Source organism: Medicago truncatula, chromosome 6 (assembly GCF_003473485.1).
Source record: "Medicago truncatula cultivar Jemalong A17 chromosome 6, MtrunA17r5.0-ANR, whole genome shotgun sequence".
Lineage (NCBI taxonomy): Eukaryota > Viridiplantae > Streptophyta > Magnoliopsida > Fabales > Fabaceae > Medicago > Medicago truncatula.
This window is the reverse complement of record NC_053047.1, coordinates 12,915,414-12,987,502: the sequence shown is the minus strand read 5'-3', so window position 1 is coordinate 12,987,502 and position 72,089 is coordinate 12,915,414. Positions and strand designations below refer to the sequence as shown.

The 72,089-nt window shown below is 33.4% G+C and overlaps 4 protein-coding genes across 4 annotated transcripts; 1 reads left to right on the top strand and 3 right to left on the bottom strand.

The window, feature by feature from the left end:
• Nucleotides 1-21,456: 21,456 nt before the first annotated feature.
• On the bottom strand, nucleotides 21,457-23,428 carry LOC25496098 (scopoletin glucosyltransferase). The gene has a single exon (XM_013596369.3). It carries the CDS (start codon nucleotides 23,235-23,237, stop codon nucleotides 21,756-21,758), a length of 1,482 nt encoding a protein of 493 aa, XP_013451823.1. The 5' UTR covers nucleotides 23,238-23,428; the 3' UTR covers nucleotides 21,457-21,755.
• A 19,356-nt stretch (nucleotides 23,429-42,784) lies between these two features.
• On the bottom strand, nucleotides 42,785-44,604 carry LOC25496095 (probable 2-oxoglutarate-dependent dioxygenase AOP1.2). The gene is made up of 2 exons (XM_013596366.1): nucleotides 44,311-44,604; nucleotides 42,785-43,027 (listed from the first exon to the last, which is right to left on the bottom strand). Exons 1-2 carry the CDS (start codon nucleotides 44,602-44,604, stop codon nucleotides 42,785-42,787), a joined length of 537 nt encoding a protein of 178 aa, XP_013451820.1.
• Nucleotides 44,605-46,328: 1,724 nt separating this feature from the next.
• On the bottom strand, nucleotides 46,329-46,715 carry LOC25496094 (2-oxoglutarate-dependent dioxygenase AOP3). The gene has a single exon (XM_013596365.1). The coding sequence runs from the start codon at nucleotides 46,713-46,715 to the stop codon at nucleotides 46,329-46,331; it is 387 nt and encodes a 128-aa protein (XP_013451819.1).
• An 18,935-nt stretch (nucleotides 46,716-65,650) lies between these two features.
• On the top strand, nucleotides 65,651-67,581 carry LOC25496091 (desmethyl-deoxy-podophyllotoxin synthase). The gene is made up of 2 exons (XM_013596362.3): nucleotides 65,651-66,666; nucleotides 66,907-67,581. The coding sequence occupies exons 1-2, from the start codon at nucleotides 65,779-65,781 to the stop codon at nucleotides 67,528-67,530; spliced, it is 1,512 nt and encodes a 503-aa protein (XP_013451816.1). The 5' UTR covers nucleotides 65,651-65,778; the 3' UTR covers nucleotides 67,531-67,581.
• Nucleotides 67,582-72,089: the final 4,508 nt, after the last annotated feature.

Sequence of the window (72,089 nt, the reverse complement as noted above, 5' to 3'; positions counted from 1 at the left end):
TTTTCTTCTTAATATTTTAGACTCAATTATTTCATTGCAAATAATTATTTTTTTATACCAAAATTAATTATTTTTTTTCTCTATAAATAGAGACTTTGATCATTTGATTTGGACACAGAAAAAAAACCAAGTTTTTCACTCTCTTAATCTTATTATTAACTTTCCATTAGCTTTTATTTTGAAGTTTTAGTCTTTATTTAGTGAAATGGATCCCAATAACAATCAATTCAACATCTAAAATTCTTCTGATTACCCATTTATTAGCTATCAAAATCCCAACAATTATCAACATCCAAATCAATTTGCCAACCAACATCCTCAAAACCCAAATCAATTCCCCAACCAACATCCTCAAAACATGCCTAATTTTAGTTTTGCCTCAAATTTCAATCACCCATCCTCTGTTCCAAACAACTTTCATCCATATTATAATCGATAATTGTAATTTTATGTAATTATAAAAACAAAAATATAAAATTAAATAAGAATAAGAAATAAAAGGTGGTGGGGTAGAGTGTTGAATGAAAAAATCATTGGAGAGGTAAAAATTGAATGGGTGTTGAATTAAGAGAGAAAAAATGATGTGGAATGTTGAAAATTGAAAAAGTGGATGTTCAGGGTTGTTGAAACTTTTCAACAATTGTAAATGGTATAAGAAGCAGCAGAAAACGGGTTTTGATGATCCAAGTAATCTATGATTTCAAGGAAATGTGAGTATTGAATTCTTAAAAGTATTAACAATGTTTTTTTAACGTAAAATGACTTCTTTTAAGTGATGTATGACGTCTATAATAAATATATACATTATTTAACGAATAAACCTAAAATGTTGATTTTTACTTGTAATAGTGATCGAGTTGTGTAGACCGGAAGCAATATTAAATTATCTGACCAATAAAAAATCTTTGTATCAAAGACTCCAACAAGACACTGTATTCCTGCCTGCTTATTAAATTCATTAATGTCTTGTCTTCATGGATAAGATCCTCAATAAATGTTGGACCAATCTTTGTATCAAAACCATGAATGCGGAGTGCCCCCCCTGATCTCTCTTCTTCACCTCAAACTGATTCTTCTTCTGCATACATCATATTTTTTGTCATTTTTTAGAATATTTAATACAAAAAGATTATTTTCTTGTATGATTGATGTATTCAGAAGAACTCCGTTCATTTTTAAACGTTATTTGTAGTTTTTTACACATAATATGATTGTTCAATTCTTCTTCTTTCCATTTTAATTGTTCAATTATCTCGTTCGAGAATTGCAGTCGTTTCCAATTATCGTGAGAATCATTGCCGTCCTTTTGATTCTAAACGTTGTGAGAATCGATGTTGTTTCCAAAAGCTATATCCCCGAATTGCTCACGAATTAACGCTGACCTTATGAAATTCATGTTTGTATTAGCATTATTTATTATTTATTTATTTCACTTTGTCTTCTATTCCATAACTTTAACCAACTTCACACCGTATTCACAATCTCAACAAATGTTCATTTCGGCAACACAAAATTCACCAGAAACAGAAAGAACATAACAACACAATATAATGATTTGTATAAAACAAATTCCAAAAGTAAATTTAATAATCAATATTGTACCAAAAATAAAATTAATAATCAACGCATTTGAAGATCCATTTATCTTAATCAAACACAAAATATGTGTGATAAAATACAATTTTATACAATCTCAAACAACTCGATCAAACTCAAAACCCAAATAAAAATAGAAGCATAATTGGAATTCATGTCAAAGTTGAAAGTCACCACTGTCACATTATAAGTGTGAAACGGTTGCAATCAAGTCACGATAGTAGTGAGAAAGAAACGAAAATGAAAAATCAAATCAAGAAGAAAAATCAAGTCACGATACCTAATGTGTTAATGGAAACAACACCGATTCTCACAATGTCTGGAATCAAAATGACGATAATAATTCTTACGATTATTGGAAACGACGGCAATTCTGGAACAAGAGAATTGAACAATCAAGATGGGAAGAAGAATGAAGAAGAAATTGCACGTTATGTGTGTATTAAATTGTCTTTTGTTTGTATGTGTAGTAAATTTGACTTTTCATATTTCAAGACAAGTTAGTACTATTATTAATTAGGGGTATGTTTAGGGTAAAAAAATAATTAATGCATCCAGTAATTTGAAAAGAAGTTTATATTTATAAACAAATTTTTAGTCAAAAAGGTGCTTAGATATATAGATAAAGGGAGTATTAATTAGGTGTATGTTTAAGAAAAATCAATGCATTTAGTAATTTGAAAATGAGTTTATATTTAGGAACACATATTTAGTCAAATGCGTGTTTATAAATAAGGACAAAGAGAGTAGTATTAATAAAAAGTAGGCTTTAATGTGCCATTGGTCCCTGCATTTTCATCAATTTTTGTCATTGGTTCCTGCATTTTTTTTGTTTGGTTTTAATCCATGCACTTTGTAAGAGTATTGCTATTGATCCTTCTGTTAATAAAAAAAAAAGTTAGAACTAACGGAATGTCACATGACCCAATCATTTTATGCACCGTGACATAGTAAAAGACAAATTAAAAATAATAAAACTAATTAAAGATCAATTGTTTTATTTGCTTTATTTTCATTTTCAAATTTTTTTCTTTACTGTGCCACGTCGCATAAAATGACTGTGTCATGCGGTATTCTGTTAGTTCTATCTCTTTTTTATTAATAGAGGGACCAACAACAATACTCTTACAAAGTGCAGGATTAAATCCAAACAAAAAAAAATGCAGGGATCAATGTCAAAAATTGGTGAAAGCGCAGGAACCAATGACACATTGAAGCCTAAAATGTATTTTCAGAAGGAAAAAAATAATAATAAATCTATTGTAAGTCTTATAATTATGGATAGAGGGAGCATATAGAACTGTCCTTAGATTTCCATCACCCAAATTATCAAAATTGATACTTTTAAAAAACATTCATTTTTTTCAAAAGAAGTAAATGTGGCATATTAAAACCAAGTGCAATGGGTTGTTGAATCCAAGCTTCAACATGTCGAAACCATTTTATATTTGCATGTGGGTGTTGAAAATGAAAAAAAAAAATGATGTGGAGGTGAAAGGAGATGAAACAATTAAACATGTTGAAATCTGACACGGAGGGGACACGTGTCGAGCTCGAATTTGCTGAAGCAGGGAAAGTGCAATACACGCACAGACAGGGCGCGGGAGCGCCGTGATTTTCGGAGAGAGAAAGAGAAATGGATAAAGACAGGACACGTGTTGTCTCTCGATTGGTTGCTTGGATTTTTTTATTCTTAATAATTTGGACTCAATTATTTCATTGCAAATAATTTTTATTTTATTTTTTTACCAAAGTTCGTGATTTTTTTTCTCTATAAATAGAGACTTGAATCATTTGATTTGGACACAGAAAAAAAAACCAAGTTTTTCACTCTCTTAATCTTATTATTAACTTTCCATTAGCTTTTCTTTTGAAGTTTTAGTCTTTATTTAGTGAAATGGATCCAAATAACAATCAATTCAACACCCAAAATTATTCTGCTTATCCATTTAGCTACCAAAATCCCAACAATTATCAACACCCAAATCAATTTCCCAATTAACATCCTCAAAACATGCCTAATTTTGGTTTTGCCTCAAATTTCAATCACCCATCCTCTGTTCCAAACAACTTTCATCCATATTATAATCGATAATTGTAATTTTATGTAATTATAAAAACAAAAATATAAAATTAAATAAGAATAAGAAATAAAAGGTGGTGGGGTAGAGTGTTGAATGAAAAAATCATTAGAGAGGTAAAAATTGAATGGGTGTTGAATTAAGAGAGAGAAAATGATGTGGATTGTTGAGAATTGAAAAAGTGGGTGGTGAGGGTTGTTGAAACTTTTCAACCATTATAAATGGTCTAAGAATGAGTAGAAAACGGGTTTTGATGATCCAAGTAATCTATGATTTCAAGGAAATGTGAGTATTGAATTCTTAAAAGTATTAACAATGTTTTTTTAACGTAAAATGACTTCTTTTAAATGATGTATGTGGTCTATAATAAACATATACATCATTTAACGAATAAATTTAAAATGTTGACTTTGTTTTTCTCTCTTCTTATTCGTCAAAAACAATGGAGAGAGAAAAAGTAAGAGAGATGAAAAGAACATCATATAAGTATGTGAGAGAAAGTTGTTTAAAAATTGTCACAAAATAATTGTACAAATATCATTTCTTATATTAACAGTAAAGGGTTGTCCGTACTTCCTTGAAACCTGAGTGACATATCATTAAGGACCAACCCCATCAGAATTGCTACTATCACAAACCCATCTCTCATCCACTTGCACATTGTCCTTCTTGTCCACGTCAATATTTTCCATATGGATGAAATCATAGATTATGCATTTCATTTGATAAAGGAAATGTGTGTATTCAATTTTTAAAAGTATTAACAATGTTCTTTTTAACGTAAAATGACTTCTTTTAAATTCGTTAATATTACTTGGATCATCAAAACCCGTTTTCTATGCCACATTTACTTTTTTGAAAAAAGTGAATGTTTTTTAAAAGTATCAATTTTGATAATTTGGGTGATGAAAATCTAAGGATAGATCTATATACTCCCTCTATCCATAATTATAAGACTTACAATACATTTATTACTTTTTTTTTCCTTCTTCTGAAAATACCTTTTAGACTTCAATATGTCATTGGTTCCTGCGCTTTCACCAACTTTTGACATTGATCCCTGCAGTTTTTTCGTTTGGTTTTAATCCTACACTTTGTAAGAGTATTGTTGTTGGTCCCTCTATTAATAAAAAAAAAAGAAGTTAGAACTAACGGAATGTCACATGACCGAATCATTTTATGCACCGTGACATAGTAAAAGACAAATTAAAAATAATAAAACTATTAAAAATCAATTGTTTTATTTGCTTTATTTTCATTTTCAAATTTTTTTCTTTTACTGTGCCACGTCGCATAAAATGACTGTTTCGTGTGGTATTCCGTTAGTTCTATCTTTTTTTATTAACAGAGGGACCAACAACAATACTCTTACAAAGTGTAGGATTAAAACCAAACAAAAAAACTGCAGGGATCAATGTCAAAAGTTGGTGAAAGCGCAGGAACCAATGACATATTGAAGTCTAAAAGGTATTTTCAGAAGAAGAAAAAAAAAGTAATAAATGTATTGTAAGTCTTATAATTATGGATAGAGGGAGTATATAGATCTATCCTTAGATTTTCATCACCCAAATTATCAAAATTGATACTTTTAAAAAACATTCACTTTTTTCAAAAAAGTAAATGTGGCATAGAAAACGGGTTTTGATGATCCAAGTAATATTAACGAATTTAAAAGAAGTCATTTTACGTTAAAAAGAACATTGTTAATACTTTTAAAAATTGAATACACACATTTCCTTTATCAAATGAAATGCATAATCTATGATTTCATCCATATGGAAAATATTGACGTGGACAAGAAGGACAATGTGCAAGTGGATGAGAGATGGGTTTGTGATAGTAGCAATTCTGATGGGGTTGGTCCTTAATGATATGTCACTCAGGTTTCAAGGAAGTACCGACAACCCTTTACTATTAATATGAGAAATGATATTTGCACAATCATTTTGTGACAATTTTTAAATAACTTTTTCTCACATACTTATATGATGTTCTTTTCCTCTCTCTTACTTTTTCTCTCTCCATTGTTTTTGACGAATAAGAAGAGAGAAAAACAAAATTATCATCAAAATTATATGAAATGAAGGTACAAATATCACTACTCATTAATATTGGGAGATGGGTTGTGATAGCAGTAACATGCAAGTGGTTAAAGTTGGTAGTCATAAATGAAAGACGTGGGTGATATTATTTTTATACGACTCTCAACTAATTGCAATTAATTTGAATAATCTGTGTGCGTGCATTTAAAATGTATTCCTAATTACTACTCCCTCCGTCCTAAATTGTATGTCACTTTAGAAAAAATATTTGTTCCAAATTATATGTCGTTTTACAATACCAATGAAAAATTAATGTTACTTTTCCTATTATATCCTTAACTATTTAATACTCTCTCTTTTTTCAATTCCTTCATTTATCTTTCTCATATCATTTATTGAGGACAATTTTGTAAAACAACTCATAATATCTCTTTCCCACACAATATTAATTACATTTCTTAATATGTGTGAAATGTCCAAAACGTCATACAATTTGGGACGGAGGGAGTATTTCCATCGTACCAAAATAAATGAATCAGTTGATCATTTCATCTAGATTAAGAAAATGTATAAATAAAAGAGAAAAATAAATAATTTTGAATATTTTTGTGAAGTTTTTATCACTACTAGAAAAAAACAAAATTAGCGAGGGAAAGTAGTGACGGAAAAAATGAAATTCCTCACAAATTTTTTGGTCGCAAAATTTAGTGACGGAGTTAGAGAGGGATTTTACGTTTTCCCTCACTAATTTTTGTTTTTTTAGTAGTGTATACATTGATCATTATTATCATAAATGCAAAGTGAGAAATATTGAATCAATAAGGATGAACTTAGGGTGCGTTTGACCTGACTTTTTTTTCTCATTCTCTTCTCCTTAAAAGGAAAACGAGGGCCAAACAAAATTTGCACAAAGCTCTTAACTAATTAAGGAACTTCTATATTGTGTGCAAAATTGAACAAAAGGAGAAGTTGTTAAAACTTACTTTAAACTGGCTTTTCGCTGCTTTCTTTAATGTTATCCCGTTCGATTCCTACTGGCCACTTCATTTTTATTTTTCAAAATTTTATTTCACCTATCAAAATTTGTTCGTTTGCCTCGGGCCATTTTTATAACCAAAAAACCAAAACGACAAAATTCTCCCAAAAAAAAAAACCAATAAAAACTTGAGAGACGGTGGAAAAGGGATAGGAAACTAATTCAATATATAAATACTCTTTCTTTTATTTTTTTACAGAAATAAAGATACTCTAAAATACAACAATATGTACATTTTTCATTTAAAAAAAAACAATATATACATTTTATTCATTCTATTTACAATTAACGTAAATAGTGTTCTTTTAAAAAAGAATCGAGTTTGTCTTCTCTATAGAGGAAACAAAAACATCACATCCAACTCACATACACAACCACAATGATCTAAATTCAAACTGAAGTGAAGGTGTTCAACATAATAAAATCAAAATTGTCAATTGAGTTAGATTTTACGAACAAATAAATTGATCTTTATTTTTAATATATTCATTCATTTATATGATGATACGACAAAATATTAATTAAAAAAATAGCATGACAACAATCAATGTTTTTCTCTAAATAAATTCAATGTTTTATTTTTAACACTTAACCGAATAATTTGCAACTCTTTCCGAACTTGGGATAGTCATCTTCCGTTGATCGAGTTCACATACAATAATAGTTATCATTCTAGTATTGGAATGACACCTTTTGAGGCTTTGTATGGTCGGAGATGCAGAACTCCGTTGTGCTGGTTTGAGTCAGGTGAAAGAATGGTCTTAGGACCCGAGATTGTTCAACAAACTACTGAGAAAGTTAAGATGATTCAAGAGAAAATGAAAGCGTCGCAGAGTCGACAAAAGAGTTATCATGATAAGCGCAGGAAAGATCTTGAGTTTCAGGAAGGAGACCACGTGTTTTTGAGAGTCACTCTTGTGACCGGTGTTGGACGTGCCTTGAATTCAAAGAAGTTGACTCCGAGATTTATTGGTCCGTAACAGATATCGGAAAGAGTTGGAACGGTGGCGTATCGAGTGGGATTACCACCGCATCTTTCGAATTTGCATGATGTTTTCCATGTGTCGCAACTTCGGAAGTATGTTCCGGATCCATCTCATGTGATCCAAAGTGATGATATGCAAGTCAGAGACAACCTTACGGTAGAGACTTTACCGGTGAGGATTGATGATCGTAAAGTGAAGATGTTGAGAGGCAAGGAAATACCCCTTGTTAGAGTCGTTTGGGCTGGAGCGATTGGTGAAAGCTTAACGTGGGAGCTTGAGAGTAAGATGCTGGAGTCTTATCTAGAGTTGTTTGCTTGAGGTAAATTTTCGAGGACGAAAATCTTTTAAGTGGGGGAGAGTTGTAACGCCCACTTTCGTTTAATTATTTATTTAATCGAATTTAGGCAATTATATTATATTTATATAGTATATGCGTGAGTTTTGTTGATTTAAGATGATTAAGTCGATTTGAATGATTTGATGTGTTTTGATGATATGTTAAGATTATGAGACTTATTTTATTGTTAAATAAAATAAGATTTGATAAGAAAATAAGAATATAAAAAAAAAATATTTAGTTGAGGGCTGTTTTGAGATTTTAGAGAGTTTTGGGGGAGAAAGTGAGATAAGATAAGATATTAGGAAGAGGTATATAAGAGATAGACCTAGTTTTAGAAAAAACATTGCACGTACGATCAAACTTTGGAAAAAGGAGGAAAAAGCCAAGAGAAGGGAGAATCACCTTAGAGTGCTGCGATTTTCTTCAAATAAGGTAAGGGTGAGACTATTAATTCAGTTTTGTTAATTGATATAGTTCTGATGAATAATTGACAAAGTTAGGATTGATTTAGAAATTTTTTGAAATTAGGTCAAATCCCCAAAATTGATGATCAAACGGTAAAACTGAGTTAGATTGATGTAGAAACCATCCTATAACCTTAGAATATGTTTAGGATGAATTCTGGAATTGAAATTAGGCTTAGAACCTTGTTAGATGATGAAATTGTGTGAAAACTGCATTCTGTCCGAGCCAAAATTCATCGCTCGCCATAGCGAGCTATGATCCTCGCCTCGCGAGTGATGAATGTGGCGAGCCTTTTCCCTTCGCCTCGCGAGTTACCAGTCGTAGCTCGCCACAGCGAGCAACCCTACTCGCCATAGCGAGCTTGACCAGAGAGCATGTCATTTTCTGAGTTTTTGACTTTTGAGTTGAACCTTAGATGCATTTGAGTACCTTTAGGTGCCTATTATTGATTAGGGAATGAATTAGAACGAGATTGAACCTGGAACAACCTTAGTTGGGATTCTGGCTTGTACTCGCCATGGCGAGCAGATGCTCTCGCCTCGCGAGCACTTCCAGAATTGAGTGCTTTTGAGGATTGTGAGACCTGAGCTGTTTGGATTGGTTAGGAAAGGAACTTTAGGTAGTTATGAGACCTATTAAAGATAATGACTGTGAACTGTGAAGCTTTTAGGAACTGTTAAGAGATTATGAACTGAAATATGGATTGATTGCCTTTACTTGAAATATTGTTGAATGATCAAGAAATTGTTGAGAATGATTTGTTATAGAACCTGTTGTGATCTGATTATGCTGCAAATGTTATTTAACTAAGTTGCATGTCTATGAATAAGCTGATGATGAACTCCAAATTATTGGATGTATAAGTGTTAAGTTGATTAAGATGTTTTGTTGTTAGAGTCCATGCATTAGCATTCACTGAGCTTTGTCCTCACCATGTTAGGAGCTTTGTCCTCCGCACGTTTAGGAGCTTTGTCCTTCGCACGATGAAAGTATATTAATACTTATGATGACGATTGGTACCACATGCATATAAGTGTCTAAGTTGCATTGTCGCATTTGTCGAGTTTAAAGACGTTTATGTTGTTGATGATGAATGAAGTTGTGATTATATGATACATGTTTATCAAAGATGCAATGTTGATTAAGACTGATTATGATGTTAATTATGATTTGTATTATATTGATTAATAATATTGTGTTAAGAAATCTCACCCCTTCTGCTTGAAAATGTTGCTCTTCGTATGAGTAACTTGCAGGTGATCGTGCTTAAGTGTGCAGTTTGTTGTTGTGAGTGGCCTTGCCTCACTGAGTCGTCTAGGTCGCTATGATACGTAACGGGATGGGGTTATATGTCATGCATGCTTCATTCTTTTACGTGAACTATTATGTTATGTTATGATATTGTTTAACTGTTGAGATATTTGATGGGGCCTACGTGCCAAAACGATTTTATGGTTTATGAGATAATTTTCCGCTGCATTGTTTAAGTATTTGGTTGAATTGTTATTTAACTGATATTGGATTATGTTAAATGTGATATCCCGTTTGTTTATGTTGTTTACTCTGATAAATGTTTAAGAAATTTTTATATTGGGAAAACGGGGTGTTACAAGAGAAGCATTAAAGTGAACGGGCAAAGGCTGAAGCCATATCATGGAGGTGACGTGCCCAAAGAAAGAGTGGGTCTGGTACTTACCGACCTTTAAAAGGTCTTCAGAAGTCAAGCTAATGACGGAAAACGAGCGTTGAGTGGGAGGCAACCCACGAAATTTTATGTTATGGTAAGGTAAAATTTTTGTTGTTTTTTTTTTTTTTCATAAAAAAGAGAGAAATAAATGGAGAAAAGAAGAAGGGAAAATATTCTATGCACTAGAACAAGAGAGAAATCGTGGCACGATGACACAGAATCGGGCTACGATTTGTTGTCCATCTTGTGATTTTTCCTTCGTAAAAAATCGTAGCACGATGCCCCTCAAATCGGGCTACGATTGGTTAACATCATTCATTCAAAAAAAAAAAAATCGTGCTACGATGTGTTCCCATCGTACTCCGATTCTTGAGGGATGAAAACTTTTTTTTTACGTAAAAAATCGTTGCCCGATGGGAGGATATCAAACTACGATTTTTGAAAGTTTTTTCAACTTCTGGCCGTTACATAGAAAATCGTGCTCCGATTTTCATCCATCGGAGTCCGATCCTGTTTGCCTATATATACTTCAACACAACCACAATTTTCCCAATCCAAATTTGAAGCGAAGCTCTGCCAAAATTTTGTCTCACCGCCGAATTTTATCACTTTCTTCAATAAAATCATCCTATCTTCATCTTTTTAAACCCACCTCTTCATCAAAATAACCAAAATCACTACAAACAACCTTCAAACCATTTCTAAACCTCGAAACCAACAAACTTTCTTTTACCCATTTCATCAAACACCTTCCATACACAACAAAAGTTCATTCAAACCTTAGCAAAATGGCTAGAACATCGGACAACACCGAGGTACAAACAAGAAAAAGAACCAGGAACCAAACCAATGCATCCTCATCAAACCCTCCACCACCAAATCAACCAACCCCTTATCAGAGATTCACTTCCGCAGAGGCCGAGGAAAGGTTTAAGGTGATTCAGGAATTGGATTTCAATGGTGAACGTGCGTTTGATGTTAAGAAACTCACTGGGTACAATACCTTTGAGCGGACTTTAAGGGAGAAAGGATGGGAAAGTCTGAATGATATGGTGAGCAAGACAAGCAACAAGTCCATAGCCATGGAATTTTTTTCTAATGCTGTCAGTGAGAAAGAAGGAAGTTATGATAGTCATGTGCGGGGGAAGCTGGTTGATTTTAGTCCTCGAAATATTAACCGGATTCTTGGGCTACCTGTTCCGACAATTTGTGATGTTGAACGGAGGAGGTTGCCAGCAAATTGGCCTGGCAGTCAAGAAGAGTGGGATGGTCTGCTTGTAGGATTGATGAAGGAAGGAACAAACTAGGTAAGAAAGTATCCGACGAAAAACCCTCAGAGGATTGACACAGCTGATCTACTCCCTATACCGAGAGCGTGGGAATCCTTTATTTTATCCACCATTGTGAGTACTTCTGCTGCTGCTGAAATGATACTATCGCGTGCTTTTATCGTCCTTGTGTTGTTCTCTGAGCATGAGCAGATGAATGTGGGAAAGCTGATAGCCTACAACATCAATGATATTATCACTAAAAATACTGCTTTGGGTCACTCTTGCTTGATTAATTTGTTGTGTCACCATGCGGGTGTGTTGCCGGAACCTGCAGATGTGTTTCTCAAATCCCAAGTGCCCATCATTGATTCGTCAATGGCTAGGTTGGAAAAGAAAGTGGCAAGAGCTGCACCTCAAGAAGCACACCACCAGCAACACCAAGAACCACCTCAAGTGGAGTACCCACCTATGCATCCGGCGTTGGCTGAATACATCTATACCTCGGCAAATTGGATGGATGAAGCTTCATCACAGTTGTACATTGAACCCCCGCATTTCTCACAACAATTTACGGCAATGCAAATTCGGTACAAGAAGAAGCCGGGTCATTCTTATGAGAGGTTTGGTTCTCGTGAGAATATGGAAAACTACTTTCGGGTGACTAGGGAAAGAGCTGGAGAAAGGGAGCAAGACAATGCGGAGGATTATACTTATGGTGAGAACTTGGATTTTGCAGGCGTTTTATCAAAGGTCCAGCCACAGCCAGATGATTTCCCTTGGGGTGAACACCTGGGGCAGCATGATGAGTGATGCTTCACCTTTAATTTCAGTAGTGTAGTGTTTCTTTTTGTTTTGATCTAGTACTTTGCATAATAAAGAAATTCATTTGAGACTGCTGCTAGTGTCTTGATAGTTTACATTCCCCATATTTTGTAATTGCATCGGCATTTGTTTATTAATGAATTTTCTTTGATTCTAAAGTTTACCAGTTTTGTAGCATATGGTTCATCAATGGTGTGTCAAAAGTTCAAAGGAGGTAGAGCTTGCAAAAGGATTAACAAAGAAGTGTACGGCAGTGTAAATCGTCACAACTTCCATAAATCTCATCCTGTAAGTTCAATAGCCAAATTGTTATTTTTCAATTTTCACAAATACGAGTGTTCCATGTTGATTGCCATTTCTAGGATTTGCGAATTTTCTATACGAGTGTTCCATGTTGATTGCCATTTCTAGGATTTGCGAATTTTCTTTATGTCATTTGGTTGCATCTCACAACACACTAAGGCAAAGTGCTTGTACCTTGAGCCTTTGAAGCCTACCATTTGCATTGAATTTTTCCTTTTTTTTAGCCAACTTTGAGCCAATAGGTTAGACCCCTTTGTTTCGGTGACTAACCATGTTACATGTAACGTCCCGGATTTTAATACAAGACATTACCTAAATATTACTTATTCTTTTAAAAATATGAGTATATTTGCTTTTAAAAATAAACTAATAAAAGAAAATTAATAAAAAAGATATCCAGAAGGTAACTATTAAAGTAAAATAATAGAAATTATTTATTAAATTGGATTATTACAAGAAAACTAAAATGAACCTCAAATATTTTAAACTACAATTTATGAAAAACCCAAGTTTATTTCTCGCGTGCATGTAAACTTAACATCATACTTTCTTTAAATCTTCAAACTCATCAATACTTAAAATGTTTGTTGTAAGGGGCCAGTATTCCTAATCCACAATAATACAATTATATAGACATAAAGGCACAAGATAAGAAGAACAGTAAAAACACTCACCACATAAGAGTCAAAAGCTCAATACAAATAAATAAATATAAATACGATCTTTATGCAAATGATGCATGAGATGCAACTAGACCATGATCTGGATATCGCCCCAATTAGCACAAGAATAAATCGCCCGTTCGGCACATAATAAATGGCCCTCTCGGCACAAGTAAATCGCCCTTACGGCACATAATAAATGGCCCTCTCGGCACAAGAGTAAATCGCCCTTACGGCACCAAAGTAAATCGCTATTACAACACCCTATGACACAACTACATGCCATGCCATGCATGATGCACACTCTTTGAAATCATCACCATTTTCACAACATCAACTAAGATATTCAAACTTTCTTTCAAAATATTCATCACATTCATCAAAACATTTTCTCTAAAGCACAAGAGAGTCAAATCATAATGCCATGCTATGCCACAAAACATGAGACCTTTTCATCAAACATGAGATGCAATAAAAATTGTCTAATCCATTCTTTTATTTATATTCAAGTCTTCTCATCTTATTAGGATAAGGTCTCTGCGTTCTAATTAGCTTATGAGATTATAAATATATAATTGTACGGAATACCGCCCTTACCTTTGAGTGACTTTCCGTCGACACAAGATGTCCCTAAGATTGTTTCCGCACCAAATGCACGAGCTAGTCTTGGGATTCTTAGGACTTTCATAAGTTTTAAGAAAAGGATTGGTAGATGAATACTTGAGTGAGATAGGAAAATATTTTGGTGAACAAATGGTAATGGTGGGATAAGGCTAAGGATTGTAGTAGTATGTTGCTTAACAATGAACGATGTAGTGAGTTGGGTACAAAACGTGAAAATGGTGGTGGGTTTTCATTGATGTTGGTTTAATCGTAATAACGATGAGAGCAAGTAAATGAATGTTTTTCTCCTAGTTGTAACAGACTCAACAAATATAAGAGAGTAATACTAGGTTTGTTAATTTTGTATTAAAGAAAATTATGAAACGATCATGAGCATCAATTGAATTTGGACACTAGTGGAAAAGAGAGAAAAGGGTCAAAGAGGTTTCTTAAATTGGTTAAAGACACTCATGTGGTATCTAAGCAATCAGTGTAGTCATAGAAACGTTACTTTGAAAATCAAATATAGTCATGACCCAATAATTTTATTAAAAGCAAATGAGGGATGAAATCAATATTCATTAATTCAGGAAAATTGGGAGCTAGTACACAAGTAAATAACGTACATATATGACTAATATTTAGGCATACTCTAGTATAAATCATATATGACATGTAAATTAAGCATTGAGGGACAATTACTGGCTTGTTAATGAGGCAACGATGGGAGAGAAGAGATATCATAATTTGGTCAATAGAAATAAAAGGATTGTAAGGTACTTATTGACTAGATTAATGTCATTTGAATGCAATTAAAGAATACAAATAAAACATAGTCAAAGCAAGAGATTTGTCAAATTTGTTTTCTATACCACACATAAATTGTACGTGTATTTGCTAAGCAAATAGGCAACAAAAGAAAGTATAATATTAATATGAAAATAAGTCATTAAATAATTATAATAAAAATAAAGGATGTCGTTATAAAGTACATAAAATCTTCACATAAAATACATTGTGAAACAGATAAATAATATATCAATAAAAATATTAAAAATAACTTTTAAAATATTGGGTCGTTACATTACATGCCTAGAAGCCTTAGGATGTTAAACCCAAATTTGTTGTTGGAGTTATGCATTGTAATGTGTTGGTAAAAATCTAAGTTTGAGGTTGCTCATGGGATAGCAACTTTTTAAGTTTGGGGTAGGGGATCCAGAGAACCAAGATTTAATAAAAGATCACTATGTCTCATATATATATATATATATATATATAACAAATCAAGTTCAGATACAGAAGTCAACTTACAAAAAAAAATGCAAAATAAATTGAGACAAAAGTTTGTAATTACAAGTGATTGTGGATGTGCATAGCGTTCTTTGATTCCTCAAATGTGTGGCAATGGATCTATGTTGTGGTTGTTCTTTATCCAGAAAGTAGTGTAACTCCAAAGTTTTATATTTAGCCTACTTCCCAAATGATCCCACCTTTAACCTTAGCCCCGTTACACCTTGAAAGTCCTTAAAAGTGTGAAATGTGATGCAACTTTGATTGGTGTTTAGAAGATTTTCAAATTTTGGTAATATAGTGATTAGCATGTCGACGATGTGTACCCTTATTCATGATGTTGCGTGAAGTTGTGGGATGATATTTGGCAAGCATGTTAGCCCTTTAATTGTTAACAAGAAGATGAACTTTTGACACCACTATTGTTGAGGTAAATGCTATTTTTCTGAATTTTCATTGTTAAAGTTTATTCCTTGAGGAGAAGTAATGATTCAAGTTTGGGGTTGTAATGACATTAGGTCATACATCATTTTGTTATAGTTTATATGTAGTTTTGGTTAAGTTCAGGTGATTATGCATGAGTCAGAAGCTGAAAAAAGGACTGTTTTGTAATTCTGAAGAGGAGAAAAATTGTACTCCGATTTGGTGATATCGTACTACGATTGTGCAGCTAAAGTGAGACATGTTGTCTCGTAAAAACTCGGAGTCCGATTTCCCACAATCGGGCTACGATTTGAAGACGCTCTTGTGCTAGATTTGAGTTGAATGGGCCATCGTGCTCCGATCTGGAGCATCGGAGTACGATTTTAGTGTTTATGGGAAATGTCCTATAAAAAGGAAGTCGAATTCTGAAGGAAGGGTTCGAAATTTTGGAGAGAAAAACGTACTTTTGGAGTTGGATCACTGAGCAGAAGGTGAGAGACTATAAAAACTCATAGCTAGTTATCAATTACATGTAATGAATTTCTCTCTAGCATTAGTTATTTGTGCTTTAGCCATGAGTAGCTAAACCCGTCGTGATTAGGTCAAAGATGATTCTGTACTATCTCATGCTTATGTAACCTGAAACTCTATTGTTTATGAATGTCAATCTAGTTTATTCAATTTAAATTGATCTTAATGCCTTTATGATTCTGACCCAATCTAATTGATTTAAGAGATTGTATGACTATTGATCGTAGCGTATAACTCAGACATGTTTATACTGTTCAATCTAACAGACAATCTAGGAATGGAGTGTTGTTAGGTTGTGATCATTGAATTAACGAGCTTAAAATACCTTTGATGATTATAGGTTCACCTAAGGGATTAGGGAATTATAATTAGACGAGCGGACTTAGGATCAAGGGATTGACCTAAGTTAATTTGTTGATTCGTCGTTGACTTTGTGATATTCATAGACATAGGGGACATGTTGCTAATGAGTGAAGTGCAGATGAATCGAATGACCTAGTCATCTCTCTAAATTATTTCTCAACCAACGTTACTTTCGTCATTTTAATTACAATTGCACGCAAAACCAATTTTGTCTAAGGCAACCCCCAATTTAATTACATCTTAATGTTAATGTTCTTGTTAAGTAGAGATTAAGACAGTCCATGAGGAAACGAATTATTTTATTACTCGATTTAAATTAATACACTTGCTAATTATCTATCATCTGCCTGTTATTTGTTGGAATATACTCTCAAGCTCCTTCAAATGATTTTCCAGAACATGTATTTCACTTTGTTTTTCACTATCAACAAATTTGTGGCCTTCGTAATCGCATGATTGATCTTATCATTTTCTTTAGATGAGAGCTTTAATTTAACATCCTTCCTCTTTAGAGCATTCTTCATCTTGTAAATGCAATAGTCTAATCCATTCATTAAATTGGCTTTTCCTTAGGAATTTCTCATCTTCAATATTGTAAACTAGCGTGAGTTAACTCACGGGAGGTATAACACTTGCATGAGTTAATTTATGCAGCATTATTTAAGTCATGCATGTGTGAAATTAACGAAATTTTAAGTCATGTTAATTTTACACTTACGTTAGTTAACTAACACATGAGTATTTTGGTCAGTTTGATTGGGTGGGAGAGAAATTTGCTGGGAGAAGAGCATAAATCTAATTTGTGGGCGTGCATTTAAACTGTATCCCTAATTACTAATCCCATCGTACCAAAATAAAACAAGGGAGTCTATTAACCATTTCACATAGATTAAAAAAATGTATAATGAAATACAAAAAGAAATAGTTTTAAATATCCTTGTGAAGTTTTGATGCATTGATCATTATCATAACAGGAATGCTAGGGACACTATCATTTCAACACTTTTTCTAATACTCACTCTTTTATTGGATGAAATCAATGTTGATCTATCCAGGGAGAACGACTTCTGATACGGCGACGATGAGTCTTCGTTGTGGAACGAAGGGTGCATGCATGCACGTTAGCACTCTAACGCTGAAGTCAATAATAGAACTAAAATAGAGTGTGTAAGTAGTGTTGTGAAAAGTGATGTGTACATTGAGGGTGATACAAGTTCACCCTTATATAGACGCACCTTGAGCATAATTGTCTCGTGAGACGCGACATGTGATTAGAGCAGTTACAGGACACGTGTAGAGTGATTCCTGAGTGGAGGTGTGCTTTTGTGTGGCTTGGTGCAAGCAAGATGATGTGTTATGTGCTTAAAATTCATAGTTGTTGGTGATAGGCTGTTTTGATGATTTTTGCTTATTTAAGTGTGAACTATGAATTGATGAGTGATTATTGTTGAAATATGTTTAAATTCACTACATAAATGTTTATACATGTTTGTATGTTGATGAATTTTGAATTGGTGAGGTTGTTTGTGAAGTTTGAATGAAGATGAGAAAATATGAACTTTTAGTAAATAAATGAACTAGATGATGATTTTGACATGAATTGATGTTATGATTCCATGTTTGTTGTTGTTTTCATTGCATTTTGATATATGATAACTAATAAACAAGTTTGGGGGACAAATTTGGGTCAAAGGGGATCAAAATCGGAATTTTGGGGGAAATTTGGATGGTTCCCGAGAACAGGGTTCCCTATTCTGGTGCAATTCGCCAGGCGAGCCCATGGCTAGCCGGTGGCGAGTTGCTCAGTTCAACACCCTTGTTTTGAGGGCGTTCCGAGTCCTTCGGGGTCTATCTAGACTTTCTTGAATGATTCTTTTGATGTATTTAACTATTGTTTTGCTTTCTAAACCTTTTGAAACATCAAATGAATTGGATTGAACTTGGTTTTGTGAATCGAATCAAAACTTTTGAAAAATGTTCAAGAACATGAAATTTTCCGAAACTCGTTTTTGTCAAGGAAAAAGGATAGGGTCAGGGTTGTTTACTGTACCTATGATTTCTAAAATGGTTTTGAATGATATTCATGATCTATACTTGGTTTTGTTTCGAAAAATGGAATTTTTTTGAAAAATGATAAAATGAGATGAACTTAGTGAAATTTTGAAATTAATCGGAATTGGCTTATGATGTGGATATATATATGCTACTGTGATCATAAGTGATTATTGTATATGCTTTGTTGAGGGTGTTCGAACATGTATGCCTTGTTTTGGTGAATTACTAATAAAATAATGAAATTTGTGAAAATAGACGAACTTTGTAAAAAATAATGTTTGATGCCCGGATAATTTGTAATTGGCTTTGTATTCATGATGATATTATAGAATAAGAATGAATCAATGATGATGGGGTGTTTAATATGATGAATGTCGTAATGTGGATAATTGTCTGTCTTTTATGTGAAAAGTGACTTTGAAACTGTATTGTTTCTTTGAGGTGATTGTTGTTGATGATGATTTTATTGTTAATGATTTATTAAGGGTGAAAAATTCTTACATGTAAACTAGTACGTCTATCCGTGCTGCCGCACGGGTCATATACATTATGAATATTTATATAATGCAAAAAAAAATATAACATAAAAAAACTACGATGCATAATTGTAGTGTGATAACTAAAAAAGTTACATAATATCATAAAATGGTTACATGTTCTGAAAAACTTCCTTATACACTACATTTGTGGTTGTGTTTATGCAATCACCATGTTCATTAATTAATTCCTACCTTATAGTGTACAATTAATATGGGGACAACCACAATTGTAAGAAAAGTGAAGGCACCCGTACTATTAATTACATTGAGCACCAATCCAATTAATTATTTGAAATGATATTTGATTAGTACAGAGTGCATGGAGCACCATAGTGATGAGGTTAGGTGTTTAATTAGATCATTAGAATATTGTTTTGGTAGCATTTAACTTAAATTACACTTATAAGAAGTTAATATGAACTGCAAATTAGATCATTAGATCATTAACACTTTATAGTTTTTATCATTATGGTTCTCTATTTTTTTTTTATTGACAGAAGCATATCGAATAAAGGTACTGCTATATCAAATGCATAAAAAACTGAAATGGCACCTACGTTGATAACAATGCAACATGATTTATAAGTTAAAATTTTCTGCTGTATATCAGTACACTTAGAATTGAAAAGTGAAATGATATATACCATAAAGTCGTACTATAAACACTATGAGATTAATCTGATCGCTTTTATTTAAATACAAAGAGTTGACAAAAAGAGTGTGGAGAGGAACATCAATAGGATTTTTCTATTTCTATTATTTATATTTAATTTATAATTTATAACATCATTCACAAAAAACTAACTATATGCTACACATCTACAAACTGATTCTATTTTGAATTTTATATATAAGTCTTTAGAGCCATTTTTGTCCCGACTACAATATGCCAGACTTAATCATCTGATTTGGTGCTGCAAATGCACCTTCACAACAGAAATAAGGGTGCAATGAATCAACACAATGCAACTGACAATCTTGAGAAGTTATGGGTTTTATGTATGTAAGCATGCTCATTGTTCACGAAAAATTGAGCGAAACCGTAATCTGCACTTGAACCAAACTGAAAATAACTTACAAAATGACGAAGAAACTTGAACTGCAACTGATGTGTGAAACACAGTTGAGTAACTGCACCTCTATAGCATATCAGTTTGATAATGATTCATAGACGGCAGCACAATGTATAATGAGTAACGACAATGATGTGTCAAGATTCCGGTGAAAACATAGCAAAGCATTTAACTTATATAACTGATCTATAATTTATATCAAGTACTGAAAGGGATAAATTCACCATTGACAATTTCATATAGAGCATGTAAATGGTGACGATTGTTTATGGTGAATGCATGTATTGAAAAATGTTGATGTTGAGATTGATGATTTGTTTTGTTGAATGTATGTATTGTTGAGTCATAGGTTCATGCATTCATAAGTATGATATTTATATCCAATGAAGACGATTAGGATACTTGTATCTAGTGTTGATGACTCAAATACTTTGTATTCAAAAGGTGACGATTGTGATACAGTTGTATCATAAGGTGACGACCTTGGTGACGGTTGGTGCCACATGCATATAGAGCCATGTCTAGGCGCATTACATACATTTGATAATTGGATAAATGTATCGTATTTGATTATGTGCATTGGTGAACTTGGTGAATTGTATACTTGGTGAAATTTGTTGAATATATGAAGATGCGGTAATATACTTGTGTATTATCATACTTGTATGCTTGATGATTATTATTGATGTTAAGTTGTTCTGAATGATTTAATTAAGTGTTGTTTATTCACTTGGAATTAATTATGCCGTTTTTACTTTCATTTGATTATACTTTACTTGTGGAATGTTATCTAACCCCATGTGGTTGTTTGGTTGACCGTCTGCCTATTTTTATGAATGGGTAGACGACATGCAGGATTAGTTGTTTGCTTTGCTTGGTGAGTATGCTGGATGCTAGTTTTGGAGCTACCTCATCTTTTGCTTTTCGATTCTTATTGTGTCTGGTTATGATTATGATGTATGTCTGTCGTTATTTATACCTTATGACTTTACGAGATTTATTCACTCAATATGTTGAGATTGGAGATTTATTTTGGTGATGTATTATGTTTATGTGGCATGGCTACTTTGGAGATTTTATTATATGTTGATGAGTTGTATGATATTATATTCCGCTGCGATGTTTTGAAAAATTACTTATGCATGTTCTGGACTTATAGAAGAAGTAGCATCTAAATCCTTGGTATGATTTATTATTATTTGTGTGATTTATCGATGTAAGGGTTTAGGGTGTTACAACACACACACACACACCCTATAAAAATGAAAAGGAGAAATACACACAGGGGTTGCACAAAACGCATTAAAAAACAAACGAGTTCCAGAGTAACATCAAGTAATGGCTACATAAACAGAACGACAACAAGAGAAAGTATTAAAAACAGAAACCTGCCACCGAGACCCTAAAAACAACCCCCCTCATTCGAACGAAATGTTTCTATTTGAAAGGGAAAAAAAGTAGTCTTACGTAGAAATATTAGTATTTCGCTTCAAACAAAGTCTAAAAATAGCAATATGCCAACCCTTAAAACAGATTATCCGTAGACTTATCACCAACAAAATCCATTAATATGATTAAGTATTTGAATTAATCAAGTGTCTTGCGGATGTCTCTCCATCTTTTAAGATCATCAACCAATGACAACAAATTATTATTAGAGGAGCCACCTTGTTGCACGGCTAGTCTAGCCTTTTCCCCCAGTTCTCGAGCACGTTGTCTGATTTCCTTGGCTTCACTGCTACCATTTATCAATCTTCTCACAGCCTTTTCTATGTTGTCTCTACTCACAACCTTTTTCTTCCCAAAATCATACAAACACCACTCTGTTGCACCGACTTCCACACCAATCCCTCGCACATTAGTTATGAGTTTCTCATTGTAAAAATGTTCACCGTGAACCGGCCACGTGATCATTGGAATCCCTGCACTAACCGCTTCCACAACAGAATTCCATCCACAGTGAGTCATAAATGCACCCACTGCAGGGTGGCTCAAAATCAGTACCTGTGGTGCCCACCCCCTGATGATTAAACCCATCTTATTCCTTCTAATGTTTCTCTCCTCAAATCCCTTCGGCAACCACTTTTCTTTCTCCTCATCGCTCTCATCTTCCTTCCCTTTTTTCTCAGGAACAACCCATATGAATTTTTTACCCGATGCTTCTATTCCGCATGAAATTTCGTAAAGCTGTTTATCAGAGAAATTGCATAGGCTCCCAAAGCATATGTACAACACTGAATTTTCTTGCTTTGAGTTTAGCCAACTTTGACACTCATGCACGCTCACAACACTCTCGTTTCCCCTCTCTGCCTTTTCTTGAACAGTTTCACAAATAAGTGAATGTGGACCTAAATGCCAAGCCTTGTGACCCATGATTTTTTCGTAGTGTTCGACGCATTCTTTGCCATCCAGTTCAGTGAAGCTATTGACGATGAGTCTATTACTTTTGTGTATTGTTTCAAGCATCATTTCTAGGAATATTGTGAACATCTTTGGTGGTTTTGTGCACAAGGTGATATGGTGAGGAAAATTTGGAACAACGAAAGAATGTGAATCCAAATCGGAATCGGTGTGAGGATGAAGTAAATGGGTTGTTCTGAGGGATTCCAAAAGGGACACGGTAAAGAGGGACATCACGGTAAAGCCTATGGTGGGTATATGAAGCTTATCCGCCAAGTCATAAACTCCAGGATATATGCAGTCAACGATGATGTAGTCAGGTGGATCCTTCTCCAAAAAATCTCCAATGGGTCCTTGGAGGAGAATTAAACCTGAGTTGATCTTTGTGGCAGTGGTGAGGTCAGCGGTGGAGGACAAAGATTCTATGCCGTTAGCGAGGCCGACTTCTTGGAAGGGAAAGTCGACGGTGTGAAGGTGGAAGAAGGGAATGGCGAAGGAGGAATTCTTGTTGGTGAAGAAGTGGGTGTTGGAAGGAGTGGTGATGATTGTGACATGATGGCCACGTGATGCAAACAGAGTTGCAATCTTGCACATAGGGATCATATGCCCAGGTGCTGGAAATGGAATGAAGTGAAGTTTCAATGGTCGTTCAACTTCAACACCTTCCATTGTAGATCAATTCACTCTATTTAAGTTTCACTATTCACCTATCTCTTTCTATGTGTGTGTGTCTGTCTTCACTTCCGCCAATAATTTGCTTTATATAGTGGCACACTAATTAATTTTTACAACAAACCAAGGACATTGATTTTCTAGTTGTTTGCAATGTAAAGAATATCTCTGATGATGCTCCTTGTAAGAGGTAACTTAAGTGATCTCTTCGTATACACATCACATATTCACTTTATTTTTAAATTACCGATTAATAAAGGGTTAAATATGTTTTTAGTCCCTATAAAGTAGAAAACTTTTAAGTTTATTCCTTACTTAATTTTAATAGGTCTTTTAGTCTCTACAAAAAAAAAACGGAAAAATTTATATTTAGTCCCTATTACTTCTAATTTTAGTCCCTATTACAACAAAATTTGTTTAATTATCCTTAAACTCTTAAATTTTTGAACGATTTTTTTTAGACAAGTTTAGAACACTATGAAAGGTTCATTTGCTAAAATTTAGAATTTTTTTAACATAAAATAAATTAAATATAAATATTTTAAAACGAAAGAAGTTAAAGATAAAATTAACAAAATCAGGACGTAGAAATCAAATTTTGCGACAATTTTTTGTAGCGGAATTTTTAGTATTGTGCTTAACACGTCTGCAAAAAATTGAAGAGTTTTAGTATAAATTAAACAAATTTGAATTGAGAATGTTTGTACAAATCTTGCATATCAATAACAATACTTCTTATTTCTCTTCAACCGTGGTAGCTAATAAACTCTACATATTATTAGGAAAAATATCTCCCATTGGAGATGATCTACAGGTTAACTCAAAAGTACAAAAAGAACAAGGGAAAACTTACATTGATTAAACCATAGTAATTTTTTTTTTGCTCACTCTCTTCTCTCCTTCTCAAACCCTAGCCGTCGCCCTCTTTCTTCTTCTTCTTCTTGTCAGAGGGGTGATTTAGGATCAATTTTGACCCAAAAATCACCCCTCCGATTTGTTTTTCCTTCTACCTTAATTGAATAAGTGATTTCACATATTTTCTGTTTTCTTTCGTTTGTTTTTGTGATTTCGTCGTCTCTAAACGACTTTGTTTGTTTTGATTTCCCGTTTTTGTGCGGTGTGTTTTTGATTTCCCGTCTTAGTGCGGTGTTTATTTGATTTAGGTTGAAAGATTAACTTTGAACAAGAGCAGATCCGATCAATGAAAATGACTTTGGCGTCGTCAACGTTGCAGATCCGGAGACATGAGGATTCCGGAGACTTGAATATAGTCATATTTGTAGGCATAGGTACCTTGCCGTTTTATGCTATTAACATGGATGATGTGAGTTTGTTCACAGATTCATCTTTTTTGTTTTTAGCAAATTTGGATTTGTATTGTATCGATGTACTTTATCAATTTGAATGAATGAATATCGTTTATTTTTGTCAAAAAAAAAAAACAAGGGAAAACTTAGGGGAACAATTAATAGATGATTAATAAAAAAGATAATTGTATATATTATAGAAAATAAATTAATGAAGTTCAATGTAATACATGGGTCCAATAACTTGATTATTAAAACAACTTTTCAAGAAGGAATAAACTCACTCATACAGTTAATAATAAAAGATGATATAATTATTAATCCAAATGTTAAAATACTAGGAGTAATATAGTGAAATTTGGCTTATTCGAAATTAAAATTTGAAATTCACTCGAATATTGGAAGAGGAACTCTTGCATGGGAACAACCTCAAGTAAAATTTATTTGGACGCACTCACAAAAATGATAAAAATGAAATGAGAATTGATATTAAATGATGTAATTAAATTATTTAATGTTTAGTTTTTTTCTTTCATGTTTGTGTCTTCAAATAAATTTGATTTAAACTTAATTACAGTCTTGGTCCCCGTTCGTCATTGTTTTGAACTAAAAGAAAGTTTAAATGTTGTGGTATATGATTTGAAGATAGGAAAATATCAACGTCAATGAAATCGTAAGATAATTCCTTTAAAAACTTCATTTTAAACATATCATATCACCATATTTTAGAATTAATGTTCGATGAACAGACCAAAACTATAAATTTTTAAATTGAATGGGTGTTGAATTAAGAGTGAGAAAATGATGTAGAGTGTTTGAAATTGAAAAAGTGGATGTTGAGGGTTGTTGAAACTTTTCAACCATTGTAAATGGTCTAAGAAGCAGCAGAAAACGGGTTTTGATGATCCAAGTAATCTATGATTTCAAGGAAATGTGAGTATTCAATTCTTAAAAGTATTAACAATGTTTTTTTAACATAAAATGACTTCTTTTAAATGATTATGAGGTCTATAATAAACATATACATCATTTAACGAATAAATCTAAAATGTTGATTTTTACTTATAATAATAACCGGATGGTATAGACCGGAAGCAATATTAAATTATCTCACCAATAAAAAATCTTTGTATCAAAGACTCCAAGATACTGTATTCCTGCCTGCTTATTAAAATCATTATTGATAAGATCCTCAATAAATGTTGGACCAATCTTTGTATCAAAACCATGAATGCGGAGTGTCCCCACTGATCTCTCTTCTTCACCTCAAACTGATTCTTCTTCTGCATACATCATATTTTTTGTCATTTTCTAGAATATTTAATACAAAAAAATTATTTTCTTGTATGATTGATGTATTCAGAAGAACTCCGTTCATTTTTAAACGTTATTTTGTAGTTTTTTACACATAATAAAATAACTGAAACTGTTAGTAATTTTGATACCATTATTTACACCTGACATATATTATTTTTAATCATTTATTATCTCATTTTATAGTATTTTTCTATTTGTAATAAATAGACAGACTGCTATATTATTCATACAGTAAATTTTTATTTTTTTTATTATAATATTAAGTTTCATATAATATTTTTTTAATTATTTTATATATTGTAAATATAATTGATTCTTGTTACTTTATAATGTTAATTTTTAGTATATGACACTTGTTCTTAAAAAAAAGAGAGTATATGACCCATATATTAAACTTAATATATGGCATATTCGATAATTCTTTATCGGATAAATGTATTTTAAAATTGAAGGTTAGATTAAAAGATATTATTATATAGAACATGACTATAAAAATTGTCATTAATCGGATATCAGTTGATGTGTCAATGTGATACATCAAAATTAAGGTATCATTCACTTTTGAAAAACGAGTAAATTTTAATTTTTTTATTGACATATCAAATAATTTTAGGTTAATGTCAAATTTTATTGAATTTTTAATGTACATTTCTATGTGATCTCTATGTCCGTCTCCATGTAATTTATTCTACCCCAAAAACCCTTTTCACGCTCCAATGAGACAATGATCACTACGTGATCGATATGTGATCAACACATACTTTTTATATAAATGACAAATGTTATATTTAGTTGTTACATAAATATTTATTCATTCGCTTTGTGTTTGATCAATGTACATTTCTAGTAGCCACTACTGAAAAAATCCAAAATAGAGATGAGCAAAATCCATTTTTAATGTAACACTCTAAACCCTTAAAACGATAATTTACACAAATAAAAACAATCATATAAAGGATTTAGATGCTACTTCGTCAATAAGTCCAAAACATGCAACAATAATTTTTCAAAACATCGCAGCGGAATAATAACATAACATATCATCAACAAATAATGAAAATTCCCAAAATAGACATGCCACATAATCATAATACATCACCAAAATAAATCTCCAATCTCAACATGCTGAGTGATAGTCTCAAAAGACATGAAAAATAAATGACATAAGACCGACACCTAATCAGAGCCCTAAACTAAGACTCCCAAAGCAAAAAGATGAGGTAGCTTCAAAGCTAGCCTCATGCATACTCACAAGCAATCAAAGCAACTAATCCTGCAAGCCAGCTACCCATTCATACGAATAGACAGGCGTTCAACCAAACGACCACTGGGGGCTAGATAACAATCCACCAAAAAAGTATAATCAAACATAAGCATTCAAGGATTTTATGCATAGCACATATACATACTCAACATTCATAGAATACTAACTCCACATGAATAATATCATTCCCCCAACATATCATATCAACATATTCATTCTTACTCAAAATAATCATCAAAAGCTCATCACTTAACAACAGACTACAACAAACTACATTCAACTCACTCTTTATTTAGCTTAATCATCAAACTACACCAAACTCATTCTTTAGAAAATATAATCATACATGCAACTTCACACATATTTCACATAAGACATGTAATTCATCTAATTCACATCAAGCATATAGATCACATAACTCTTGCCTAATCAACTCAACAAATATGATTCATCATTTCAAAAGTTTAGGCAAGGAAATCATCATCATCAAAGAAATCACCAAATCGAACACATATGATTCACACTCCAATACTATCACCAAAATAACTATCATTAAATAAAATCACCAAGTGTACAAGCATCACAAGAAATAAAAAGGAAAATTTTATGGTGAAGTTCTTCAATTGACTTTTCCGGTGAAGTAACCATACAACTAATAATATCGCGCCACATTTGTTAATGATGCCATATCATACTAGCGGTTGCATGGTATACCTTTAGGAAAATTTCATTGTGTTGGTCTATATGGCTAGTTAGTTACCAAGCTAGACGGGGGTGAATAGCTTTTTAAAAGATTTTTCGGAGTTTTATTAAAAACCAATTTTAACGAAATTGACTATTGGAATCGTGCTCAAACAATCACAAACAATGAATCAAAAAGACAAATATCACTACAAGAAAAGTGCCCTGTCCCTACGGCCATTTTCTAAAGCGGGGTAGTTTTTACCAACGGACATATGAAAAACTGTCATTAAAACCATTTTATTTATTTTATTATTTCTATTATATTATTATATAATTATTATTGTTATATTTCTTCCAAATAGAGTGGATTTTTTTTTCACAAACACATACCATTCACACACGCTCATCAATCTCAAATCTCACAAACTCAAAATCACTTCTTCTTCATCTATCTCAAATCTCACAAACTCCATTGATCTCAAACCTCACAAACTTCATCAATCTCACCTCAACAATCTTCTCAAACAAGCTCTGAATCGATTTTGTTGTTCATATTTTGTTCAAATCGATTTAGAGATCTTCAAATCGATTTTGCTCTTAATCGTTCTCAAGCTCACAAACTAAATCGATCTCAATCTGTATCGATTTTGTTCAAACTGTATCAATCTTAATCGTCGCCTTCATCGACCGCCAATCTTCAAACTCGCTCTGGATCATTTTCAATCGCTGTGAGTAATTTTCGTTCTCTTTATTTTAATTTTTGATATGAATGTGGTAATTAGGTATAGTGTTGTTATTCTTGAAATTAGTATACGTTGATGTGTTTTTGAACTAGATTTTGGGAAAATTTTGAAATCAGTTCATGTGTATGTGTTTTTGAACTGGATTTTGGTAGAATTTTGGAATCAGTTTATGTGCATGTGTTTTTGAACTGGATTTTGGGAAAAAATTTGAAATGAGATTATTTGTATGTGTTTTTAAACTTGATTTTGGTAGAATTTTGAAATCAGTTTATGTGCATGTGTTTTTGAACTGGATTTTGGTAGAATTGTGTTAACACTAGGATAATTGAGAATTGTGATAACATCAGGATAACTGGATTTTAGCACCTTTTAGATCTCACTCCATGAATTAGATTAATTTGAAAGAGATTTTACTTCATGTTGAGACCGTTGAAACTTTTGGAGGTGTGTTAGCAAACTTCCAGGATAAACTATCCATTCCATTGTAGTATCTACTACTTGCTATATCATCTTCAGGAACTGCATCAGAAATTTTCCGCATGTCCTCTTCTGATAGTTTCACTCCTAATGCACCAAGGTTTTGATCCAGATTCTCAATCTTGGTTGTTCCTGAGAACAAAAGAAGTCCATAATATTTTCAAGAATAAAAAAAAGCTGAAAATAAAACTAGGTGGAAAGCATAACATGCATGGCTTCTATAGTACACATATATATATATATATATATATATATATATATATATATATATATATATATATATATATATATGTGTGTGTGTGTGTGTGCGCGCGCGCGATAAGATTTAATCTTAGAATTGAGAGATTCACGATACAAATATTATTATACAATCAAACTTTAATAATCCTTGAACAATATACAAAATTTATAGACAATTTCAAACCAAACTTATATGAACAAAATTACTAAGCTATCAAATCAAAAACACAATACATGTGTAATTGAAGAATTGAATAGATTTTGCAATCAATTGATCTAAGCAAATTATATGAAATCTAATTCAATGAATTAGATTAATTTTCAATGAAAAACAACTTAGATCAACTCTAACAATTATCCAAACAATTATTCAATTAATCACATGCAATAGTAAACAGTAAAGAGGATAGGGAAGAGAGATAACACCGACATTTTTATAGTAGTTTTCTCTTTCTCGTCCTCGCTAGAGCTACCTCTACTCTTCTTGATGAAGTACACCTTCACCAAGGTCATCCATTATGTAACAAATGTTGAATACAATGTGTTTACAAGAGTTCCTTGAAATTAAAACCAAATTCTTCAACTCCTATGTAGAACACTCCGCCAAACTTCAAGTACCCCTTGAATTTGGTGCTCCTTGAATCTTCGGATCCTTGAATACATGTGCACCCCTTCGAACTTTTCACTCAAGCCTTCGATGCTACGTCCAGTAAACGAACCCCCTTTGACTTCAAGAACGGTCAGAAAGACCCCCCAAGACCTTTGGAGGTGGAATGAGATTATTCACTTCACTTTGAAGCCTTGATTAAGCCCAATCAATCTTCTTGAGAGAACCAACTTACAATCCCTACTAGCACCCTAGAGAATCTATAGACTCAAAGAACAAAGTGATTCTAAGAAAAAGTCTTTAATCTTGAAGAACGTATTAACAATGAGTTTTTGAGACCTAGAGAGAATAGTTGCAAATGGTTCAATGAACTGGAAGTATTTTTGTCTCGGAATCTTCATATTTTTGCATCGAATTAGCTCCAAAACCCCTTTCTTTTGCTCCAAGACTCAATCCATCAAATATTCATTCCTGAAATATAATAATATATTCATTCCTGAAATATAATAATATGCAATTGTAGTAAAATAGTTCAAAAAAGAAATAATATTAAAATAAAATAAACTTAAATCTAATTTAGACAAAACTAAATATTAAACTAAAATAGATAATTATTGACTCATCGGGTATGAAATGAGTGAGGGAAAGTGTACGTGTCTCTAAAAGGGATAATGTTCTAAATTTCTAATTAAGTGTGAATTTTTTTCTTTAAAAAAATATTTAAGTGTTTATTTTTTTCTTTATAGATAAGTTCGGCGGATTAGTTGATGAGTCATTTATTGCTTACTTTTATATGCTTTTTAGTTTAGTTTTAATTAGATTTTATTTTATTTTATATTAGCATTATTTTCTTTTTAGGATAGTTTACTACAAATTGCATTTTATTTTATTTCAGGAATGAATATTGGATGGATTGAGTCTTGGAGCAAAAGAAAGGGACTTGGAGCCGATTGAATGCAAAAATATGAAGATTGAGAGACAAAAATATGTCTCCCCAAAGTCAGAAGCTTGGCACGGCCCGTGCTAGCATTGGCACGGCCGTGCCACCCTCCAGAGTGCGTTTTGCTGTTTTTGCTTAGATTTTAAGCTACTCTATTTTTAGCCCAAATGTAATTTCTTAGATTTTAAGTCGAATGTATGCTATAAATAGAGTAGCCGTCCATCACAAATATTCATCTTTTCTTGGAATGCAATATGTGACAATTGTCTTTATAATAAAAGTTCATTTACTTTCTTGTTATTTACTTTTATGCTTTCTCTCTTCTTCTCCTTGTCTACGATGAACATTAGTGAGTAGACTTCTCTTGTCTTGGGATTGTTGGATAAGTCTAATGACATAATTCTAATCAAACCAAGCTTTAAACCTTAATTTTATGTAACCCTAATTCCTTATCTAAATTCACCGCTTTAACATGGATCAACCATTATCAAACTGTGGAAACGAAAGTGGAGGGTTTGATAATTGTTTATCCATCATCTCAAATATCAATTCATAAAACGAAAGTGTGGCTTTGATATTCGAACAAGTGAATTTAGACAAAGATTGTAAAGGCAGCAAAATAGTCTTTACAATCTTTGAGACATATAGTTTCGATCTTCAAGGGAACTAATAATGATCAAGTCAGTGAAATAGGCTTGGTTGTTAGAGGAACCAAAATCTAATAGTAATCAAGTCAGCGAAATAGGCTTGGTTGCTAGAGGAACAAAAGAGAAACTGTCTTGAGAAATTAGGTCTAACATAAGGTTATAAGTTTAATAGTTTGGTTTGTGAAGGACTTGTCATTAGGATGAACCAATGATTCCAAGGCTTTTATCTTATTTATTTTCTTGTAATTAAAAATCCAAACTTTTATCTAAAACTCTTTCGTCTAATCATCATTAAAAGTTAATTGAATTCTTAACTCCCTGTCGGAACGATACTCTTATTTTACTACTTCGATAGAACCGTGCACTTGCGGTTTTATCCCATCATTAGTTCAGTTGATTATTTATTCTTTAGTCTTTACTATTTTTTTTAGATAGACGAAATGACAAAATCATTATAAACTCACACACATAAGTTCAGTTGATGTATCTAGTCTAATTTTCTGACTAGATTCATTTATTTTTATTGACCTAAATTTCTCTTATAAATAGGACTGAAAAAAATATCAGTATACAATTATTTTACACACATTCTTTAAAAATAAAATTTACAAACACATTCAATGATGTCTTGTCATATCCTAAAAAATTCAACCAAAAATCTTTTTCCGCCTTTCCGCTCTTTTTATTGCACTAACATTGGCGTGTTCTATCAGGCGCAGGGCCTTAAGACGGTGCAAGTTTAGGCCATGTGTCAATGTGGGATTGGTCTTTTGACAGGTCCATAATTTTTTTTAATCTTTTAAAATGACACCTACAATGTAAAATTCTTCTTTTAAAAAAATGTAGCATTTTTATAGGAAAATTTGTTTAAAGATATAATTAAAAGTGTAAAAGTTAGTTCAAAATCATGTATTTACCTTATATATATATATATATATATATATATATATATATATATATATTCTATTCTATTATATATTTCAGACAAAATTACATAATTCATCATTTAACATCATTTCATATAACACTTTCGTCATTTTTTCTTCTTCTGATTTAATCATATTTATTATAAAATACCAACATCGTTATCAGTTTTCATGAAATAAATCGAAAACTAAAAAAAAAACTTATCAGGAATCTATCAAACTCATAAATAAAACTAAAATATTTAACATACAAACATAGAAATGCAACTTTCATCGAAGAAATCACATAAAAAAACGATACAATATTGACATTTTATAACATAAATGATTAAGTCATGAAGAAAAAAAAACAAGTGTTATCTAAAATCAAGTTAAGAGACAAATTGGATAATTTTGGCTACATTTTATTTTTTATTAATGTTTTTAATAAAATTTGGAGGGATGATATGTGTTTTTGGTCAAAAGTTTGGAAGGAAGATTGTCACCAAATAATTGGTGTTGGTGGAATTTTTATGGAACATTGAAAAAAATGTAATATTTTGTTTGAACTAATTCAATAATCTAAAATTATTTTTACCAGCAGTTAAGGGGACAATTAAAAACGTCCCAGATATATCTAAGGGGCAATTAACAAACATTGCCAAAAAGATAATAAAGTAACACTCTAAAAACGCCTCCAGAAATATTTTAGGGGACAATTAATAATCGTTGCCAAATAGATAACAAAGTAACACTTCAAAAACGTCCCCAAAAGTATTTTAGGGGACGTTTTCCAATGGTTTCAAAAACAATTATGGCAATAGTCAGAAAACGTTGCCTTAGCGATGTTTAGGCAACAATTTTCACCTGTTGCCTAAAAAAGCATTGTCAGAGTGTTGCTAGATATAAAAAACCAGAAAAAACAAAAGATGCCGTAATGATGGCGGCTAGGGTTTATGCGGAAGCTTGCCCCCAAAATCGGGAGGTATGATGCCATGTAGAAATTACTCTATAACTTTAGAGTTATTTTATTTCAATGAAAAATGTGCTCCTTTTACAGGAGAGAATACAACTAATCAACTCCTTAATCTAGCGAGTGATATAAGGAAAAATAAACAACTATTAAAATAGAATAATAATAAAAGGAAATATTATATATTTCAACGACTATAATATGGATTATTGACTATGTTTAAATGTTGACAAAATTTCGAAGAGATAGAACCAAGGTTCTATCGTGAGTTTCGTCGATACCTTGGTGAATTTTGAACTTTGGTTGACAAAAATGGAAACACTTTTGTAGTTCGCTGCAACCAAGACTATGACGACCCGTGTTTAACAGATGGATGGATGTGTTTAAGGGTTCTTAAGCTATCAGGGGCACAGTTTGTTTCACATTGATTATCTACACTATAATATCTTCCCTCCCGTCATTCCCCACATGGCATAGTGGAACCTTAGGTTATTTGATTTGTAACCTTTATTTATTGATTTTAATTTGACTATGTGTTTGTTTGTTCCATATAGACGGTGCCTCAAGATAGGGGTGACTACATGAGGGAAACTCATGTAGAAGTGGATGTTCAATGCTTTGATTGAATTTAACTTTGTGTCTATTGGATTGTGCATCAATCAATATAAATTCTCCTCCAAGTTTGTGGATAAATTGCTCAACAAAGGAAGGTTTAATCTCTCCGTACGGCTGTCAATGAGATAAATAGTTTAGCAAATTTATTAAACAATATAAATTGTTCGACTTGAAATGATAGGAAGGGCTAACCTCATTGGTGATGAAAAATGTATAATAAATATTAGGAATATTATCAGTTCTAATGAACGATGCGTTTTATTATTATGTGGGCGCAATTAATGTCATATACTTTGATTTCTACCATTAATTTAGTTGCACATAACGAGTGAGTGACTTAATTCATAGGAATTTGCATCAAATGAAACTAAATGGCTGATATTCCACTAACAATCTTATTATTATTATTATTGTGACTTTAGACATACCACAAAATAAACTATTTTTCAACATACTCCCATCTTTTTTGTTGCGACCTTATACACTCAAAAAAACAGAAGAAAAAAAAATGGCTAGAAAAGAAACTCCAAGAAAACGTACAACAACACTAGATGACAATAACAGAATAAAATCAACAAGAAGACAGAAAACTACAAATCAAGAGCATACAAAACCAGATGCCCAAAAAACTACAGTTGTTATGATAGAGAAGTTAACAGAAACCAAGAGCAGGAGTAAGGAATTCATATTAGAGGATATTGTGATTTCATCAAGGCACTTATCCACTTTGCTTTTTGACTTTGTTGTTTTTGAGTTTCACATGACCTTGGTGTTTTCTGTTTAAAATGATTGATATTCAATAGTTTCACATGGAATAAATCCTTAAATGGCTAGAATCCATGCGCATTACATGTCCTTATATTTGTATGGAGTAAATCTTTATAAGGTTATAAATATATGTGCTTACATTTCCTTAGAGTTTAATTAAATAAATCTGAAAAATATACGTGTTTAAATGTCATTCAAGTTTTCTGGAACATATCTTAACTTCGATAAATAAATTTCATTTCATTAATCAAGGTCCAAACACACATAGTAAGCAACTCTATACCCACCACATATCAAGGGTTGTAGAGAACTCTCTCAATCATGTGTTCAAAGTAAGGACAAAAACAATACAATAAAAGCTTATTCGAGGATTAAGTCCAAAACGAACACATGTTGGCCAAGAGAGGCGAAATATAATATAGGCCAAGACAAGAAAAAAGTAGACAATAGAGGATTAACCGTTTATCCATAAAATAGAGTGAGTTGAAAGTGCAAATAAAGGTTGAGGGTATGCAATAAAAAAAACTAAGGGGGTTCATAGTGCAAAAAAAATTGGATTATTGGTGTATTTTTCAAAAGTTGAGAGGATGCATGTGCATCCCCTGACTTGTACGTGGCTCCGCCACTGCATATCATTAGAGTTTTATGGAATAAATCCTTATATGTGCTTACATTTCCTTAGAGTTTAATTGAATAAATCTGAAAAATATATATGTTTACATGTCTTTCAAGTTTTTTGGAACATATCCTAAAAAATCTATGTGCTCACATGTTAATAGAGTTTTATGGAATAAATCCTTGTAAGGCTAGAAACATACTTACATTTCCTTAGAGTATAACTGAATAATTCCAAAAATTATGTGTTTACATGTCCTTTGAGATTTCTGAATATGCTAATAATAGTGTTCTACATTTTTTTTTTTTTGGTAATTGATTGATTAGTCGCCAAAGTACCCCTAACAACAGGGGTAAATATGAGGCACAAAATTATGACTCAACAACATCGACACCAATCGGCATACCGTGGAAAAGTCATCAAGAAGTTTGCTCAGACAAAGAAAAAATCATCAAAGTCCAAGTCTAAGCTTACTATGGACTATCAAACAAATTCAAATCCTCTAGTTCTCAATCAAAGTAAAGGAAAATGTTTACTTGATGACTTACGATACAACAAAATTAAGAAGAATTTGGTCTGCAAACCAGAAGAAGATGACGATCAAGAGTTTTACTTGAACTACCAACCATGGACTCCTATCGAATATGATGGTTTGACTATTGGTTTCGAAATTCCTGAAGTAAGTTAGATTATCTATAAGCCATTAACATCTAAATGTTTTCAAATTCCTGAATTGAGTTTAATGAATGTTTGAATATTATTTAATTGTGCAGTGGATACCAATTACATTCAGACCACCATCAAGTATAACAATGAATGATATATGTGCTTACACAGCTGCATACATTTTCATGTATGATGAGGAAGATTCAAATGGGTTAGTGAATCATATATATATAATATCTCAATTTTCATCTAGTATAATGTGGCTGATGATATGTGGTTGTATTTTATTATGTTTTGTACTGACAAGGTTTTGATCAGATCAACAACTGGCGCATATGGGGATAGGAAGGCTCTAAGAACACTTATGCCTAAATGTCATGTTGACCAGAAGGTGAAGTTTGTTTAACAGCTACAAATGAAAGATGAAAGATGAACAATCTCATAATGTGATTGTCATCATTTATAGGTTATGAATCTGGTTGTTTTAAGACAAAACTGGTTGTTGGATTCTATTAGCAAGGTGAACATAGTGTGGTATCTGCCTACGTTGTTTTCGGTACTAGCTTATGATTATCATGAGATATTATACCTCATAACAATATATATTTGAAATACTTAAAGACAATTAACAAATTATATTCAATACAGCAATGTGCTTTGGACTGGCATCATAACCTTGAGGAAATGAGGCGGAGATATCAAGCTAGCTTCATGTCAAACACAAGTTATGTAACCAAGGTAAATTATGTGTAGTTTTGTATTAAAACTGATTCACCCCATCATAACGATAACTTATTTATTATTTGTTTTTCAAATTTTTTTTTTCCAGATTTTTATCCCTATTAATGATAGGGGGATTCATTGGTATCCAATGGTTGTTGACTTCTTGGAGAACAAGATAGTTTTGTTGGACTCTTTACCTTTTCCAGAAAAAGAAGGTCATAGACTTCTTGAAGTGTTGAAGCTGGTATATGATTTGGTATTGATTAATTATTGTCTTTTTTTTGTTCAGTTAATTATTGATTTGGTATTGATTCACTGGTAAGCTGATATATTTCTTGAGGAAATGTTGAGCCATGAATCTTTCAAACAAATCAACATACTCTCTTCAACTATACCAATTTCAAACTTTTATCTAGTTGATCCAAGATGTCTTCAACGTCAACAAAGTGGATCATAATTATCAAACTTCTAACTATTTATAATTGATATCTAATAACTATTTTGATTGTGTTCTGATGATAATCTCTTGTTATAGAAATGATTGTGGAGTGTTTGTGGCTAAGTGGATGACCGAAGGTGCGTTTCGAACTTATTATGACAAAATCAATGTAAGTTAAGTTGTAGTAACTAAAACATCAATATGATTGTATCATTGAATTAGAATAGAAATGATCCTGACTGTGTATATTGTTTCAGGTTGTGACTGCTACAAGAACGAAACTTGCACTTCAATTGGTACAATGTGTTGTCAAAATAGGTGTTATCAAAGATTGCGGAGTATTGAACTTATCAGGAAGAAAAAAGAAAGGCGTTGGCCAAAGTTTGAATGGAGATGGAATATGAAAGTTATTGTCTTATTTGCTTAGAGTTTTAAGACTTTATTGATGTTTTGGTTGTAATTTATGATCTTTTTTGGTCCATATTTGACATTGTTTCGATGACATGTGATACAATCATGGTCTTTTGCGTATTTTGTTGCATCCTATAAACATATATTATGGTAATTACTTGAGCAGTCTATTTACATACCTCTATCAATGTTGTTTATGCCAATTTTATATCTGAACCCTTTTACTTCTTTTTAATGTTCATTGACTTGAGCATATCATCTTCATATTATTGATATTAGCTGTATGAGAATATAACAAACATTAGATTATCAATACCTCAGGAATGTATCCATTATATAACCATATGTTTGAACCAATCACAAAGTTAGTAGTAAGAAAACCTATTTTATCAGACAAAAATGCTTCTGGTTATTCAATTTTAAGAACATAAGATAAATGTAATCAACAATAAACTAAAGTTACTATATTCATGCGTCATTTGGAGTTGAGTTCAATATACACCGTAGACTTTCAACAAGTTGTTTTTTTTAATCTGCAGGCAAGAATCTAAGAACATAGAATAATAAATTAACAATTCTTTTGTTTCGTAATTTTCCACTTCATTCTAATAGGGTACTATCCAAAATCAGCAACATGAGCTTTAAGAAAAGAACTTCATACAACAGGAAAAACCGCTAAGGATATCTAGAAAATAGAAACCACAATTAAGACTTAAAACGTTAATCCACTAAGTACCAAACCATGATTGGGAAAATTGAAACCCTAATATTCCAAATTCATACACCATAAGAATCCCCATTCCCCAATCATAATTGCTTGAAAATCGAAACCACAATTAAGACATAAAATGTTGATCCACTAAATCCCAACCCATAATTGGGAAAATTAAAACCCTAATTGAGAATATTCAAAATTCATACACCATAAGAATCCCCAATCAGAATTCCTTGAAAATTGAAATCACAATACCATGGAAATTCCTAATCAGAAGCACCTTAGATTTATTGTGATCGAAGAAAACTTTGAACTACAACAACTTATGACAAACTAGCCCACAACGATGAACACAAGATGAACCTCACGTGAAGAAAACGATTCAATAGAAGAAGAATGACTTCACAGACGTGAAGCATACGAAGAATATGATGGATTTTGAAAACATGATACGAAGAAGATGATGAAGACGATGGATTTCTTGGTATGAATAAGATGATGATTTTAGTGGATCTTGTGGTGTGAAGAAGATGAAGTTTTCCTTCTGTAAGAAGGTTAAATTCAAAAATAAAAAATAGAAGAGGGAAGGAAATTTTTAAATTTAATAACTTTTTTTTAGGGAATAAATTTAATAACTTTTGTAAATTAAATAATTAAAATATATGTAGGGTCTAAATTGCAATATTTAAAAGTTTCCCTTCGATTTACGGTATTGTAGACCGCCTACACTATAACATGATGTAGGTATCCGACGTGTTATGACTTGAAATTTGATTGGTTGAATTAAACGACTGCACCGAAAAAGTCTATTTCCCAACTTCATGATAGAAGCTCTCAATAACAAACATCATAATGTACACATCTCTGCACAAATTCACATCATTCACAAATCACATAAATCACCAAGTGACATAATTCACCAAATCACAATTTCATATAATTCACCAAATTACACCAATGCACATAATCACCAAATCACATAATCAAGTGTGACACATTTCACCAATCTCAAATGCATGCAATGTTCTAGACTCTTCTAGATGTATGTGGTACCAATTTTGGACATCGGAGGTAATATTACTGAATTATCCACCCATCATCGTGATTCGCATCTTCATGATTATTTGGATACAGCCGAATTTATTGTTACCGATTCATTCCCCCATCTTCGTGATTACAATATTCAATGAATGCATGGACTTCAAGTAAAGACTCGACAAAGCATAACTCAAAACTCATCATCATTATATAATTTACACCATTACATAATATATATCCCATATTCATGATTCTCATCATTAACACATCATTTGCATCGTCAAGTAATTATAATTCATACATCACAAATCATCATCAATTAAAAAATCATCATCATAATCATCATCAACAAAAATCATATTTATCACCAAACATTCCTCAAATAGTCATCACCAAAAAGAAACACCTTCACTTCATAATTCACAAGTCATAATTCAACAAGAGTCATCATCAAATCATCAAATTAAAATCACCAAAGAATCATCATCAACAACTATCACCTCAAGAAAACAATAATGTTTCAAAGTCACATTTCACACAAAAGACGGACATCTAAATACATCATGACATTCATCATATTAAACACCCAATCATCATTGATTCATTCTTATTCTATCATATCATCATGAATACAAAATCAATTACAAGTTATTCGACCATAAAACATCATTTTGACAAAGTTCGTCTATTTTCACAACTTTCATCATTTTTCTAAGAAATTCACCAAAAAGAAGGCATACATGTTCAAACACCTCAAGAAAACATATCCACATATAATCACTGTAGCATATACATATCCACATCATAAGCCAATTCCGATTAATTCCAAAATTTCACTAAGTTCGTCTCACTTTACCATTTTTCAAAGCAAGACCAAGTTATAGCTCATGTATACCATTCAAAACGATTTTAAAAATCATTGTCACAGTAAACAACCATAACCTTACAATTTCCCTTGAGAAAAATGACTTTCGAAAAATTATGCGTTCGTGAACAGTTTTCTAATAATTTCAATTTGATTCACAAAACCAATCTCAATCCAATTCATTTGATGTTTCCAAAGGTTTAGAAAGCATAACAGTAAAATACATCAAAAGAATCATTTAGGAAAGTCCGGATCGACCCCTAAGTACCTGGAACGCCCAAAACATGGGTGTTGTCACTAAGCAACTCGCCATGGCTAGCTCCATCTCGCCAGGCGAGCTGCACCAGAAGGCACAACCCAGTTTTTGGGTTTCCTCTCGGGAACCCATACAATTTTCACACAAAAACCCCAATTTTGATTCCCTTTGACCCAAATTTGTTAGGTTTGTAGACATGTGTTGGCTACATTTTGTTAAACAATAGTTCTAGCAAGATGTCAGACAAGATGTTTTAACATGTTGGTACATCATAGCGTGCCTTGTTCCGCTTTCTTGGAGATCAATCTAAAACATAAAGATTCCTAAATATTCTCTGAAGATTTGTTTCCCGTGAAGAGTTGACCAAGAAGCAGAGAAAGACGGTTTATACTTAGCGTGTTCCTTAAGAATGTTGTTGCAACATTTAAGGAAACATCTGATTTGCTTCAGAATATTTGTGCTGGAATCTCATGATTCACTCAAAGACCTAATTGACTACTGAAGCTGTCATTTTACAAAAAGTGTCTATTAGGGTTTTAGTGTGTTTTTTGTTATTTGTAAGCCACTCTCGTATCTCTGGACTCTGTAGTTGGACTTTGTAGTTGAGTTGTAATTCTTAGAAATCACTCAAAGCTTGTAAGCACGAGTTGATTCTTAGGATTAGGAGAGTGTCTCCATTTTTGTTATTACTACAAGGACAACCACTGGGATTATGATTAAGAGGAAGTGAGCGGAGGTTCTCATATCCAGGACTAGGAGAGTCATAGGTAGAAATTGCACGGGTAGTGATTAAGTGAGAAGCTAGTAGACCAAAGATTTTTATGTATGTTTTGAATTGATACTACTTTAGTGAATTTCCTTCCTGACTCGGTAGCTCCCACATGTAGGTGAAGTTGCACCGAACTGAGTTAACAAACACATTGTGTCTCTTTATTTCCATGTCTCTTTATTTGTCATATGTGTTATCTCAATATCTTTACATCATTCTTGACATCACACTTGTCCGGACATTGTGCATAACATCTTTACTGCGTGCCAGAATTTCAAAATCCATCCCCCAAACTTGTTCATTAGTTAACATACATCAAAGTACAATAAAAACACTTACAAACATGGAATCATAACATCAATTCATGTCAAAATCATCATCTAGTTCATTTTTCACCAAAAGTTCATATTTTCTCATTTTCATTCAAACTTCACAAACCACCACACCAATTCAACATCCATCAACATACAAACATGTAAAATAATTTATGAAGTGCATTTAAACATGTTCCAAGAATAATCATTCATCAATTCATGGTTTACACTTAAATGAGCAAAAATCACCAAAACAACTTATCACTAACAACAACTATGAATTTTAAGCCCATAACATATCAATTCCTTGAAGTTTAACATACCATAATTACACATAAATTAAGAGCACGATATTCATCATTAAAAATCACAAAAACTCATAATTCACAATAATCGCTTATGACCCATAATTGAAAAGATGAAGTTATAGCTCAATTGATGAAATGAATCTATCCCCCTTACCTCTAGGTCTTGAATCCACTAGCTTAAGCTTCAATCTCCCATCTAACTCCCAAAACCCAAGCTTTCTCTATCCTCCTCTTATTTCCTCTTCTCCAAGTTTGTGATCTACTTTATCTTTCTATCTCTTAAGTTTGTGAAATGAAATAATAAATGGTTTAACCTTGTTTCCCATAAAAGTTAAGTATATATATCACCTTCTAATCGGGCTTGGTTTCTAATTGTCATAATGGGCTCAACATTCTTACTAACTAATTCTCAAAAGTTACTACTCGCTTAATCCGCTAAAATACCGAATAGTTACAATCTTAAAATAATTACCTCAACTCACTAATAACTTAGTAAAAATAACAAGTCTCACTAAAATACCAAAAATAACTTTCTTAATAAAATTACTAATTTACCCTTACTCACCAAATTAAAATAATATGACCAATATCCAAATGTTACAACCAAAAGATTCAAACAAAAATTAAAAATATAAATTATTCAATGATGCTGACTGAGTCGCAATTTATTACATCAAACGCACTCGAGTCTCAATCTTATAACCAGACATACAATTTATTAGACATTTAAATTATCCACCTCATTCGTTATAATCATCATACATGATTATTTATTTGCCAAAGACCCAATAACGGTAATGCATCAACGTACACCCTTCAATCACTATTATAAAAAAAATCTATATTTTAAGTTGATTTAAAATGTAAATTTTTACTTATAACATTGATCGGAGAGTGCACGATTGTTTTACTAGCATTATATAATCATATTCATGAATCAAATGCCTATAAATGCATCTAGTGCATTTTCTTTGAAAGTTGAACAAAAGTAGTCTAAGTAATCCCCATAATAGAATGAGCGGTAACGAAGAGGATGCATTTTTTGATCCACCAATTCATGTGGCACCTCAATTTTCACATCATTCTTTGGGTTAGAAAGTAGTCCTACTGAATACCTTTCTTTATCTCCAAACATCTTCACTTTGTGTGTAGCCGCATGAAGTCTCCCATTGCTCCATGCCTAAAAAATCAAGGGTTAAATATCTTTTTGGTCCTTATAAATATAACAAATTTTCGTTTTAGTCTCTCTAAAATTTTTCTTCAACTTTTAGTCCCTATAAAATTTTCAATCACTACTTTTGGTTCCTATTTTGAAGTTAATTTTAGTATTTTTTTAATGAAATTGTGCAGAAATGTGTAGAATATTGTAAAAATATTTTCCAAAAAAAAATTAGAATTTTTTAACAAAACATAAATTTAATATGAATTTTTAACCATCAAAAATATAAAAATTCATATTAAATTCATGTTTTGTTAAAAAATTCTTAATTTTTTTTGGAGAGATTCTTATAATATTATGAATTTTTCTGCAAAATTTTGTTCAAAAATATGATTTCTAAACATGATTTTACTTTAAAAGAGGGACCAAAAGTGAAGATGAAATTTTTTTCAGGGACTAAAAGTTGAAGGAAAATTTTAGAGGGACTAAAATGAAATATTTGTATATTTATAGGGACCAAAAATCAATTATTATATATCTATATTAAGTAATAAGTATGCATCTTTTTTTATAGTATATCTATATATATTAAGCATGCATCCTTTTTTTTTTTTTTTAGTGAATTTGTGAAAAACAAATGTATATCCATAAGAATGTTTTACAGGTACAGTATGCATAGTCCTAGACCCAACTTCATCTCTTACGACTAGTTAATGAACCATATTGGAAAAGAAAAAATATTGATAGCGTATCTATGAAACTCTTACACCTAAATTAATATGTCGCATTGATTTAGTTATTATACTCCATTTCACTATTCATTTATGTCATTGATAAAAATAAATACTCCCTTCGTCCCAAAATGTAAACAAAAAACTCACTTTCTTTATCCAAAAATGTAAGCAAAAAAGACAAAAAAAACTTTTGTTTATTCTCATGAAATTAAATCCAAATTACATTCAATTTTCTGTCTCTTCTATTTTCTCCATAACCAATAGCCAATGAAAATTGTTTTTACATCTTTCTATAAAAACTTATTTCAAAGAAAATAAAAAAACTATATTCCAAATTCTCATGTTTTAGTTTTCTTAATAAATGTGATTTGATTTTTTTTATTTATAAATTGGGACGGACAGAGTAGTTAAAAAGAATAATTTTGTAAAATTGCACCATTCTTTAATTTTTCTTTTCGAGCTTAATGTCTACAAGAAAACTAGAAGAAAGCTAGTATTTTGGATGGAAGATATATGTAATAGTGCAAGAAATAAATTAAGAGCAAAAGTGCAATACATGCATGAAAGAACCTTGAGTATGTCACCAACAAAGACAACAAAGCCTCCTTGGGGTATGTTCAATTTAATCCATTGGTTTGTTTTAGTAAGAACCTCAAGACCTTGAACTTCATTTTGGCATAAAATGGTTAAGGTAGTTTTGTCGGTGTGAGGTGCCAAGCCAATTCCACAATCTTTGTTGATTTCAGGAACTCTGTATTTCATCAATCGCAAATTACAATTGCCCTTCAATTCTTCAATAGTTGAATTGAATTGTTTTGGAATGAGGGAATGCAATTCAAACATCTTCGAGCCCATGACATTCATTGTCTCGCTATATATCATTATAAAAAAGCCAACAAGAAATGTTTTGTCAAAAGTGATCACACAAAAAACTGTGAAAAGAAAACATAGTGGGAGAATCAAAAATAAATTCTCAAAGGAAAAAGCACACATATAAACTAGTCTGGCTTAAATTATTTGGTTAATAAGTATATATTTTTCTAGTTTCTTTTCCCATGCTTCTTCTTGCGCACCCTTCAAAATCCTGAAAATATTCTTGGATCTTTAGATTATAAAATATAAAATGAGGTTTTTTTTTTTCTCTTCTAAACACCCTAATTGAAAGTATTTATAGAGTTGTTCAAATTATAAAATTTGAAAGTGTTTGTTTTTTCGAATTATAAAATTTGAACACCCTCTTATACACCCTCATTTACGATTAAAAAAACATGGGAGCCATGCTAACCACGCAAAGTAAGACATATTTTAGATAAATCTATCTCTAAACATGAAAGTTAATTATTACCAAAAACACAATTATATCACATTCCGATTATTTGACACCCAAGCATTTTTTTTTTCCTTTTTTGTGTGCTTGGTAAAAAAAAAAATTCCTTTTTGATGAGAGAAAAATAAATGTCAAAAGATTTAGATTAAATATTTTGTAACGAAAAATCATTTTATATAGTTGCATCCGAACAAACTAAATTATTTACTAATATATTAAAATCAATGTCTAACAATTTTACTAATGTCTTCGGTCAATTTCTTAATGTCCATAATTTAATTTGGAATACAATCTACACTCTCTCCCGTCTCTTCTTTCTTATTCCTTTGTTTTTCATTTCATATTCTTCCTGAAAGTGAGACTCTAAATCTACACTCTAATTTTAGATTGAATTCACAATATTTCAACTCAAACCTGTAAAATTAAGCAGCAAGGGGTGTTATGTTTTAATGTTGAGTGACTGATTTGGTCAAGTGAGCTGGTTAGGATATTATGTTACTACTTACAGGAATTTTGTAAGTTAGGTGCCTCATTAGGAGCTTATAGCAAGTGATGAAAGGTGTGTTCTTGGAGCAGTGAAGCTTTGTCTCAAATATCATTGATGTATTGGAAATGGTTTGTCAACGCTAGATATAGAGTATATGTGTATATTTATCCTTGTGAGCTTATCTTAGTTTGTATGAATAATGCATAATATATGTAAGGTTCGGGGTTCAAACTTCAGCCACCACAAAAAGAAAAAAAAGAGTATAGTCAACTAGATATGTGTAACCTATTTACCTGAACAATGTAAACAAGTACACCATAGTAGAACTATTTTCTAACACATAGAATAGTGAAATCAATTTTGAAATATTATGCTAACATGATTTTTTTTTTTAGGAATCATAAAGTTAATTAGTTCTTATAATATAGAATATATTGTTAAATAAATAAATATAAATATTACTTTCTCCGTTTTAAAACGAGTGTCGTTTTAGCAAAAAAAATGCTTCAAAATGAATGTCACTTTCGGTTTCTAATACAATAATATCTTTTTCTTTTCAATTATACCCTTCAATTAATACTATATACATTACTTCCAAAGTATTGTTTTTTCTTTAATGAAAAACAGACCAATAGTTGATTAGGATAATTTGGTAAAATAATATCTTTCTTTCTTTTAATTAATGTATTTCTTAGTATGTGTGTAAAAACCTTAAACAACATTCATTTTTAAACGGAGGAAGTATAATAAATGATAAATAAGAAAAGAAAAAAATTAATACCAGAAAATTGGGTTTCCTTGAGGCCACATGAGATTAGTAAAAGTCTGAGCATTATCTCCAAAGGGAGCATTACCAATCCCAAAGGTTTGTGCAAGGGAGGTTTTGGGATCCTCACTACTATAGCTACTAAAAGGTGTGGAACTTGTGTACTTCCTCTTAATTTCTTCAGGTAAATCAAACAAGTCTTTCATCCCCATTAACATGTTTTCAAATGGAAACTTATTCTTATCACACATTAAGAAGAAGCAACCATGACTCTCACATGCTTCTCTCACTTTTTTGCTCATCTTTTTCCACTCCTCACTCCCTTCCTGATCAACTACTCCTAAATCATACATGGAAAAATCTAGACATGGGATCATTTCACTGTCACTACCCATTTTTTCTTTCTCTTGATTTTTTTTGAATGTTCTTTCACTTGGTTATTATTTGACAAGATTCTGCTCTATATATATAGCTAAGGAAAAGTAGGACTAAAACTACTACTCCCTCTATCCCCAGTTATAATATTATTTACAAAAATTTGTTTGTCACTAAATATAAGGATTTCTATATGATTTTTTTTTTCTTTCAAATTTACCCTTATTAATATTATGAATTTGTCTTGGAATATGAAAAGTAATATTGAATGCTTTTACGTATAAAAGGTAATTTAATAATAGCTAAAAAGACTTCAAATAAATTTAGGCTAAATTACACTAGAAGTCCTTTAAGTTATTTAATTGTAACAATTTGGTACTTTAAGTTTTTTCCCGTACTTCTTAGGTCCTTTAAGTTAATAAATTAAAACAAGTTGGTCCTTCAAGTTTTTTCCGTACTAATTAGATCATTTAAGTTATTTAACCGTAACAATTTGGAGGATTTTAAATCTTATAAAAGAAGAAACAACTCAACGCATCCATGAAACCTACGAGACCTCGGACTGGATGGCCTACAAACTACAATCTCGGAAACTTCGGGAACTTTGCAAAGACACTTCTATGATTGGCGAGGCCTTCTAGGACCCAAAGCCACAAAATTCAATTAAGTCCTTGTCCTCTAAGGCGGACTTCAGAGAGAGAGAGAGAGAGAGACCTTCTATAAAGCTACAGTCTGAGTCCCTTAGCCTATAGCTGGGGAGAAACTGTTCTAGAAAGGCCTAAGGCTCAATTCGGCTCCATTCCGGTCCGACCTAAGTCGACTGAGGAGACGATACCATACAATGGACGCACCCTAAAATGCACCAAATTAGAGTACAAGCCGAGAGTAGCTCCCGAGGTCCGGGAGTTACTCACACCCATGTAGGTTGAAAATAGCTCACCCACAAGTCAAGAGTGGTTCACGTCCGTACATGAAGGTATAATTGTCAATATAAGTTTTGCGCTAGTCAAGGCTTAATCAAACACTATTTATACCCCAGGCATTAGCAATGTGTTAGGTATGACACTTCTTACCCCACCGAGGGCAGTCGACCAACCACCGTGAAGATTACCACCTCTTCTCAACGCCCGACCGCCAACAACGGACGACTCAACGGAACCTGACACACGACGGATAGATCGGAAGCTAAATCCCAACGCACGATGGATCTCGGCTGCCCAAACATCTCCTTTGGTCGAACATGATAATAATACATTTTTCTGAGTGGGTAGTAGAGGATAGTGGTTTCTTTGAGGTGTCAACTATATTTTTTAGGTTACATAGGCAAAATTACAAAAAAGGTAAAAAGAAACAGAAGTAAAAAAACGAAAACAAGACACAGACTACTAGGCCCTGTAGAAGAAAGTGCCTGATGCGTCATTCCTAATCAGAGCCAGCAAGCGTTCTTGAGGCGAAGAATGCACTTTGAATACATCGTCAGCGGCTGCTCCCATCTTCGCGCAAAAATCAGCACAATAGTTGCCCTCTCTAAGAGTATGATGAAGAGTAAAATTGCGGTTGCGCAGCAGGTCCTTGATGTCTTGTAGGAGGACAAAATAGGTGTGAAACTTCGGAGTGTTTACCGTGATAAGGTTGATGGAGAGGAGAGAGTTTGAATAACAAACCAGGTCATCTATTCCCATATAAATAGCCAAGTTCAATCCATGGTAAATTGCAGTGAGCTCCGCCAGAAGGATGTCAGTAGAATTGGTGATGTGACCGGAAAAACCCGATAGGTAAAAACCATGGATGTTTCTAATGATACCACCGAAACCAGTCTGAATGGGATTACCTAAACAGCTTCCGTCTACGTTGAGGATTGATCCTGAGTGATTTTGACAGTTCCATTTAACCAACCGCTCCAGAATAGCAGTTCTATCACTTTGTTAAAAACTCTTGATAATTCCATCAGTCAAATTATGAATGTTATTGGTAATGCGGAAGTGGGACCGTGTTTCGTTGTTAAGGCACATCAGGTTACGGTGACGCCATATCCATCAGGTTACGCACCACGAGAGCTAGTAGCAGCGACGTTTACCCAAATGTGAGCATCTTGTTCAGTGAAAAAAATAGTATCCGTGAAACCTGTTTTTTGCCAAACATTCTTAGAGAAACTGCAGTCTCGTAAATAGTGCAGAAGTGTTTCTTCCTCCTCCCCACAGTGCGAGCAGGTTGCTGAAACTGCCATGTTTCTATGGTGGAGCAACGAGAGCGTAGGCACAGCGTTACGGCATATATGCCAAATGAGAAACTTGAATTTTTCTGGTGCTTGTAACCTCCATATCCAGGACCAAGGTCGGTGGGGAGCAGTGTTCTCGGCCATTGCTTTGATAGAGAGCAGCTAGTCATAACCGGTTTTGGTTGTGTAGTTACCATTTTTGTTTCTTGCCCAAATAAAAGAGTCTTCAATTGCGGCGTTGAAACGGAAGTGGGTGGAGTTGATGGAGTCTGCAATTTCAGATGGCAGATTAGTGTAAAGCTCCTGAGTGTGAAGACCATCAACGGAGAAAACATCTTTAACGGTAAGGTGAAGATCATGGATGTCGATAATGGGAACGTGATTATCGATAGGACATGGGAACTCCAATGGCTAAACCAGAAGGAAGAAGAACATGAACCTGCGCGCCAAGAGTGAAGTAGATAAAATAGTCACAAGGAAGGGGGGGTTTGAATTGTGACCCTTTAAAAATTATCCTGAAACTTAAAAATGATTCTCAAGTTGTTTACTTGGAATTATGTTAACTTTCTGACTTCAGAATGTTCTGAAGTTCATAAACAAAATTGCTTAATAAAGTATAAGTGTAAGTGTGTGTTGTGTATACTGTAAATAAAAGAGTATAGAGAAGAAAGAAAGAACACACAAAGAGTTATAGTGGTTCACCCAATGTGGGCTAGTCCACTCCCCACAATCCTGTGAGAGTTTCCACTAAGATGCTTGAGATAACCTCTCAAGTCCTGCACCTTACAATCTTGTTCTCCTGAACAATTACAATCCTGTATTCTCTAAGCCTCAGCAGGCTTGCACCTTCTTGCTAAGTTAACCACTTAGACTTTTACAACCTTTGCTCAACCTAACACTTTAGGACCTCTAAAAGCTAGATGAGACTTTGTTACAATTTGTATGGAAGTTGGGTGTTTGTAAAACAAACAGTGGAAGAAGAAGAAGAGGTTATCCTACAGATAACAAGAGTATTGATTTGCACTAAGTTGATGAAAGACTTAGAGATTGATCAATTTCAGTTTGCAAAAGCTTCAAACAAAATCAGAGTTGTTTTCTTGTATGCTTTGCAATGGTGCAAGTTTTGCTAAGGCCAAGCCCTCTATTTATAGAGTCTTTGGGCTCATATAGCCGTTGTAGGGTGTCCAATGGTGTTATGCCATGTGTCCTGGGTCCCACAAGCTTTAACTTGAAATTCTGGGCAAACATTCTGATCTCTGATGAACATCAGAATGTTGTTGTGTTCATGATGATCTTCATCTGGGTTCATCATGTTCTTCATCTGGGTTCATCATGTATGAATGAACACATGAAGTTCTGGGCTATGCATATGCTTTCCATATGAATTTCTGGACAATAACCAATGTATGGACTTTTCTTCATACATCAGAATGTTCATTTCCCAGATTTTGTCTTGGAACCGGTGCAGGAGGATTTAGTGGGATTCTGCATCTTCATGCCCATGCTTTGAGAGATTGTGTTGTCCTTGTTCAGTACCAACTCTCAGACGTGTCTATCTCTTGTTGAATATGACAGATTTGCTTTGCTTTTGCTTTTTGCTTTTCACCTACTATACTGTTCATAAAGTAAGCATGAGCTGAGCTTGAACATTCTGATCATCAGAATGTTCCATCTGTTTCACTTAGGATGATTTGTAAGACTATCATTTGATGTAATCAAATCCTAATAGTGAAACAATAATGAAGAGCAGTGATAATAACATCTAGGATGATATTCCTTTGTGAAATATTCCTAGTACATCAATGTTCATAGTCTTAAATGAACATTGAATGCCTTCTTTGACATAACTCTTTGTATATGCCTTTATTGCTTGATTGATCCATGCAAATGTACTTTCCTGGACATATATTCATGTCACATGTGCCTTGCATGACCTTGATCACAGTTCTTGAGATTCTTGGCTTGTATAAGAACAACCTTCTGAACTAGGTTGCTTCTGAACAACCTTCTGAACTAGGTTGCTTCTGAACTGCTTGCTTCTGAACTAGGTTGCTTCTGAACTTGGTTGCTTCTGAACTGGTTGCTTCTGAACAACCTTCTGAACTAGGTTGCTTCTGAACTGGTTGCTTCTGAACAACCTTCTGAACTAGGTTGCTTCTGAACTTGGTTGCTTCTGAACTTGGTTGCTTCTGAACATTCTGATCTTCGAGCAACATTCTGATCTAACTTTCTGACCTCAGTGTTAGATCATGAATTCAAATGTCCTTTGATTTCTTGATTCTTGGTATGATTCAAACCTTGTTCCTGTCTTAGTAAAACACTCAAGAGCACAAGTTAAATACCAAGGAATTAATCAAAGTCCATTAATTCTTTAATCATATTGGTTTATTATCTTTAAAATTAATTAGGGATTTTGCCTCAACAAAGAGTAACCTTGTTTGAGAACATTTTTGGCTCAAGTTAAAAAATGTTTAGGGTTTTTCTATCATATGTAAATTTGCACATTTTAAAAAATTTAAAATGGTAAATTGGTTTTGGAACTTGTGTATTCTATATTAAATAGACAACTTTTTAAATAGTAATTGATGTTTTCAATAAAAAATTACTACATTTAATTTTCTTAACATGTGCAATATTGCACATGTTACACAAACTCAAATGTTTATTTACATTAAAAAATGGGAGAAATTTAACGGTTAGGGCATGTGATAATGGGAGATGTAGTTTGGTTGGTTTGCAGCTGTCGCAATAAATATTGAACAAAGTATTTTTTTGTACAACTTTTTATAGAATCGTTATGGTTATATTAAAATTTACAAAAACATTGTACCAAAAAAAAAATTACAAAAACAAAACTTTGGTCATTTTTATAAGAAAATGTCACCATTTTTAAGGTGTGGTTTTTGCTTAAAATATTTTTAAACTCCCATTTAATTAATTATTGTCTTTTAAATATTAATGAATGTGTTTAATGTTTCATAACTTTTTATTAGAGTATATTTGTAAAAAAAATTAAAAAGTAACCACAATTAATGATTATATTGATTTTGATGTGTTTTTTTTTCTTATAATAAGGACGAAATGTAGTATATTAGAATTTTAAATCTAGTTGTTGTCGGTTTCTGTATATTACAATTTCGTTTATATTTACATTCATAACATTCTTGTATTTATATCTTTTCACTATGAAATACATCACGAAAGATGCATCACCTTTATTATTTTGTTTAAGTGTCATTAATTAGGTTAGCTATAATAATCACCATGTCTGGCCATGCATAGATCTTTATGATCCAAAACATCTACTTATCAGCTGTTCAGATATGATCCGAGATTTTTCGTTGTTTCAGACAAAATTTCGGCAAATAGGTATTTTAAATACCTCATTTTTAGTTATCGAAAGGGACATTTTTACGTTTTATTAATTTTGTTTATGTTAAGTTCTCTTGATTTACTTTTCCTTTTTACTTTACGTTTTTTCTTCTATTTATTTGTTTCTATTTTTTTTATTGTTTGCTATTCTTAAAGTCACCATCCTTTCCTTTATTATTTTTTATCTTCTTTTAAATATTTTTTTTTTTAAGTCTTTAAAGTCTTTAGTCCTCTTGGTCCCTGTCCAGGTGTCAAAAACCTATTGGTCTTTCATTCCAAAACCCTAGTTTTTAGGGTATAAATAGCAGCATTTACTGCGGCACTGTTCAGAGTCAGATATCAATCATTGACAGCCACACAATCACTGCACAAACCCTAAATTCATTCCTCTCTCCTCAATTTTCAGATCAAAAATCACATGAACTCGGCCAACAACTCAACCGAGTGAAAAAGGAATGTTAAATATGTGTTTGTTTTTGAAAATAGGGTGGTTTGGATGAACTCCGGCGGCGGTGCCGCCACCCTAGAGTGGACGGCCACCGCGCCGGAGAAAGGTTGAAGATGAAGTTCATCTTTGTGTTCATGTGTTTTTCAGAAATACTTTAGAGAGAAGGGATGTCTGCTTTTCTTTAGAAAGAGGAAATGTTTTGAAATGAAAAGAAAAAACCAGCATTCTTTGTTTTATACTCCCTCTGAACCGGTCTTTGTTTAAACCGAACCGGACTCTTTTAAACTGTTAGATCTATGATCCTGTGGCTGTGATGAGACTTCCTATGATTAAATCTGGACCTTCAGATTCATCAGACGGTCCAGATCTATCCAATCTGAGCCCAATCTTCTTTAAAAATTCACTACAGTTTTATTAATTACACCTCTGTTTTTACTTTCTGCAACTCTTTCACTTAAAATAATTTCTCCAAAAAGTTTACAAAAATATTTTACTTTGTGTTAATTGTTCATTTACTGTTTTATTTTATTTTATTTCAATAGTATATACTTTGAATCATCTCATGTATGTTTAATTTTTGTCATTTTATTTTATTGTTATTATTTTTAGTGTGTATTTAGGAATTGATGTAATTTAATTTGTGCACTTTATTTTTTTCTTGATACTTTAGCATGTATCTAGGTCCCTTGTAAATATCCATAAATGAGAATATGCACTGGCACAATCACAATTTATTTTTACCGCATTATGTCATAACTGCGATCGAGGACCAAAATGAATTAGTGACACTTAGGTTAATGATTGGAATTCAAAAAATTTCTTAAAATCAAACTATTAGTAATTTTAGGTTCACTTACTTGAGAGTTTGTTTGGGATCCAACGTCCTTTGTAAATTTCTCGCTTTTTTTTTATTAAGTTACGTCGTTGAGTTTAGTTTTATCTTGCGTTTAACTTAGAAAAAATCATTTTTCCAAAAAAAATCAAATATGCAAAACTTCAAAAAATATTTTCTTAGTAAACCTTGGACTTTAACCCAAGTGTTTTCCTTTTATTTTCTTAATCAATTTAATGTCCATATTAGACTTGAATTTCTTGTAATTAAAATTTGACCAACCTCATCTTATTTTTCTCATGCCTTGAGGCTTCTTATCTCTTCTCAAAACTATTTTCATAAACTTTAAAATCAATCCAACCCACCAAAGAATTTTTTTAGGGGAACTACATTGGTTTTGATCCATTTTCTTTAAGGGTATGTAGGCAAAGGAGTCAATCCTTCCAAATCAAATAAAAATAACCAAAAACATACTTCTTCTCCCCCCATTCTCTCACTTAAATATTTCTAGGTAATAATTTTCAAATAAGCAAATTGATTTAGCACAAAATAATTTAGGTAAGAGGTTCCTACGGAATACCGTAGACGCTTAGGGTGCTAGCACCTTCCCTTCGCGTAACCAACCCCCGAATCCAAAGTCTTAAGGGTTTTTACTCATTTTTTCCCTTCCCACGAATAAAAATTTAGAGTTCAAAGATTGACGATTCAAATCAATTAATGATTTGATATCTGAAAATCACGAGCACATATATACACACAACCTGTTAAGGAATCTAAAAGAAATTATTTACTTAGAAAAGAACATTGTTAATACTTTTAATAAAATCCAAGACTTACCACATTGCCATTTAGTGGAATGTCAATCATTGAAATGAGAATTAAAAATATAAAAACAAGAGAGATAGATTTTTAAAGGGTGAAATTTACACTAGACAAAATCTAGTGAAAGTTTCTTTGGAAGGAATCTTCTCCCAACATAAGTTGTTATTTGTAGATTATTGACCATTCTTGTAACCTCATTTTTTTTAATTGAAAATTTAAGGTGAGAAGATTGTGTCCCAATCTAAGGCAGAAAAAAATTTGAGTTAAATGAGGGCTTACAATATGTCCAACTCAATATATCCAACTCAATATGTCCATAATCATCATCATTGTATTCTATTCAATGATCGATTATACCGTCACCAGCAGAAGTTGAATTAAAGCAAGAGCGATGTTATGTATGATGTGATCCAACACAATAACTATTCGCACCTAAAAATAAGTGAGTCACTTGATCATTTAAAAAATTCCATCCTCGAATTTAAAAGAGCTTACAGTACATAGGATGCACTATCTATCCTTTTTCTAATGTACTAGAATTTAAAAGAGCTTAAAGAGATGGAATGAAGATCAAAACCTTACGATAACTCCATGGGAAAGGATGTCAATGAGATTTAAAAATGAAGAAATAATGCATTCTCTCAACAAAGAGTAGAATGAAATTTGAGAACGAAATCAAATATTCAATATAGAATTTCCACGTTAAAACTTCAATCCCAAATCAATCTTCAGTTCGAAATCTAAATACTCTCTCTGATCCAATTTATAAGAAATATTTGACTTTTTTAATTCATTGCATAAATGATGTATTTAATCTATATTTTAGATAAAATACATCAATTATTCAATGAATCCAAAAAGTTAAACATTTCTTATAAATTAGACCGGAAGGAATACTCAATTATAATTACAGCCTACGCTAATAATGACTATAGTCCGCAACAACACCTTTTAAAGACTTACCACATTCTTTTTTCTTTTTTTTTGAAGGATAAGACTTACCACATTCTTAAACAAGTCATTTTGAGACAAGATAATACACAAATCAATCACTACGAAAATCTCGAAAGATAATACACAAAAATACAATAAACTCGAAGCCAAGTCAAAATCATAATCACAAATCTTTAATTTATTAAAATACCTAATAATTGTTCTCTTTTTAAGTTGCTGCAAAAGTAGCTAACTGATTCATCACACATAAAATCTTGTCACTTTTTAGATTATCATACTCTAATTCAAAAAGTACTTATTCAAATTAGGCAAAACAACACATGTCAAATCCAAGATTCATTCTTAATCTAGAACATCAAAATAAAAACTAAGATAACCATTTAAGGCAATAAGGAATAAGTTAATTTGTCTTATATCACAACAAATTTTAATTCCTAATTGAAATAGTTATCACTAAATTATCCCATATATGGAACATCTCCGGTAACAAACTACATTCAACTATTAATAGATATGTTCGGTGGTTGAGTAGCAACGACGGTAGAGAATGCTCTGGTGTGACAGTAACGACTTTCGGCACCGCGGTGATGAGTCTTCGTGGTGGGACGAAAGGTGTCTGTAGGCACGTTAGCACTCTGACGCTCAAGTCAGTAATGGAGCTGAAAAAGAGTGTGTAAGAAGTGTTGTGGAAAGTGATGTGTACCTTGAGGGTGAATCAAGTTTACCCTTATATAGGCGCGCGTTGGTCATAACTGTCTCCAGGTTATGCAGTGTGTGATTAGGGGCGGAGTAGGCCACGTCTAGGGTGATCCTTGCGCGAGGGTGCACTCTTGTGTGGCCCGGTACACGCAAGCTGGCATTTTCCTTCAGACGATGAGTCTTAAGGCAGTACAAGTCCGGTCACGTGTCAACTTGCGGTTGGTCTTCTGACCGATCAAGAACAGTTTCCCCCCAAGTTGTTGATGCATTTATGGCGCAATGGCTTTAGCAGTTGAAGGAGGCGTTCGATAAGGACGCCCGTTGATAACTTGGTCCGGTGGCGCTCGATGTGTCATCGCCTTCGGTTGGGGGTTGATCTCTCCTCTCCTCTGATGGCATCAGATAGTTCTATCACGAGAGTGAGCTCTAGGGAGGGCGTTTCGTACAACAAGATAAGGGAATCTCTTGTCGTACTCTTGTGATGCTTGCCTTCTCACGAAGAGATTGTAGAATGGATGAAAAAAATGTTCTAAAGCTCATCGTTATGATTTTCATTATCTTTACAGGAGAGACGGTACTATTCTGATGGTTGAGAATAAAGATCAGGTCATTCATCCTGAAGCTGAAGACCCTTGATCACACAGTTGGCTAATACTAATCAAGTTTGCAGCTAACCCTTTGACTAACAAAACATTATCCAGTCTTGGAGATCCCTCACTAACTAAGTTTCTAATACCTACAATCTTTCCTTTAGCCCCATCACCAAAGGTAACATAGTTCTTGGCACAGGGTCTGATATTTTCAAGAAATTTGTAAACCCCTATCATGTGACGAGAACACCCGCTATCAAAATACCAGTCTTCACTAGAGGATGCTCTTAAGGATGTATGGCTATCAGTCCTACACATTTAGGTCTCAATTCCTTCTTGACCACTCTTACTGCTGGTCTAGGTGCTCCATACAACTTATAACATAAAGGTTTTTTATGACCCTGTCTGTTGCAAAAGTGACACTTCCATGAGGGAGGTTCCTTTACTAACTCAGGTTTAAGGAGTTCTGCAGGATGTTCCAACCTAGGATCTTTAACAGTAGTACTATCTGTTCTAGTAGAAGCTACAAAATTTATTTTCTTAATAGGTTTTCCCTTCTTGGCCTTATGGTAGTGCTCTAAAGCCTGAACATAGCTACTATTTTGGTGTTCCTGTTTTAGGTGTTCATGGGTAAAGCCTATGCCATTAGGTTTGCCTTTCACTTGACCTTCTAACATCCTATCTAGAACATCAGTTCCAGTGGTCATCATTCTAACTTGTTTTAAGAAATTATCAAGTTGAGAATTAAGTAACATTACCTCTTTATTTAGTTCAGTGATTTTTGCAATATGACCAATCCTTTCTCAGTCATAGCAGTGACACGTTTAGCAGTATCACTTTCAGGATCTCCATCTACTTCCTCATCATCAGACCAGGACACAATCATCCCTTTCTTTTGCTTCTTGAGAAAGGTTTCACATTCAGTTCTGATGTGACCATAACTTTCACATTCATGGCATTGTACTTGTAACACCCCGTTACCCAAAAGTAATATAATAGTAATTAAATACACAACATCAGAGTAATTCACCAAACGGACATGCTATACTACATTTCAAAATTTCTTAAATAGAAAATAAAACTATTTAAATAAACTTATTCGTAAGCCAACATCAAATTTGCAGCGGAATACATTCAACATTAAAATCCATCATCAACATACTAATTCTCCAATAGAAATCTTGGCATAAAAGCCTCAACACTAAATCCAACAATCAAGCAAAGGGCTACATCCATATAATCCAAAAATGTGATACATAAGGAATGAAAACAAACAAAGAAAACCCATCCCGAATGTATCAGAGCCCTAGACACGACAATTGAGCCACCACCAACTACTCAGGATCACCTGCAAGTTACCCATAGGAAGGGCAACATTTTCAAGCAGAAGGGGTGAGATTCACAACAATAAAATATAGATATTAAAATCATCAATTGAATCTAACACCCTATTAAACATCAATACATCATCTTGTAAATATAAATATATATTTCACAAAGCAACAACATCATCTTCAAAATCAATTCATCATAATATATGTATAAATATATGTTCATCAACAACATCATCATCAATATGACATTTACAACCAACAACAAAGACTCATGCATGACATGACGACACCACTAAGACCCCTCAATAAATGCAATTATGCATGTGGTACCAAAACAGGACCGAAGCCCTCACCGCTTTTGAATGGTTAAAGCATTCATCAGGACCGTAGCCCTCACCGCTGTGAACAACAAGTGCTCTAGGACATGAGTCCTCCCGCTGTTTATGCATATGCTATGGACCCACTTGTGTATATCTACATACAACTTGACCATGCATACACTCTCATATGACTCCGAATTTATTCAACATGTATGATTTAATAAATACAACATACATTACAGCCATTAACAACGACAACAACCAGTAATCCAGCAATCCAGAAAGATGCACATTTAATCACATTTATGCTCAAACAACAACATTCATCATCACCATTCACATAAGTACAACAGTATACAAAACTGGGTAACTTGCCTCGCGAGCACATCTGCTCGCTATGGCGAACTCACAAAATAGGTTGCTCGCCATGGCGAGTTCAAGGCGAACTCGAGGCGAGTGAAAATATGGTGCTCTCGGGAGTTTTGACATTTTTCTCACTCAAACTTCAATTCTAAGCCCCCTATTCATCTTTTTAATCTAAAACTTGCTCCAGTCCTCTTTAAAATCATTTAGGCACATTAAACTATCCCAAAAACATCTTATAACAATAATTTGAAAATCAAGTTTTATACTGGGTTACTCGCCATGGCGAGTTGGCCTGCTCGCGAGGCGAGCCATGAAGTTGCTCACTCGCCTTGGCGAGCAAGCCTACTCGTGAGGTGAGCGATGAACTTCTGTACGGGCAGAAAACAGGTTTTTGTAGAAAATCCCATTTTTCCCCAATTCACTCCCCAAATCAGTTTACAGATGTGAAATAACTTGCTGTCTATACTCAGAACATATTTCCAACATCAGAACAACAACCTCTATCCCAAAATCATCATTTCATCACTAAAAACCCATAATTCACAATTCTCACCAAAACCTATTAAAGTCAATATCAGAATTCAATTTATATACTACTGAAGTAAAGCTCACCCTTACCTTAGAATTGCAGAAAGAAATGCACAGCAATATCACTCTTGGCTCTACTTGCTCTTCTCTACCTTTTCTCCCAAAAACTGTCAGTTTCACGTAAAACCAGTTCTAGACTCTTTTCTTACTTCTTAACTTCCTTCTCAACTTCCCTTTATTACATTTAACTCCCCACTAATTCTAATAAATTCTAATTAACTCCCCAAACTCTAAAATAATAATTATTTCTCACCTAATTAAATTATTATAAAAATAAACTATATAATAAAATATAACACACCACATAAATCACCAGAATTATTTAAAATCACATAATAGACTCTAAATAAATCAAAAATAAATAAAGCAACTACTAGGGCGTTACATTACTCCTTTGTACCGACTGTTCTTCTCATCAGTTATGTCATACCTTGGGCTGCTCTGTTGCCTATCAGTGTTGAAACTGATGTTCTGCACATTACCTTTGGATCTCTTGTTTACCTTCTTGAGAATCCTATTAAACTGTCTTCCTAGCATGACCAGATTTTCTGATAGATTTTCATCATTCACACTCTCTTCCAGTCCTTCATCATCAGCTGTGTTTGCTGTAAAAGCAATGCCTTTGTCCTTCTTCTCAGTCCTGTTATCAACAACAAGTTCAAAGTTCTGAAGAGAACCTATGAGCTCTTATACCTGCATATTGGATACGTCTTGATCTTTTTCAATGGTTGGACCTTCATGTCAGACCTCTTTGGTAGAGATTTGAGAATTTTCCTTACCAATTTTTTATCTGACAATTTTTCTCCAAGAGAGTCAAATGAATTAGCAATGTCTAGGACATTCATATAGTAGTCTTGTATGGTCTCATCCTCTTGCATTCTTAGACTTTCAAATTTGGTCGTCAGGAGTTGAATCCTTGAGCTCTTCACCTTGAAAGTACCTTCATGAGTCGTTCTAAGAATGTCCCAGGCATCTTTAGCAATATCACATTTTTTTGATAAGTCTGAACATATTCTTGTCCACTCCATTAAAGAGAGCATATAGAGCCTTAGAGTTTGCAAGAGCTAGTTCGTCTTCAGGTACAGTCCATTCTTCTTCTGGTTTCAAAACCTCAGTTTTGTGGCCATCTTTATCAAGAACAACCGGATGTTCCCATCCTCTCAACACAGCTTTCCAAGTCTTGCTGTCAATAGACTTGAGATAGGCACTCATTCGTGACTTCCAGTAGTCATAATTGGTTCCGTCCAATGGAGGTGGTCTGTTAACGAATCCTCCTTCTTTCTTCATAATGCCAGAACAAATCTCCTTTGGATCTCACCCAATAACAGGCAGGGTGCCTGCTCTGATGCCAATTGAAATTCTGACACGTTAGACTTAAGATGTTCTATGCAATGTTCCAACACCAGTTAAACAAATTACGATGTTGAATTAAAGATTAGAGCATTAAGCTAACAAAAGAAAACAAATGAACGGAAACAGGCAGAAAAGTAAAAAAGCATAGAGAGTTTGTTAACCCAGTTCGGTGACAACACACCTACTCTGGAGGCTACCAAGCTAGGAAGGAACTCCACTAGTGTAGTCCGTATTCAAAAGCTCTCAGCAAACCACGTTTGCACTAATGACCTAGGACCTACCCGTACTGACTTCAACCTAGGAACTCCTAGATTTGAGATCCCACCTCACTCCCTTACAACTGATCACAACCCCTGTGATACTCAAATAACAAATACAATCAAAATGAATTTACCTTCAAACAACACAACTGAACACCGTACTTCACAGCTTTGGTGTTGTTTACAAACTACCTAACTCTTTGCATAAAAGCTTCAGAGTAGTGCACAAATTACAACTCAAACACAGTCCTAAACATGCATCAAAATGATACACGAAAGGCTCACATAAACAGACTCAAAACCCTAGATGATCTATTCTTCAAAATGACGACTTGAATAAATACTGAAAGCAATATGGGTTAGATCATTTTTCGGGCTTTAGGTAAAACCGGTGATTCAATACTCAGTCAATAGGACTGGATAAGGAAACTCCTAAAAAGCAGGCACGTCTTTAGGAATATTATGATCACCTTCAAAGACTTTCCTAAGTCGTTAGCACTTCCTCAGGAAATCACATATGTTCTAATCTTCTCATAAAGACACGCAGGTTGACCAACACTAATGAAGGTGTGGATTCCTTAAATAAACGAACACGTGCGTAAAATAAGGCAAGGTACAGAACACTCAAACCATGCCTGAATGTTGGCACATCATGTTCAACATCTCACATGAATATTCGTTTTAGGCAAAAGTGAAGCCAATATACAAATATCCAACACTCTTGCCTTCTTTGGATCGACGGTCTCCCTCTTGGTCACCCAGATCCGCTTCTCTTTTTCTTCTCGTACATTTCTGCTGAATCGCACCAGCTTCCCATTCCTGATTATTTCTTCGATCGGGTCACGGAGTTGGTAACAATCATCCGTGTTGTGGCCACGAGATTGATGATATCGACAATATCTTGTCTTATCCGTTTTCACGGTTTCCCTAAACGGTTTTGGTGAGGTGATGCCAGCCTCCTTGAATTCCTTGTCGAGGCACTCTCGAAGGATGGTCTCTCGTGATGAACTGAGGGGAATGTATTTCATTTCTATTGATTGACGCTTCCATGGTGCGAATTTCCCTTGTCGTCTTAACCTTCGGCTTGTGATAAGCCGCCTGCTTTTTTGAGGTGCTGCCTTCGGGAACACCTTTGTCTAAAGTTTCGCAAGCCCTTCGCGCGTTGGTGTCCAAGGCGTCGGTGGGGTAAGGTTTCACTGGCTTTCTATTTTCATCTATTCCCTTCGTTTCTACGGTGATTTCTTTCTTCTCCCTTCTACCGACTGTCCTCTTGCGGGAGTGGTCGTGCCGCGTCTCGACATGCGGTTTCGGACCTCTGTTTCAGGTTTTATGAGGCATATTTTCTCCACCCATATGAGAGAACCGTCAAGGCGGTCATAAAGGTGTTGATGTCCTTTGACAATTAGATATTCCGCTGGTTTGTCGTGGTGGATACGGTGGCAGAAACGTCTGATGGGACAAAACCGCAAGTGCACGGTTTTGTCGAAGTAGTAAAATAAGAGTATCGTTCCAACAAGGAGTTGTTTAATTCAATTAACTTTTATTGGTGATTAGAAGAGAATCAAGATGTAAAGTTGGGGTTTTTCAATCAGTTGAAAAAATAATATAATAAAAGGAGCCTTGGGATCATTGGTTCATCTAAATGACAAGTCCTTCACAAACCAAACTATTAAACTTATAACCTTATGTTAGACCTAACTTCTAAAGACAGTTTCTCTTTTGTTCCTCTAGCAACCAAGCCTATTTCGCTGACTTGATTACTATTAGATTTTGGTCCTAAGTTGCAACCAAGCCTATTTCGTTGACTTGATCACAATTTAGAATCCTTGAAGTTCGAAACTATATGTCTCAAAGATTGTAAATACTATTTCGATACCTTTACAATCTTTGTCTAAATTCACTTGTTCGGATATCAAAGCTCCACTTTCGTTTTATGAATTGATATTTGAGATGATGGATTAACAATTATCAAACCCTCCACTTTCGTTTCCACAATTTGATAATGGTTAATTCATGTCAAAGCGGTGAATTTAGATTAGAAATTAGGGTTACATAAGATTAAGGTTTAAGAGTTTGATTTGATTAGGATTATGTCATTTAGACTTATCCAACAATCCCAAGACAAGAAGAAGTCTACTCACTGATGTTCATCGTAGACATGGAGAAGAAGAGAGAAAACATAAAAGTAAATAACAAGAAAGTAAAGGAAATGAAAAGAACTTTTATTAGAAAGACAATTTTCACTTATTGAATTCAAAGAAAAGATGAATATTTGTGATGGCTAGCTACTCTATTTATAGTTTACATTCGACTTAAAATCTAAGCAAAAGCAGCAAAAGTGAGTCTGGGAGGTGGCACGACCGTGCCAACCTTAGCACGGGCCGTGCCAAGCTTCCGACTTGGGGGAGATATATTTTTGTCTTCGAATCTTCGTATTTTTGCTCCAAATCAAACCTCTTTTTTTTTTTCTCCAAGACTCAATCCATCAAATATTCGTTTCTGAAATATAACAATATGCAATTAAAGTAAAATAGTTCAAAAAAGGAAATAATACTAATATAAAATAAACTTAAATCTAATTAAAACGAAACTAAATAACATATAAAAATAGATAATAATTGACTCGTCAACGTCCATCATGCTTCGAATTCGAGCAGTTGTGGAGCACATCACGACTCTTATGGCAGTTTTCCGGGATCGAAGAAACTCCACTTGTCTTCCCCGTGGGAGCTACCCCTGAGACTCCGCTTTGATTTCTCTCTACGCGTTCGATCCTGTCGTTCTACTATTAAAGTAGGCTGCCAGGTTTGCCAATAACTCATTCGTCTCAAGCGGCGGTGGAACTTGAGGAGACGACAGCGGAGGAGGAGCGTCCTCATCGTGTGGAGGAGGCAGAGGAAGAATCGTTGTGTCCGACTCGTGCAAGTGACTGAGAAGTCTACAACATAAATGTCTAACTTAAAGGTCATTCAATGTCAGCAACCCAAGAAATTATAATATATGGGATTTGCTACAATAGACCCACCTCTTTTCATGAAGGTCCATTTTAGCAAGATGCACCTTTTGCTTTGAGTAGTGATATTTGTACATCTAATTGATGACAACTTTGGTGACAACCTTGCTTTTCTCTCTTCTTATCGGTTAAAAACAATGGAGAGAGAAAAAGTAAGAGAGAAGATAAGAATGTCATGTGAGTATGAGAGAGAAAGTTGTCACAAAGTAGTTGTACAAATATCATTTCTCTTTTGCTTTTGGACAAAAAGACCAATTTTTTGTTTTTTGGAAAAGACAAAAATCAAGGGCAACATTGTAATTATGTGTGTCATTGTTAATTGTCTTTTGTATCTTTCCTGACATCTCTCCCTTTAATCGACCTCTTCCTGGATCCATCTTCCCCCTTTTCTATTCTTCTTCCAATTTCTTCACATCAAACTTTCAATTTCTTGAAGTCAAATGTTATTGTTGTGTGGTTAAAAGATTGATTCTTCTTCCAATTTGTTAACTGCAACAATAATTTATTTTCCTCCGGCAAAACTGATTTTCTTAATTTAATTGATTGTGTATTTTGTTATTTTGATTGGTTAGTTCAGTTTTTCTGGTTTAATTTTGATTCATACTATCTATAGTTTGACGGTGACATCCCATTAGGTCGAGAGGAAGGAATCACGGCGATGGGGTTGTAATCGGTGGAAAGAGCAGATGAGGTTGGAAGTGGCTGGAAGAGCGAGTTTGTAGTGTTTAATGGGAGTCGTCTGATAAAGTGGCCGCGGCGACGACGGACACCTGAGATGCGACGTAGATCGGTGTCGTAGGTGATGAGTTCGGTGATTGGCAGAGTTGGGTTTGAGAGTTCTAAGACGGCGGAGGAACGGTGACGATGACATAGATAAGTTAACAAAAGGAAAGACACGTAAAATTAGAAAATCTTTAAATTTAATTTAAAATAAAAAATAACATTTAATGATAAATTACAATTTTATCCCTCAGTTTTATCTATATATATGTGTGTGTGTGTGAGATATCCAAGTTTAGTTAAGATTTTTTAGGTGGTGGTCGAGGTTTGAACCCCAGACCTTGCATATATTATAATATGCATTATCTAAACCAACTAAGTTAAGCTCACGAGAACAGTTTAGTACCAACATAAATGTAATTAAAATACAATATAATATTTGTACGAAAAGCGTGTATGAATTATAATATGTCTCATGGATACTTATATATATTGATGGATAACATCTTTATAATAAAAAGGAATTTTATAAAAAATATATTTTCTTTTAATTACATTAATTTTAACAATAAAAGTTCACCGCATACATTTCAATTTCAATTTAACAAAAAAAGTTTATCACATTCATTTTCTTCTTTTAACCAAAGTATAATAATATTCATGATTTGTCCCGTAAAGATAAGAGAAATGTAATGGTGGTTCTCTAATAGAAACGACTGTACTCATAGTGGGGCACGATGTTCCGCGTGATGGAGAGCAAGCTTCTACGACGAAGAAGTACGGTGTCTACTGCACGTTAGCACTTCAACGCTCAAGTCAGTGTGTGAAATAAGTAGATTTATGCGAAAAAGTGGTAAAATGGATCATACCCTGAACGTGACACTGAGTCACGCTTATATAGGCGAGAAGGTTAATAACTGCCTCAGGGATTTGCGGCGCAACCTGCAGAAACCGTTCAAGATGATTTCAAAGGGAGGGATTTACTTTAGATGTGCTCCTGTGTAGTAAGCCGTACATGGCTTCATGTGCACCTTCACTTGTCCTCTGGGTGTTCTATATATCTCGACTGTGCTATTATAAATAGATGCATTTCCAATCAGTAGTATATGAACAAAAAGTAAGTCAAACTGTCTTGCATAAATTTTGATTTAGATCATAAGTTCTCATTGATCCAAAAACATTAATCCTTTCGTAATGGAGGATAAATATTTCTTATGGTTTTCCATCCTTTTAAGTCTTATTGTCCTTTTGATGTTAAACTTGGTAAAGAAAATATTCAAAAGTGACCAAATTACCTCAGATCTTCCTCCAGGGCCTTGGAAGCTACCAATTTTTGGAAGCATACATCACCTGTTTGGCTCCCTACCACACCACAAATTGAGAGAATTGTCCAAAAAATATGGCCCTATCATGCACCTACAACTTGGTGAAACTTCAACCATAGTTATTTCTTCTAAAGAAATTGCACAAGAGGTGCTCAAAACCAATGATCTCAAATTTGCTCAAAGATATCGCTTTATTGGTGCAGAAATTGTAACTTATGGTTGCACCAACCTTGTGTTTTCACCCTATGGAGACTATTGGAAGGAGCTAAGAAAAATCTGCACATTGGAGCTGTTGAGTACGAACCGTGTGAGATCATTCCAATCAATTAGGAAGGAAGAGGTGTCAAATTTTATTAAAAATATTTCTTCAAACACTGGATCTAAAATCAACCTCAGTCATGAAATTTTATCTTTGTCATATAACATTATTTCAAGAGCAGCTTTTGGTGATAAATGCAAGGAGCAAGAAGCATTTACCACATTCATCAAGGAAACTGCAAAGATGGCTGAGAGTTTTAGTTTCACTAATCTGTTTCCCTCACAGCATTGGCTACATGTTATTAGTGGAATGATTGTTAAATTGAGGAAAATCCATAAAACTGGAGATGAGATTCTTGAAAAGATTATCAACAATGCAACAACAAAGACAGGTGGAGATGGAAGTCTTTTATCCTATCTTTTGAATCTCAATATTCATGCATCTCCTAACCGTGATGGATTTCATTTGACAACCAACAACATTAAAGCTGTTATTCAGGTTAATTAGTTTAATTTTTTTTCTTTACAATGTTAATTACTTTCTTAAGATATTTATTTCGGGTAAAAAAAGTACTTCCTCAAATATAATTAATAAAAATGTTTTAATAAATGATACATAAAGGGAGATACTCAGATACGTATTTTACCATTAAAATCAATACTATTCATCATTTTCTTAATAATCGTGTAAAACTCAGATAGAACAATTAGATAGTCTGAATGTACACTTGATATGCAGGATATATTTTTTGCTGGAAGTGGGACATCAGCTACAACTTTAGAATGGGCCTTTTCAGAAATGTTGAAAAATCCAAGAGTATTAAAAAAGGCTCAAGCAGAAGTTAGGCATGTTGTTGGAAGCAAGGGATATGTTGATGAAATAAATCTTCAAGAACTAAAATATTTAAAAGCAGTGATTAAAGAAACCTTAAGATTGCACCCTCCTGGTCCTCTACTAATTCCAAGAGAGTGTATTGAAAATTGTGTGGTTAACGGATACATAATACCAGCCGGAACACAAGTGCTTGTGAATGCATGGGCAATTGGAAGAGACCCAAAGTATTGGAATGAAGGAGAAAAGTTTAATCCTGAGAGATTTATTGATTGTCCAATTGATTACAAAGGGTCTAATTTCGAGTTTATACCTTTTGGTGCTGGAAGAAGAATGTGTCCCGGCATCTTGTTCGCCGAAGTTGGTATGGAATTTCCTCTGGCTCAGTTGTTGTACTATTTTGATTGGGGACTTCCCTCTGGAACTAGTCATGAAAATTTAGACATGACTGAAGCTTTAGGCTCTGAGGCCAAAAGGAAAAATGATCTATTTGTAATTCCGATTTCTTACAATTCTGTATCTCTAGACTAAGATTTTTTTTCTTTTTAAGGTACCTAATGAATAAGGGTTGAGTTTCATTAAGCAACCTGGTGCATCTGTGATTTTGTTTTAAAATAACTTATCCATCTTGTTATTTAGTTTGGAATAACATCATTGATGGATTTAATGATCAATTAAGTTCTAAATTATTCAATCACTTAGTGAAGATGTTATTTCTTTTAGTTTTATCTTCCTAGTTTTGTTTTAATTGATATCATTAGTAAGTTTTTGTACAGCACTTGATCATTCTAGAATACTCACTTCATACTAAGTGAGGTTAGAAAGGTAGTGAAAAGATCAGAAATAAGTTGGCTTTATTCATTTTCTCAACTTATTTTATGGCATCTTGATTGTAAAAGTATAAAGCATAAAATAAAAGTGACTCTCACTAATCTAAGACATCATTAAGGATAATAACTATATATGAAAGCTCTTAGGTGTCAGGTCTTTGATTAGTAGGTCAATTAACATAAAGTTTTTCTTTACGTGTTTTATCATTCAACAATAATAATCTATAGGGTAATAAACTTTATAAAATTTGTTGATGAATAACTATACGACTATATTATGTCATAGTAAAACTTGAGTGGGTGTTTCAATACCTATAACGATATGGATCCAAGTACCATGAATACTTACGGTCAATTCTTAAATTAGGATGTGTAATATATATTGACATCCAAAAGTCAAAGTTTGACACACTAATGATCTCCAAATTTTCTGATCTCTAATACAAGCACAAATTCCTTTGTTCTCTTTAAAATCTGTATGTTTGTCTTTTCAACAATTCAAATTTTGAATTACTCAAGTATTTGCTAAATAATCTGATTATATACACTATTTCCAAATGCATATAAAGAAGACTATACACAATATTTCTATAGCCAAAGCATAGAAAAATACTTGATTTTTAGAATTTATAAATTTTTCTAACGGGCAATATTAGAGACTAAATATTCTCTCTTGGTGATTGAGGTCGCCCATAATTTCTTATTGTTTATGTCAATTTATTTTCAACTTTATTAATATAACTCTTTTGTCTAATACAATATAATTGACACATAGCTAACATATATCATAGTTGACTAACAATATAATTGACACATAACTCTTTTGTCACCCAAGATCTTTCATCGCTAAACTTTTGTTAGAAATTTGCTTGGTTTCACATAACTAACATATATCATAGTTGACTAAATAAAATATAATTGATACATTAGAAATATAAATTTACTCCCACTAAGACAAATTTATGAGAATATACTTTATGAGAATTTGTGGTAGCAATAAAGAGACAAATTTCTTAACACATAAGTGCATTTTATGACTTTTCAAACCATCTTATGCAGCTCCAAAATTATAATAAACAAACTAGTATCATGACTATCCTAATAGAGTCTTTCAATCACGCTAAATAGAATTTCTCTTTTCAGTCAATCCTTTATGACACTAGAAGTCGTAGTTCGCGAGGGTGTTGAGTTTGATCTATATGAATTAATTTATTGACTTGATTGAGAGGAAGAATAATAATGTGGTCATGAAGATCGAAATATACTATAATATTAGTAAGTATATGAATTATTTTGGAATTAACTTCCTCATTCAATTTTGTTCTATTACCATATCTCTCCTCTAAAATAAATATCTATGTCTCAAAATTTTCTTAATTGGTGGGACTAAAAACTTATAGCTTTCAAACCCTTAAACAATATAAAATGTCGCAAGTCATAACTGAATTGAATCTAATAATTGAACTTAGAAGATACATTGAATCAACATTTGAAAATAAAACTCAAACTATCTTGATTTATTCAAAGAGAAATTAAAACAAACAAAAAATTAATTCAAATAATGATCCATCAAATTGTCTTTTAAATACAAAAAATAAGCTAGTTACGACAATTTAAAAATAGTTAAAAAATTAATAAAACAATATTTATCGACTTTATACATTCTAAATTGATATATATTTCAACATCGTTCGACATAAGTTAGTCACAACTACCTATCTTTATTTGTCCTTATCTTTTAAGGTATTATTTCTTATAAGCAAGGAGAGAGGACATGCATCAGGAGGCATCATCGACATCCCAACTAGGTTGGCACCCCGACAAACCTCCATCCTATGCCGCCAAGCTCAAAAAATTTATTAAAAAAGGGGGAAAAGATATTTACAAAAGGAGGGGGGACTATACCAAAACCCTCCAAAAAAACAGCTAAAAACAGAAAAAGAAAAACAACAAAACAACCCAAAAATAGATTAAGGGAAACTATAATTAGGTAACCCATATCTGTCTCTAAAAAATCCAATCTTCACCTCATCTAGAAGAAGAGTTCGGGAGAAAATTCATTGAGCAGACGGTTGAGTGTTACCCCGTGCACGGGATTTGGATGGCTGCTTTGATAAAATATGTTGTACCTTAAGCTTTTGTTTTTGATTTTGTGTAAGAACAGGCATGAAACCATCAGTTGCTTCAGCTGCTGGTCTTGCATCATAAGCACGAACTCGTTCCGACAAATCTAAACCATGTTGGATATTCTTGCTAGGATGAACCTCTTGTCTTTGCAAAATAACCACATTATGTTCCTTTGCCTTGGGCATACCCCCATCAACCACACTTGATGCGTCGGTAACCATAGGTGATTTCAAGGATTGTGAAACAGCAAGAACATCATCTATACCATCCAGAGACCCATCAGAGTTCTCAAGTGTAACAATTGGAGGATCAACGAGAGAAATATCGCGATGGTCTTGGAAACCAACAGATACCTCATGCATGTCATCATGCTCAACAGGGGATGGTCGTGCAACACTCTCATGAGCACCCTTGGGACTCTCCATCGGCTCCCGTGGGCTCACATGATCATGTACCACACCAACCTGAAGTGGTTCAGAAAAATCATCGACCTTGGGGTTTTCCAACACCTCCCGCGATGTCTGATTTCTTTGTGCCACTCCGTCGGGTCGTATGTCCTCACGCCCAAGAGCGGATGAGTGTGTATCGTGTCATTAGAACCCTTAGGACTCTCCACAGCTCCGTCGGGCTCACAATATTATGATCCACACTATCCAGAAGCGGATTAGTAACATCAGTCATCTTGGGGTTCTCCAACACCTTTCGTGATGTCTGATGCGACCTCTCCACTTCTACTGGTTGCACATCATCGTGCACTTCAAGGGAAACAACCTCCTCCAACACAGTACTAGTCAAAGGTAACTCATCAGTCGGAATACGGTCAATACGGTCAAAAACATTATGAAGCGGAAAACTGAACGAATTTGAGGAAATGTCTGAAACCGGCACTACAGGTAAAGAAACCGGAATTGATTGAGTAATAGTGTTGACTGGAATCTGAGAAGATGTAGCCTTTGTTGTTTGAGGAACTAGGACCGTAGTCCTGGAAGTGATTGTAACTATGGAATTGACAGAAATAGGAATCCACGATCCATTACCTCTAATAGCTGAAGTAGAGGCACCCTCACCATTAGGGGGCGCCTCAACAGTTTCTTTGGTCGGTTGTTTCCCATGATCCACTTTCTCTTTGGTAGCTTGCGGATTTAACCATCTACAAGTGGTGATATTATGCCCAATGGAGTAACAATGATGGAAAAACAAAGGTCTCCGTTCATATTGTACCTCCACATGAACGCAAAACCATCACGTTCCACAAGGACCTCATCATATGCTTTCTTAGATAAATCGATGTCCACTAAAATGCGAGCATAATGACCAAAGAAACGATTTCTAGTTGGTCCGTCGATATCTATAGTAGTACCAACTGCACTTGCAAATTCCATCAAGGTTCTTTCCCGCCAATGCTCTTGTGGTAGCTCCACCAAACGAATCCAAAGCGAAGCATGAGTCTAGTCTCTGGTCCATTGTGAAAATCTGAACAAACCAGGCTTGAGATTTATCGTGCATGCTACCCATATTTTCTTTAAATCCTCCGCTGAGTCAAAATGAAAGTCATAATAACCCTTGCCAAGAGGCACCATTTTCCATCATGCCTTTTTCTTCTAAGTCTTATCAATTTTAATACTGCGATCACGTGCAGAATAAGGTTTGTCTCCTTTGTTAAGAGTCAACCGAGCCCTTAACACCTTCTGACAATCTTCTACTCCCTTACGGTATTCCTCCTGACATATTTTGATGCTCAACGCACCACCTTTAATGCATGGAGAAGGTAAGGGTTTGTCATCAATTACTGTCTTCCCCGCAAGAGCTGCTGCAAATAAGGGAAATTGGTGGTGGTGAAACAGGTTGTTCAATTATTTCCAAGTCCATTGTTGATGCTGGAACAGATTGGTGAAACATCACTACTAAAAAAATGTCATTTTCGAACGGAATTTCAGACGGTTTTGGGACGGAATTTACGGAAATTTCCCACAAATTTCGGACGAAAATCCATTTTCGGACAGAATTCAGACAAATAGGGCGTTGTCCGAAAAAGCCGCGTCGCAAATCGTAATTTCGTCCCAAATTCTATCAGAAAAATATTTCAGACGGATTTCGTACGGTTTTCACGTGGGATATTGGACTAAACTTCAA

Coding starts and splice junctions, on each gene's coding strand:
- LOC25496091 (XM_013596362.3), top strand. CDS start 65,779: ATGGAGGATAAATATTTCTTATGGTTTTCCATCCTTTTAAGTCTTATT. Junction 66,667..66,906: donor ACATTAAAGCTGTTATTCAG/GTTAATTAGTTT, acceptor CTTGATATGCAG/GATATATTTTTTGCTGGAAG.
- LOC25496094 (XM_013596365.1), bottom strand. CDS start 46,715: ATGGGTAGTGACAGTGAAATGATCCCATGTCTAGATTTTTCCATGTAT.
- LOC25496098 (XM_013596369.3), bottom strand. CDS start 23,237: ATGGAAGGTGTTGAAGTTGAACGACCATTGAAACTTCACTTCATTCCA.
- LOC25496095 (XM_013596366.1), bottom strand. CDS start 44,604: ATGAATGTCATGGGCTCGAAGATGTTTGAATTGCATTCCCTCATTCCA. Junction 43,028..44,310: donor TTGTTGGTGACATACTCAAG/GTTCTTTCATGC, acceptor TTGATTTTTTAG/GCATGGAGCAATGGGAGACT.